Source organism: Chiloscyllium punctatum, chromosome 27 (assembly GCF_047496795.1).
Source record: "Chiloscyllium punctatum isolate Juve2018m chromosome 27, sChiPun1.3, whole genome shotgun sequence".
NCBI lineage: Eukaryota > Metazoa > Chordata > Chondrichthyes > Orectolobiformes > Hemiscylliidae > Chiloscyllium > Chiloscyllium punctatum.
The window spans coordinates 18,797,764-18,869,852 of NC_092765.1; positions in this window are offsets into that span (position 1 = coordinate 18,797,764).

Consider the following 72,089-nt stretch of genomic DNA (forward strand, 5'->3'; position numbering starts at 1 on the left):
GGCGGCGATCTGAGAAGATCACACTGCAGAGCTTCACATCGCAGCAGGAGCAGGACGGTCCTTTAACCCACCCAACCCAGGTCACCGGGATTTCTTGGGGCATTGGCAAGATTGTGGAGCCCCAAGAAACATTTAAAAATTGACTTACCTGTATTTTCAGCTTGTCCAGAAATGCCTAAAAAGGGAGGAGGAGCATCTGAGGCCGGGCCCGCAGCTTAGCCTGCAGCAGCCTCGGAGCCGTTTACTCTCCAGGACCTGGAGAACCAGCTCTCGAAATCTCGCGAGATGTTGGGGAAACAGATTGAAGAGGAGCTGGCTCCAATCTCTCTCATGCTGCAGAAGCATGAGCAGCAGCTGGGAGACCTGGAGAAGAGGACGGATGAGGTGGAGCACAGGGTCACAGTGGTGGAAGCTGATGCCAGTTCATTCAAGGAAGAGATCCAAGCCCTGAAGACGCAAGTTCGTAATTTGCATGACCAAGTGGATGATCTTGAAAACAGGGGCAGGAGAAAAAACATTCGGATCGTCGGTCTGTCTGAGGGTAAGGAAGGTGAGCGGCCTGTGAAATTTGTTGAAGATTGGCTTCTGAAATTCCTTGACTTGGAGACTGGCATGAGAGGATTGAAGATAGAGAGGGCTCACCGGGTCGCAGCACGGAGGTTGGGCCTGGGTCAACGCCCTCGTCCTTTCCTGGTGCAGTTCCATCATTACCGGGATAAGGAGAGAGTCATGGAGGCTTCCAGACTCCAGGGGAAGGATCCAAAGGCCCTAATTTATGAGGGGTCTAAGATTATGTTTTTTCAGGACTTTTCAGCGGCGGTGATCCAGAAACGAACATCGTATGATGGTGTCAAGAGAAGATTGAAGGAGCTTGGGATTCAGTACTCCCTGAGATATCCGGCAGTGCTTCGGATCACCTTAGATGGATCCATGCATCTCTTTGACACATCAGAGAAGGCAAGAAACTTTGTGGACAAACTAACCTAATTTAAACAATTGTAGTATGTATAAATATTGTTGCTTGAGTATGCGTTTATCATTCTGTAAAAGAAATGGAGGAATCTGGTTGGAGCTTTGTTTTTCCCTTTTTTTTCCTCTATTGATAATAATTTGGTTCAAACTATGTCTGGCGGTGGGTAAGATGTACGTTTTAAATTTCTAAGTTAGGACATACCAAAGGGTGGGTGGGGTATTTATTCCCCCTTTTTTTATAAAAGAAATTTTTAAATTCATATTGATATTCTATGGGATGTTTATTCTTTTTAGCTTGTGCTTGTGATGCGGCTCTAGCTGGGAGAAGTGAAGGTGGTTGAGATGGTTAGATGCCTATTTATGGGCAGTTCGGAACAGGTAGTTGCCCCCTCCAGGCATGGGGTGAGTTCCCCTACTCAGCGCTATTGGCACTTTATATGTTGGTTTGTTTTCTGGTTTTTGTTGTTTTTTATTTTTAATAATTTTGTATGTTTGTTAAATATATTGGTTTTAGTTTATGTAGTTTTTATATTTGGTGGACCATGCGACACTAAAGCTCAGCAATTTGTGGTTCAGGTTCCTCCTCTCTGTAATTTAAATGTAATTGCAGAAGATTGTGGCTAATGATTTGATTAAATGGTGTACCTGGAATATCAAGGGAAGTCACTCACCAATTAAGAGGAAGAAGGTACTCTTGAGTCTTATTGCTTTGTTACAGGAGACACATTTGGATAACAAGGAGCATCTGAAATTACAGCAGAATGGCTTTGACCGAGTTTATTTTTCATCATTTAATACGAGAAGTAGGGGAATGGCTATATTGGTAAGGAAAAATCTCTCATTTAAATTGTTGGAATGTGTTAAAGACAAATACCGGAGGTTTGTAATTCTTAAAGCCTTGATAAATGGGGAAGAATATGGCATTTTAAATGTTTATTGTCCCCCAGCTCATCCTCTTAAATTCTTGGTAGATGCTGTTTCTAAACTGATAAGTCTCAAGTCTCGGCACATCATTATGGGGGAGATTTTAACTGCCTCATGGACCCCACAGTAGACAGGGTTGCCTAAGGGTCCCTCGATACCCTCTGCACAAACTAAACAGTTATTGGGTTTGTGTGGGGAATTAGGATTGATGGACGTCTGGAGGTGTCTCCACCCTACAGGTAGGGATTTCACATTTTTCTCCAATCCGCACAGATGTCACATGAGGATTGATTTTTTTCTGACCCCTGCGTTAACCCTGGATCTGGTGGCATCCTGTACGATTGGTAATATTGGCATCTCTGATCATGCTCCAGTGTACCTCCTGGTTAAAATTAAGGATGTTACAGTGGATTCAAGGTACTGGCAAATGGACCCCTTTATTCTCATGGACAGCAAGTTTGTGGAGTATTTCTCTAGGGAATTTCTGGCATTCCTAGACATCAACATAGGCTCAGTTGATAGCTCATCTGTTCTCTGGGAAAATGCCAGAGGGTTAGTTATTTCATATTCCACAAGTAGGAAGCGGCAGAAGGGTGAACAGTAACGTCTCCTTGAAGCACGGCTGAAGGCAGCTGAGAAGGCCTATTTTGACAGACCCTCATTGGTCAAACTACAGAGGATTATGTCACTGCGGTCTGCACTAAATTCCATGCTCACACAGACAGCAAAGAAGGAGCTGGCTTTTGCAAAGCAAAAGTTATACGAGCATGGTGACAAGCCAGGCAAATACTTAGCATACCTTGCCAGAAAGAGAAGTGCCCCACAAACCACTACAGTGATTAGGGAAGGGTCTGGGAACCTAACATGTGATTCTAAAATGATTAATGTGGCTTTCCAGCGATTCTCTCTAAGTTATATCAGTCTGAGAATTGTGAGGAGGGGCAGGCCAAAACGGAATCCTGTTTTAGAGATCTGAAGCTCCTGGGTGTGACTCCCGAACAACAGTCCTTTCTCAATGCCCCATTATCAGAGCAAGAAGTGCAGGAAGCTGTGAGGCAGCTTCAGGGTGGAAAGGCACCCGGTCCTGATGGACTTCCCAGTGAATTCTATAAGGTATTTATAAGTATACTGTCAGGCCCGATGCTGAATATGTTTAATGATTCATACAGCCATGTATGTCTCCCACCATCTCTGAGAGAGGCCAATATTTCACTTATCCTTAAAAAAGGGAAGGACCCGGAAGACTGTGCTTCATACAGGCCCATCTCGCTCTTAAATGTGGACTTTAAGATCCTCTCTAAGGCTCTTGCATTAAGGCTGGAGACTATGTTACCCTCTATTACTAGAGGGCTTTATAAAGGGTCACAGATCCTCCAATAACGTTAGGAGGCTGCTTAATGCAATTCAAGCATGCCAACAGCAGTCAATACAGAGATTGGTGATTTCTTTAGATGCAGAGAAGGCATTTGACCAAGTTCAGTGGCCATACCTTTTCTAAACCGGTTTGGTCTGGGCAAAGTTTTCATAAGATGGGTAAAGGTTCTCTACAGTGTACCTCTCGCTGTGGTCATTACTAACGGGCTACGATCAAGCAATTTTAATATTCCTACGGGCAGCTGGCAGGGCTGTCCCCTTACACCATTACTTTTTACGTTGGTGATTGAACCGTTGGCAGAGGCCATTCGTGGGGATCTCAATGTATCAGCTCCAGAAGTTGGGTCAAAATTACATAGGATCTCGCTGTATGCAGATGATGTTCTAATTTTCTTGACAAATCCAGCAGTCTCAGTGCCTTGCCTGATATAATGTATTCACGTGTTTGGCGCTTTTTCAGGGTATAAGATTAATTTTGCTAAATCAGAGGCTATGCCTATGGGTGGTCTTACAGAAGAGTTGACTCTTGAGAGTGACTATAGATTCCCATTTAGGTGGTCACAGGGGGGTTTTGTGTATTTGGGCATATTCATTACTTTAGTTCTGGATTGGCTGTTCAAAGCCAATTTTACTCAATTATTTGAAAAAAATTAAACAAGATCTCCAAAGATGGGAGGCACTTCTAGTCCCATGGTTGGGTTGGATAGCGCTTATTAAGATGAATATTCTCCCTTGTTTGCTATACCCTATACAGATGCTCCCCCTGATTTTGAATAAACAAACACTCAGGAGACTGAACTGTTGGTTCAGCTCCTTTATCTGGCACCGTAAACGGCCCCTCACTAAATTAACCAATCTGCAGTTGCCTCACAGACTGGGTGGAGTAGACCTTCCAGACATTGAAAATTACCATTTAAGCTCGCTCTCGACCTACGTAAGTGATTGGGTTTGTAGGGACCCTCTTTCAATATGGCTAGATATCAAAGTCTCCCAAGCAAGGTGCCCCCTTACCAATTTGCTGTTTTTGAACAAGGTGATGACAGTTAAGAAATATTGCCATAACCTAATAGTCATCAATACTGTGAAAGCATGGAGGGCAATTCAGCAGAAGGAAGGTAATATTGGCAAAACATCTTTGTTTACACCTTTAGTGGGTATGCCGAGTTTTCAACCAGGTATGATAGATTCAGGATTTAAATGTTGAGCAGCTAGGGGTATATCTTGAATGGGTGATTTATTTGAGGGAGATGTAATGATGTCCTTCGATCAGTTAGTACGAAAGTACGAGTTACCTAACAGAGACCTCTTTCGTTTTTTTCAAGTTTGGGATTTTATTCAAAAAAAGACCACACTTTTGACTGATCTCTACAAATCTGACATAGAAAGAGGGGTACTAAGGGCTAAGAGTACACTCTCTGTCAGTACTCTATATCATGAATTGGGGGGTGCCACCTCAGATGAGTCTGATCAACTCTGCAAGATGTGGGAAAGAGAGCTGGGTCTTGAAGTTTCTTCAGAGGCATGGGAGGATATTTGGGAAAATGCAAGAAAGATATCAGTTTGCAATAGGACCCATGCTTTACAGTTAAAGATTCTCCATAAGGTCCACTTAGCCCCAGACCATTTGTCAAAATTTAAACCAGGGGTATCTTCAGCATGTTCCAAGTGCAAGGTCTGCACAGGCACTCTTACCCATTGTCTTTGGTCTTGTGACAGGCTTCAAACATATTGGAGCGCTGTGGTTGGTGCAATGGAGAGGATTTTAGGTGTGGGGTGAAGAAGGATCCTATTTCGCTCCTTTTGGACCTATCCATTGTATTTCCTGCAGACTCGCATGAGGAAAAACTTTTCAATATTCTTACATTCTGTGCAAGGAAGAACATCTTGCTAGGTTGGATATCAGAAAACACCCCAGGCCTGTCGGGTTGGCAGAAGATTGTTATGGAGCATATTCCCCTGGATTTTCTCACAAATATAGTACACCACAAGACATGGCAATCCCTTTTGAAATACCTGGACACAGATTTATCTGCCACACTAACAAGGGCTTTTATATAGCTGGAACAATTGTGTTTCATGTGTCCAATATCCAGGGAGGAAGAACTGTGAATGTATGAGTGTTTTGTTTGGCTGGGCTGAGTTATTACTATTTATTTGTTTTTTGTTGGGTATTTATTTAGTTAGTTAAATAGCTAGTTTAGTTTTTTAAAAATGTTATACTTCTCTATATATGTTTATACATTCGTATAGGAGGTGGGTTGGGGAATTTCTTTTAATTATTTGGGTTTAGTTTTGTACTATTTTTGTACTGTTTTGAATTGCATTGTTATGTATTTGTTATAATATTTAAAAATGTAAGTTTTCTTAATAAAAATATATAATAAACAGAAAGCCTAGACAGTCAAATTCTAACAGAAGAAGAAAACCTGATGACTATTAAGGCTACTGAAAAGGTGGGAAATCTGTTGCTTAAACTGCAGTAAAGGTAGGGAACATTCATTTCAACAGCACACAGCAGGATGCATTTAGGGAAAAAAAAATGTGGAAGGAAAAGGGATTATTACTGAGAGCCGCAGACAGTTGAAATCAACTAGGAAAACCTAAGGAATGGGATTAACTTATAGAGTCACATCTAATTAGGTTCATTCTGTAAAACCATGAAGGAAACAGAAATCATGCTGCAATTAGCAATTAGGAATCCCCCACTTTACTTACAAAGGCAGCAATCTACCTTTTTGTTTACTAAAAAAGTACAGGAGAAGTTTCCAGTCTAGCAGCACATTACCACAGTATCACTGTGTTGTAAAATTAAAAGCCTTTAAAGGATGGGAAATAAAGAATCACACTCACAGGGCCGCAGAAAAAAGACTGTAGGAAGATTTAATTACAGAAATAAGCCAATTAAAGCACAATCTCAGAGAAAATAATTCTGAAGACACAGAATAACTTGCAAACTAAATATTAAATCAGAAAATAAATCAATTAATATACTTTAGCATTCTGTTGGGTATTTAGCTGATAATGTTGTAACTCATTAAGCTGTAAAAGAAGCAAGCAACACTTCTGAATGCCTTTAGCAATTAATTTAACTTTGGAAAAATAAAATTATTGAAAGAGTAAGATTTCATAGAAGAATTCTGCGTCCAATGAAATCCACTGACAGTTTCATTAATGATCATCACAGATTAGTGGGAAAATCTAACCACAGGGATTTAAAATCAGAATTCATAAGGGAGAATTGTTCAGGTTGCTGATGATTTCTCTCAGATTAATTACAGTCAAAAGAAGATGTGAAGCCAGAGAAAGCCATAGTAAGTGAAGCAGAAGTCCGGAGGCAGCCCAGATCAATCCTGAAAGGAGACAATCAGCCTTTCCACAGGGGATCAGTGGAACCCATCCAGTTCTTAAAATACAAACATAGAAAGTCAGTACAGCAAGTAAGACAGACACTAGATATTAACAGACATTGTCACTGTGATGAAGCAAGGAAATCTCACAGGCACAATCCGTGTCCAGCTTTTAAAAAGACATGCTTTCTCTGTGAAACAATGGGTTGCATTCCTAAAAGTGCCAAAGTAGGACACAGTCACAGAAAAACAAGAGATCAAACAGCTGTTGTCACAAAGAGTTCACGAGATAGAACAGGCTACATTAGAAGAAAAGCCAAAGTATTCCAAAGGGATATCAGTGCTCCAGACCTAGCTTTCTGAGAAGAGAATATTTATGTCAATGTGCACTTGAGCTTACACGACTTCATTATCAAGAATTTTCACTTGAGCATGAAAGCATATTTTGACCTGACTCTTCCTCAAATGGTATGAAGAAGTCAAACTGTTTAATGTCAAGGAACCTTTGGTCAAGGAATAGTCAGTCATGGAAAAACAAGTCAAAGAACATTTGGATATTCAACAAGCTGTTGTTCAATCACTGGTCAAAGATTTCATAGGCTGCCTTAACTCATAGCAGAACTCAAAGAGGAGAGATTAACTCTGCTGGCAAAAGAAATTTGCTTTCTTCTGTCAGCAAGATCAAAATCTGTGATCATACTGAATCAGCAGAAATGTTTTCCACTGCTTTCACCACTGAAGAGACATTTCCAAAGGCTGAATCTTATGTTTCTTTGGCTGTCAGTTTGTCTAGGTTTTCAGTAGGATTCAATAGGCTGTGAGGCCGAGTGAGATCTCATTGTATCTCACCAGACTTGACTCATTAACTACCTACATTGCTCATGTGGTGCTTTCTTGACTCTAGCACCATCCTAATACTCACCACTCCTGGTAGGACTTGCCAATCACTGGATATCGGTTGAAAGATCAGCACTCCTGGCACCTGTGGCATCATGAAAATGCTTCTGTGTGCCAAGACAAGTGTTGATAATCTGGCTTTGCGCATCACCAGCAACATAATGGCTAACAGTCACCATGGTCCTAGACCTAGCTGGCATTGTTGACCCTCTTTGGTTCTTATAACCTCATTATCTTAATCACAAGGCCATGTAGTCCTTAACTGCACCGCCCTGGTAATCATCCTCCTTAGCTTACTGCTACTCTGTCCCCAGTGCCCACTGAAGACCCTGATCTGGTCATTTTGCAGTAGAGAAACATCATTTTGTAGAAGGTGAACATTGTGCACAGGTAAGCAATCAGACTGTCCCATAGCTGAGCTTTTATTTACGGGCAGAAAAACTGGATACAAGCAAAACAAATAGAACACAAAGCAAATATTCATTAACACAAGTAGCAGAAGTGTTGTGGGAAGGTGTTTTGTTGACCTTGGCCATAACTGAGAAAGATTTAAGGTAGGCATGGAAAATAATAAAGGTGGACCAGAGATAAAGGATTTGAATTGGAGAGAGATCAATTTTGATATGATAAGACAGGATCTGGTCAAGGGGGACCAGAAGTGGCTACTTAGAGTCATTGAGATGTACAGCACGGAAACAGAGCCTTCAATCCAACTCATCAATGCCGATCAGATATCCCAACCTAATCTAGTCCAATCTGCCATTAATAGAAAGGTTACGAAGTAGAATAGATTTAACTTAGAGTCATAGAGATGTACAGCATGGAAACAGACCCTTTGGTCCAACTCATCCATACCGACCAGATATCCCAACCCAATCTAGTCCCACATGCCAGCACCCGGCCCATATCCCTCCAAACCCTTCCTATTCATAAACCCATCCAGATGCCTTTTAAATGTTGTAATTGTACCAGCCTCCACCACTTCCTCTGGCAGCTCATTCCATACACGCATCACCCTCTGTGTGAAAAAGTTGCCCCTTAGGTTTCTTTTAGATCTTTCCCCTCTCACCTTAAACCTATGCCCTCTTGTTCTGGAGTCCCCCACCCCAGGGAAAAGACTTTGTCAATTAATCCTATCCATGCCCCTCATGATTTCATAAACTTCTATTGTTGGCAAATCTGAATCAGTGCAGTGGGAACCTTTCAAACAAAGAAATAGTGAGAATGCAGGACTAATGCGTTCCTGTAAAAGTGAAGCATGGGACCAAAAGTTCCAGGGAAGCCTGGATATTGAGGAATGTACAGAACTGGATTAGGATCAAAAGGGAATCTTCTGGAAGATACTGACAGCTCAGAACATCAGAAGTTGTAGCAGCATAAAGAAAGTGCAGGGGGTTTACTTAGAAAGTAAATTAAGAATGTGAAGAGGGTATGTTGTAAGTATATTCGGGGCAAACAGACAACTAGGAACGAATCAGCCCGAGTAGCGACTTAAGTGACAAACTAAGTGGGATCCAGGGCAATTTGGCAAATTGGATTTTAAACTGGCTTAATGGCAGGAGATAGTGGGCAATGATCGAAAGTTATTTTTGCAACTGGAGGCCTGCATCCACAGGGTTCGGTGCTGCGTCCTTTGTTATGTGCTGTGTGCGTTAATGCGCAAGATATGATCAGTAAATTTGCAGATGATGTGAAAATTAGCGTTGTGGTAAATAGCAAGAAGGAAAGCCTTAGAGTGCAGGATGATATAGACAAGCTTATCAGATGAGCAGAACTCTGGCAAATGGAATTTAATTTTGAAAAGTGTGACTTGTTGCACTTTTGGATGATTAATGAGACAAGGGAGTACACAATTGGTGTTAGGATTAGAGGGAATTTGGTGTGTATCTCCACAGGTTCCTTGAAAGCAATAGTCGCGGTGGACAGGTGGTTTAGAAAACATGGGATACCTGTCTTTAATAGTTGAGGCACTGAATACAAGATCAGGGAGATTATAATGCAGCTGTGTAAGACATTAAGTGACAGCTGGATCACTGTGCAGTTCGATGTCACCACACTATAGGAAGGCTGGGGGCGCAGTAGAAAGGAGATTCACCAGGATGTTGTCTGGGCTGGAGAGATTCAGCAATGAAGAGAAACTACATAGGCTGTGTAGGCAATAAGACTATAAGATAAAGGAACAGAATTAGGCCATTTGGCCCACTGAGCCTGATTCGCCATTCGATTAAGGCTGATATGTTTCGCAAATCCATTCTCCTGCCTTCTCCCCGTGGCCTTTGATCCCCTTTCTAATCAAGAACTGACCTCATCAAGAGTCTTAAATATACTCAATGACTTCACCTCCACAGCCCTCTGTGGCAATGAGTTCCACAGATTCACCATCATCTACCTAAAGAAATTCTTCCTCATTTCAGTTCTAAAGGTTCATCCTTTCACTTTGACACCGTGCCATGTTTCCTAGTCTCTATCGAGGCCTCTCAGTACTGTCTCAGATACCCCCTCATCCTTCTAAATTTCATCAACTACAAAACCAGAGTCCTCAATGGTTCCTCCCAGAGCAGCGCGAGGGGGAGCGACTCCCAGAACAGCACAAGGGGAAGTGAGTCTCGGAGCAGTGCAAGGGGACCAGGTCCCGGAGCAGCTTGAGGGGTAATGAGTCCTGGAGCAGTACAAGGGATAGCAGGACCCAGAGCAGCATGGGGGCAAGCAAGTCCTGGAGCAGCACGAGAAGAAGCGAGTCCCAGAGCAGCGGGAGGGGAATGAGTCCTGGGGCAGCACAAAGGGAAACGAGTCCCGGAGCAGTACAAAGGGAAGCGAGTCAATGTTGCCTCATATCATACATTAGCCATAAATTGGTATGCTTATTGAGATGTAGCAAAATTCGAAAAGCAGGAACATGTGGATTAAGTCATACACAGCAAAACTGGTAAGCTGAGCAACAGAATGTACGTTGCATATAATCAATGTCACCGTTGCAGGAGAATTTGTGTTTGGAAATCAAAAATCGGGCAGCACAGTGGCTCAGTGGTTAGCACTGCTGCCTCACAGCACCAGGGTCCTGGGTTTGATTCCCACCTGTCTGTTTGGGATCTGCACATTTTCCCTCTGTCTGAGTGGCTTTCCTCCGGGTGCTCTGGATTCCTCCCTCAATCCAAAGATGTGCAGGTCAGGTGAATTAGCCATGCTCAATTGCCCACAGTGTTAGGTGTGTTAGTCAGGGGTAAAAAAAGGGTAGGGAAATGGGTCTGGATGGGTTTCTCTTCGGAGGGGCCGTGTGGACTTGTTGGGCTGAAGGGCCTGTTTCCATACTGCAGAGAATCTAATCTAATCTAAAAAAAAATTGACTGGTCTCTTGTTTATATACAAGCATTGAGCTTGCATTCTGGCCAACTGACATCGTGAGCAACGAACCTCATGTATTCACAACAAAACTGGAGATTCATATGTGCCATATTGATGCCCATAGTGTATTGGTTCATAAGGCCTTGCCTCAGATAAACCTTAGGTGGTGCAAATAGGTTATTTTGGAAAAAAGGCAGTTTCACAAATGATCAGAAAACAATGAACTGGGAATATAAACCTTTAAAATAAGGATAGAGATGTTGCTGGCAAGATCATCATCTATTTCCCATCTCTAATTATTCTTAAGAAAGTTGTAGAAGTTGCCTTTTTTGATCTGCAACAATCCATGTGATATAATTACATGCAAAGGGCAATAAATGGGAGTGAGGAGGTGGGGATCCAGGATTTTACTCCATGAAACCAAAGAAATGGCAATATAGATTCAGGTCAGGATGGTGAGTGACATGGAAAAGAACTTGTAGGTGATGGTTGTGCCCTTTACCTTAACTGCTACTTGTACCTGCCATGTGTCTCAGTATGTGGTACAGAGTATGTGCTGTTTAAGGTAGTTTGCTACCATCCTGCTTTATCCATAATCCATATATAGACCAGACTAGTCTAAATATGACTGGTAGAGGATAGTCATAAATGGAACCTGTTTCAATTAATATGCTGCTTTCTGGAGATCCAAGATGGCAGCGGTCTGAGTTGTCTGCTATGCTGGGCTCTGTGCCATATCCCCTGGCAAGGTGGACCTTTACCCCCCTCGTTAACCACCCCAGGAGAAAAAATTGATAATATAAACTTACTGAACATACGGCGCTTCTAAAATTGTGGTTTGACTGCTTGAAGACCAGAATGAAAACAAATAAAGGAAAGGGGCCTAAAGGAGTGCAGCAGGCAGGAGTGCACCCCTCCTGCATCAGGGGTGCCTGCAGCTATTGCTCAAATTCCTGGGGCAGCCCCTTTGGATTCAATGGGGCAGCAGCAGGTACTCACAGAGTTTGGCAAAGCAGGAGTAGGAAGTTCAAATGTCAGACCGAAGAGGAGAGGCAGTGGAGCAGAGGACCGCGGCATCGGAGACCCATGGCGGAGGTCTCGGGGCGAAGGATCCGAATGCTGGAAGACCAGGTTCGGGTCCTTCAGGAGCAAATGGATGACCAGGAAAACAAAAGTAGAAAAAAAGATCTTACGGCTCTTGGTCTTCCGGAACGCAAGGAGGGCGAAGACCGTGTTGGTTTCCAGGAGAAGTGGCTCCCAACGTTCCTGGGGCTGGAGTTGGAGTTGGGCCTGTTGAGTGTGGAGTAGGCCCACCGGATGACAACACGCAGGGCCAAACCGGACCCGCGCCCTCGCAGTTTCCCGTGCGACTCCTGCTTTATAAATGATTTCAATGTGAGCATAAGAGGTACAGTTAGTAAGTTTGCAGATGACAACAAAATTGGAGGTATAGTGGACAGCCAAGAGGGTTACCTCAGATTACAACAGAATCTTGATCAGATGAGCCAATGGGCTGAGAACTGGCAAATGGAGTTTAATTTAGATAAATGCGAGGTGCTGCATTTTGGGAAAGCAAATCTTAGCAGGACTTACACACTTAATGGTAAAGTCCGAGAGAGTGCTGCTAAACAAAGACACTTTGGACGAGAGGTTCATAGCTCCTTGAAAGTGGAGTCACAGATAGATAGAATAGGGAAGAAGACTTTGGTATGCTTTTCTTTATTGGTCAGAGTATCGTGTACAGGAGTTGGGAGGTCATGTTGCGGCTGTACAGGACATTGGTTAGGCCACTTTTGGAATATTGCATGCAATTCTGGTATTCTTCCTATCGAAGGATGTTGTGAAACTTGAAAAAAAGATTGACAAGGATGTTGCCAGGGTTGGAGGATTTGAGCTATAAGGAGAGGTTGAATAGGCTGGGGCCGTTTTCCCTGGAGCATCAGAGGCTGAGGGGTGACCTTATAGAGGTTTATAAAATCGTGAGGGGCATGAATAGGATAAATAGACAAGGTCTTTTCCCTGGGGGTGGGGGAGACCAGAACTAAAGGCGTAGGTTTAGGGTGAGAAGCGAAAGATATAAAAGAGACATAAATGTAAGACAGGATTTGAGGAGCATACGTTGGGAGCATAGGCTGTCAGGGAAGGATGTGGTGGAAATGTGGGACTTTTTCAAGGAGCAGATACGACGTGTCCTTGATATGTATGTACCGATCAGGCAGGAAAGAAATGGTCGTGTGAGGGAGCCTTGGTTGACGAGGGAGGTTGAATGTCTAGTAAAGAGGAAGAAGGAGGCTTACATAAGGTTGAGGAAACAAGGTTCAGACAGAGCAGTGGAGGGATACAGGATAGCCAGAAGGGACCTGAAGAAAGGGATTAGGAGAGCTAAGAGAGGGCATGAAAAATCCCTGGCGGATAGGATCAAGGATAACCCCAAGGCATTCTATGCGTATGTGAGAAACCTGAGAATGACGAGAACGAGGGTAGGTCCGATCAAGGACAGTGGTGGGAGACTGTGTATTGAGTCGGAAGAGATAGGAGAGGTCTTGAACAAGTACTTCTCTTCAGTATTTACGAACGAGAGGGACTGTATTGTTGAAGAGGAGAGTGTGAAACGGACTGATAAGCTAGAAGAGATATCTGTTAGGAAGGAAGATGTGTTGGACATTTTGAACAACTTGAGGATAGACAAGTCCCCCGGGCCTGACGGGATATATCCTAGGATTATGTGGGAAGCAAGAGAGGAAATTGCAGTACCGTTGGCAATGATCTTCTCGTCTTCACTGGCAACGGGGGTGGTACCAGGGGACTGGAGAGTAGCGAATGTTGTGCCCCTGTTCAAAAAAGGGAATAGGGATAACCCCGGGAATTACAGGCCAGTTAGTCTTACTTCTGTGGTAGGCAAAGTAATGGAAAGGGTACTGAGGGATAGGATTTACGAGTATCTGGAACGGCACTGCTTGATTAGGGACAGCCAGCACGGATTTGTGAAGGATAGGTCTTGCCTTACAAGTCTTATTGAATTCTTCGAGGAGGTGACCAAGCATGTGGATGAGGGTAGAGCAGTGGATGTAGTGTACATGGATTTTAGTAAGGCATTTGATAAGGTTCCCCATGGTAGGCTTATGCGGAAAGTCAGGAGGCATGGGATAGAGGGAAATTTGGCCAATTGGATAGAAAACTGGCTAACCGGTCGAAGTCAGAGAGTGGTGGTAGATGGTAAATATTCAGCATGGAGTCCAGTTACAAGTGGAGTTCCGCAGGGATCAGTTCTGGGCCCTCTGCTGTTTGTAATTTTTATTAATGACTTAGATGAGGGAGTCGAAGGGTGGGTCAGTAAATTTGCAGATGATACAAAGATAGGTGGAGTTGTGGACAGTGAGGAGGGCTGTTGTCGGCTGCAGAGGGACTTAGATATGATGCAGAGCTGGGCTGAGGAGTGGCAGATGGAGTTCAACCCTGCCAAGTGTGAAGTTGTCCATTTTGGAAGAACAAATAAGAATGCGGAATACAGGGTTAATGGTAGGGTTCTTGGTCAGGTGGAGGAACAGAGGGATCTTGGGGTCTATGTACATAGATCTTTGAAGGTTGCCACTCAGGTGGATAGAGTTTGTAAGAAGGCCTATGGAGTATTATCGTTCATTAGCAGAGGGATTGAATTCAAGAGTCGTGAGGTGATGTTGCAGCTGTACAGGACTTTGGTTAGGCCACATTTGGAGTACTGTGTGCAGTTCTGGTCGCCTCACTTTAGGAAAGATGTGGAAGCTTTGGAGAGGGTGCAGAGAAGATTTACCAGGATGTTGCCTGGAATGGAGAGTAGGTCATACGAGGATAGGTTGAGAGTTCTCGGCCTTTTCTCGTTGGAACGGCGAAGGATGAGGGGTGACTTGATAGAGGTTTATAAGATGATCAGAGGAATAGATAGAGTAGACAGTCAGAAACTTTTTCCCCGGGTACAACAGAGTGTTACAAGGGGACATAAATTTAAGGTGAAGGGTGGAAGGTATAGGGGAGATGTCAGGGGTGGGTTCTTCACCCAGAGAGTGGTGGGGGCATGGAATGCGCTGCCCGTGGGAGTGGTAGAGTCAGATTCATTGGCGACCTTTAAGCGGCATTTGGATAGGTACATGGATGGGTGCTTAATCTAGGATAGAAGTTCGGCACAACATCGTGGGCCGAAGGGCCTGTTCTGTGCTGTATTGTTCTATGTTCTATGTTCTAGACCTTTTTCATGCAGAGGGCAGTACGTGTATGGAATCTGCTGCCAGAGGAAGTGGTGAAGGCTAGTACAATTGCAACATTTAAAAGGCATCTGGATGGATATATGAATATGAAGGGTTTGGAGGGATATGGGACGGGTGCTGGCAAGTGGGACTAGATTGGGTTGGGATATTTGGTCAGCATGGATGTTTTGGACCAAAAGGTCTGTTTCCATGCTGCACATCTCTATGACTCTATGAGTCCCAGAGCAGCACAAGGGGAAGAGAGGCCCGGAGCAGCGCGAGGGGAAGTGAGTCCTGGAACAACATGAGAGGGAGCAAATCCCAGAACAGCAAAGGGGATTCAGAGCAGCGTGAGGGGAAGGGCAACCCTGAACAGCGTGAGAGGAAGCGAGTCCGGGAGCAGCGTGAGGGGAAGCAAGTCCCGGTGCAGTGCGTGAGGAAGTGAGTCCCAGAGCTGCGCGTGAGGGGAAGCGAGTCCCGGAGCAGCGCGAAAGGAAGCAAGTCCAGGAGCAACGCGTGAGGAAGCGAGTCCTGGAGCTGCGCGTGAGGGGAAGCGAGTCCCGGAGCAGCGCGTGAGGAAGCGAGTCCCGGAGCAACGCGTGAGGAAGCGTGTCCCGGAGCAACCCGTGAGGAAGCGTGTCCCGGAACTGCGCGTGAGGAAGCGAGTCCCGGAGCAACATGTGAGGAAACGTGTCCCGGAACTGCGCGTGAGGAAGTGAGTCCCGGAGCAATGCGAGATGAAGCGAGTCCCAGAGCAGCGCAAGGGGAAGTGAGTCCCGGAGCAATGCGAGATGAAGCGAGTCCCAGAGCAGCGCAAGGGGAAGCGAGTCCCGGAGCAGAACGAGGGGAAGCGAGTCCTGGAGCAGCGCAAGGGGAAGCGAGTCCCGGAGCAGAACGAGGGGAAGTGAGTCCCAGAGCAGCGCGAGGGGAAGTGAGTCCCGGAGCAGCGCGAGGGGAATTGAGTCCTGCTGCAGCACGTGGGGAAGTGAGTCCCAGAACAGAGCAGCGTGAGGGGAATTGAGTCCCGGAGCAGCGCGCGGGGAAGTGAGTCCCGGAGCAGCGCGAGGGGATGTGAGTCCCGGAGCAGCGCGAGGGGATGTGAGTCCCAGAGCAGCACGAGGGGAAGGGAATCCTGGTGCAGCGCGAGGGGAAGTGAGCCTTGGTGCAGCATGAAAGGAAGTGAGTCCTGGAGCAGTGCGAGGGGAAGTGAGTCCCGGAGCAGTGCGAGGGGATGTGAGTCCCGGTGCAGCGCGAGGGGATGTGAGTCCCGGAGCAGTGCGAGGGGATGTGAGTCCCGGTGCAGCGCGAGGGGAAGTGAGTCCCGGAGCAGCGCGAGGGGAAGTGAGTCCCGGAGCATTGCCAGGGGAAGTGAGTCCCGGAGCATTGCCAGGGGATGAGTCCCGGTGCAGCACGAGGGGATGTGAGTCCTGGTGCAGCGCGAGGGGAAGTGAGTCCCGGAGCATTGCCAGGGGAAGTGAGTCCCGGAGCATTGCCAGGGGAAGTGAGTCCCGGAGCATTGCCAGGGGATGAGTCCCGGTGCAGCGTGAGGGGAAGTGAGTCCTGGTGCAGCGCAAAGGGGATGTGAGTCCTGGTGCAGCGCGAGCGGAAGTGAGTCCTGGAGCAGCGCGAGAGGAAGTGAGTCCTGGAGCAGCGCGAGCAGAAGTGAGTCCTGGAGCAGCGCGAAGGGGATGTGAATCCTGGTGCAGCGCGAGCGGAAGTGAGTCCTGGAGCAGTGCGAAGGGGATGTAAGTCCTGGTGCAGCGCGAAGGGGATGTGAGTCCCGGTGCAGCGCGAAGGGGATGTAAGTCCTGGTGCAGCGCGAAGGGGATGTGAGTCCCGGTGCAGCGCGAAGGGGATGTGAGTCCCGGTGCAGCGCGAAGGGGATGTGAGTCCTGGTGCAGCGCGAAGGGGATGTGAGTCCCGGTGCAGCGCGAAGGGGATGTAAGTCCTGGTGCAGCGCGAAGGGGATGTGAGTCCCGGTGCAGCGCGAGGGGAAGTGTGTCCTGGAGCAGCGCGAGAGGAAGTGAGTCCTGGTCCAGCGCGAGAGGAAGTGAGTCCTTGTGCAGCGCGAGTGGAAGTGAGTCCCGGAGCAACGCGAGGGGAAGTGAGTCCTGGAGCAGCATGAGGGGATGTGAGTCCCGGTGCAGCGTGAGGGGGAAGTGAGTCCTGGAGCAGCGTGAGGGGATGTGAGTCCCGGAGCAGTGCGAGGGGAAGTGAGTCCCAGAGCAGCGCATCTTCCCTTGGTGCAGCTGATTGCTGATGCAGAGCAGAGTGAAGGCTTGAAGTGGAAAGAGACTGTTGTTGGTCTTGGCTCTGGCACATGGCGGTTAGGCCACGTGTTTGCTGAGTTGCTGCAATGTAATGTCAATTTGAAATTCTTTACCAACTGTCATATCAACCTTTTAACTCTGTTATAATTGTCTTAATTATTACTTAAATTTTGGCGCTGTAAGTAAGACTACTACTTTTTCTTTTATTCCTCTTTTGTATCGAAGACTTGTACCTAAGTACAGCAGCCATGGTAAAAGCGTTTCACTGAACCCCTGTACTTCTCCACTGGAGTCTACGTGACAATAAAGGATATTCTATTCATATGACAAGCCCTTTCTCTCTGGGATCATTCTTGTAAACATCTCCTGTTCCCTGTCCAATACTAGCACATCCTTCCTTAGATACTGGGCCCCAAATTGCTCACAATATTCCACATGCTATCTGACCAGAGCCATATACATCCTCAGCTCTTGAATTCCAGCCCTCTTGAAATGAACTGTAACACTGCTTTTGCATTCCAAGCAGCCAACTGAACCTGATACTTATCATTTAGAGAATCCCTGACTGGAACTCTTAAGTTCCTTTGTGCTTCAGCTTTCCAAAGCCTTGCCACATTTACAAAATAATCTATGCCTCTATTTTTCCTACCAAAGAGCATTACATATTCGCACATTGCATTTCAACTGCCACTTCTTTGCCCATTCTCTGAGGTGATCGAAGTCCTTTTGAAGACTCCCCACCTCCACAACACTACCTGACCCTCCACCTGTCTTTTTGTCATCTGCAAACTTAGCACCAATGCGATCAGTTCCTTCGTCCAGATCATTAACGAACAATGTGAGTAGTTTGTGATCCCAACACTTGACCCCTGTCGAATTCCACTCGTGATGGCAGACAAAGACTTTTTTTATGCTCACTGTCAGCCTTTTGCCAGTCAGCGAATCCTCTATCCACGCCAATATCCTACTCCTAACGCCATGAGCTCTCATCTTATTTAGCAGTGTCTTGTGCAACACCTTGTAAAAGGCCTTCTGGAAATCCAAATACATCACATCCACTGGATCTCCTTTGTCTAACTTACTCATTACCTCCTCAAAAAATTCTAACAGGCATGACTTTCCCTTGATGAAACCATGCTGACTCAGCCCTATTTTATCATTCACTTCCAAGTACTCCGCAATCTCATCCTCAATAATGAACTCTAAAATCTTAGCAATGACTGAGGTCACGCTAATCCCTGTGCAGTTTCCTGTCTTCTGTCTCCCTCTCTTCTTCATGAGGGGTGTTACGTAAGCCATTTTCTAGTCCTCTGGCACTCTTCCAGACTCCAGTGATTCCTGAAAGATCACCACCAATGCCTCCAAAACCTCCTCAGCTATCTCCTTCAGCCTTCTAGAGTGTAGTCCATCTGGTCTGGGTAATTTATCCACCTTCACACCTTGCAGCTTCCCCAGCACTGTCTCCTTAGTGATGTCCACTACACACACCTCTGTCCCAACTCTTTTGAAGTTCTAGCATATTGCTGATGTCTTACACCATGAAGACTGATAGAAAGTACTGACTCAGTTCCTCCACCATTTCTATTTTCCCCATTACTACTTCTCCAGCCTCATTTTCCAGTGGTCCAATGTCCACTCTCGCCTCTCTCTTACTTTTTATACAATCTAAAAAAACCTCCTACAATCTTCTTCTATTTACTATCTAGCCTACCTTCATATTTCATCTTCTCCCCTTTATTGCTTTTTTAGTTATCCTCTGCTGGCTCTTAAAGGCTTCCTAATTCTCTGGCTTCCCACTCATCTTCCACACATTGCATTCTTTTTTCTTTTCTTTTTAACCTGTTTTCCTAATAAATCTGTTGAGAGATGTTATTACACCCCTCTGGAGCAGGTCGGACTTGAACCCAGGCCTCCCGGTCCACAATAGGCACTCTACCATTACGCCATGCTTTCCCTGACTTTGCCCAACAGCCATGGTTGCCCCTCCTTAGTACGTTTCTTATTACCCTCAGAAACTCCTGCCATTGCTACTCCACTGTCTTCCCTGCCAGGATCTCCTTCCAATCAACTCTGGCCAGCTCCTCCCTCATGTTTTCATCGTTACCTTTAACTAGTTGTAACACCGCGACATATGATTCTAGCTTCTCTCTCTCAAACTGCAGGGTGAAATCTACTATATTATGCTCTCTGCCCCTTCAGGGTTCCTTCATTTTAAGCTGTCTTAAAGTCAGTCTCATTACACATCACTCAGCCCAGAATTGCTTGTTCCCTAGTGGGCCTTACATAAGCTGCTCCAAATAAAACCTCAAAGACATTCCACACATTCCTTTACTTCGGATTCAATATTAACCTGACTTTCCCACTCCACCTACATATCGAAGTCCCCCATGATTATTGTAATACTGCCTTTTTTGCATGCCTTTTCTATCTTCTGAATTATTTTCTGTGCCCCATCCTGACTGCTGCTAGGAGTCCTGTACATTAACTCCCATCAGGCTCCTTTTTCCTTTGCAGTTCCTCAATTCCACCATTGCAGATCTTACACCTCCCGACTCTACGTCACCTCTTGTTATCCATTTAATTTCATTTCTTACTAAAAAAGAAACCCCACCCCCTCTGCCAATCTGCCTCTCCTTCGATAGGATGTACATCCCTGTATATTCAGTTCCCAGCCTTCAGGTGGGGAGGTGGGTGCATGTGTCTGGTGCCCATTGCCTGTGCTCTTTAATGCTGCAGCATGGTGAGCAGCAAAGGTGGAACAAGAAGATGCCACTCGGCCCTTCGAGCCTATTCTAATATTTAATAAGATCATGGTTAATCTGATTTTAATTTGAATTCTACATTTCTGCAAACCTCTGATCTTCTTTCATCCTCTTGGCAATCATGAATTTATTTATTTCTGCCTTCAAAATATGTAAAGATTGTTCATACAGTACCTTTTGAGGAAGGGAATTCCAAATACATACAACTTTTAGAGAGGAAAAAAGTGCTTCCTCATCTCTGATAGGTAACCCCTTCTTTTTAAATTATGACCTCTCCTTCTGGACTCTCCCACATCCACCTTGTCATGTCCCCTCAGGGTCTTGTCTGCTTCGAGACAGTCACTTCTGCCTCTTCTAAACTCCAAAGGATACAGGCCCAGCGTGTCTAGCCTACAACCAACTGATGAAGGAGCAGCACTCCAAAAGGAGTGCTTCCAAATAAACCTGTTGGACTATAACCTGGTGTTGTGTGATTTTTAACTTTTGAGCCTAATAAGGAGGCTCAAAGTGGTGAGCTGAAGTCACAAAGAGTGGTACTCCTGGTAGCTGTATTTTAATATGGTGAGATATGCAGTTAATAAAGTCATTAACAAGCAATATTCCTCTTTAATAGGCATCTCAGTGTCCAGAGCGCAGTTAAAAGATGCATTTTGGGAAAGCAAATCTTAGCAGGACTTATACACTTAATGGTAAGGTCCTAGGGAGTGTTGCTGAACAAAGAGACCTTGGAGTGCAGGTTCATAGCTCCTTGAAAGTGGAGTCGCAAGTAAATAGGATAGTGAAGAAGGCGTAGGGTATGCTTTCCTTTATTGGTCAGAGTATTGAGTGCAGGAGTTGGGAGTTGCAGCTGTACAGGACATTGGTTAGGCCACTGTTGGAATATTGCATGCAATTCTGGTCTCCTTCCTATCGGAAAGATGTTGTGACACTTGTAAGGGTTCAGAAAAGATTTAGAAGGATGTTGCTAGGATTGGAGGATCTGAGCTACATGGAGAGGCTGAACAGGCTGGGGCTGTTTTCCTTGGAGCGTCGGAGGCTGAGGGGTGACCTTATAGAGGTTTACAAAATTATGAGTGGCATGGATAGGATAAATAGACAAAGTCTTTTCCCTGGGGTCGGAGAGTCCAGAACTAGAGGGCATAGATTTAGGGTGAGGGGGGGAAAGATATAAAAGAGACCTAAGGGGCAACATTTTCACGCAGAGGGTGGTACATGTATGGAATGAGCTGCCAGATGATGTGGTGGAGGCTGGTACAATTGAAACATTTAAGAGGCATTTGGATGGGTATATGAATAGGAAGGGTTTGGAGGGATATGGGCCAGATGCTGGCATGTGGGACTAGATTGGGTTGGGATATCTGGTCGGCATGGACAGGTTGGACCGAAGGGTCTGTTTCTGTGCTGTACAGCTCTATGACTCTATGAGTTGCTCCCAACGATGAGATTGGCCTGGCTGAACTTCTCAAAAGATTCTGCCACATGACTCACCACAGCCCACGGTCATTTAGGCCTTTAGATCCTGCCTCAAAATTTTAACTAGAACAGCTTTCAAGCAAATACAGACCCTGGGAAAGAACAGAAAGGGAAAGATCAATGATAGAATGAAGGACAGGAATGATTAAATAACAAATGAGATGATGGTGCATTGGAAAAGAGGGCGGTGGTAATGAGACAAGCATAGGAAGAAATTATGGGTCCAGAGGAGGTGTGAATAGCATAGGGGGAGGGAAGCCTGGAAAATGTGGAAAAACAGAGATGGCTCCTGTTTGCTCTCCTTAAACAAGGCACGCCTCCAGAAAAGCTGCATTCACTTATCCCGTTCCATTTCCTTTTTAAGGCTAGAGTGATGGGGGTCACAGAACACTGATATCAGCTGCAATCCCTTTGTGTACCCGAACAAATTCTATCTCTGCAATTTCCAAACATCACTCCATTGACAATTGTTGATGACAAACACCTAATTTGTCTTTAATTTTTTTTCTCCCAATTGCAGTGCCTGCAGCTGTGAGGGCCAGGTGGCTCTGACAGAAAGAACAGGAAATTGTAAATACAGTGTTTGTAATGAGGTTGACGCTGCTTTCTAAATCTGTATTTTTTTATTTACAAGTTGTGCAGGGGGAGTCACCATAACCCACCTGGGACAGACTGAGTGAAAAGGGACTGGCTCTTTGTCCAGTTCGGCACAAAATACATTTGGAGAAAGAAAATTGCCCGGTATACAACAGCATCATTATAGTTCAATATAAAGCACAACTGACAGAGATATGATCAGAGCTGTATGTCCACAGTTATTCTTTACACAGTTTTGCAGCATAGAAATACGCTGTTTAATCCAACTGGCTGCTGGTGATGTTTAAACTCCATGTGAACCTCCTCCCTTTGCACTTCCTCTAACCCTGACAGTGTAACTCTTTCTCCCTCACATTAGATTTCCCCCCAAATGTATCCCTGCTATTTGCCTCAGTTTCTGGTACTGGCTTCCACGTTCTAACCAAGCTCTAGGTAAAGAGGTTACTCCTGAGAAAGCAGATTTTACTTTGGGTTCACCCTCATGTTACTCCACTCCCTTTCAGACATGTTGAGTTTGGTGAGGGTGTTGGGAGGGTGCAGAGGTCCCAGTATTATGAAATTGAACTCGAGTGCAGTCTGCCATTATAATTGAGGGCATTCTGATTGTGGGGATTGGTTTAGCTCAGTTGGCTGGATGGTTGGTTTGCAGAGTAATGTAACACCAAAAGCGTGGGTTCAGTTCCAATTGCTGGTTTGAGGCTACCATGAAGGATGCTCCATCTCAACCTCTTCTGTGGCCCTCAGGTTAAGTCATCGCCAGTTACTTCTGATTAGATTAAACTACTTACAGTGTGGAAACAGGCCCTTCGGCCCAACAAGTCCACACCGACCCTCCGAACAGCAACCCACCCAGACCCATTTACATTTACCCCTTCACCTAACACTATGGGCAATTTTGCATGGTCAATTCACCTAACCTGCACATTTTTGGACTGTGGGAGGAAACCGGAGCACCCGGAGGAAACCCACACGGGGAGAATGTGCAAACTCCACACAGACAGTTGCCTGAGGTGGGAATTGAACCCCAGTCTCTGGCGCTGTGAGGTAGCAGTGCTAACCACTATGCCACCATGCCGCCCAATGGTCTAATAAGAGAGCAGTCCCTTTGGTCTGGTAAGACTACAGTGACACAACTCTGATTGTTAAATTTGAGTCCCCTTGTTGGTGATCTGGAGTCTGCTGAACTTTAGATAAATCCTCCCTGGTCCTGTGAGTTATAATTACTTATAGCATTCTCAACTGCAGAGAGGAGCAACTAACATGAGTCAGACCTGCAGGGATTCAAGTTGACATCTTCCGTGCTTATGTGATTGGCACCTGTGTGACATTTCAACGAAAGTATATAATTCACATGGTGTCTCTTAAACATGCTTTTTTTTCTTATCAGTGCCCCTCCAGGCTGTGTAGGAAAGTGTGTGATTCAAACAATCTCAAAGGCAGATACCTCTTACTCAGAACATTGACAGGTGTGTTTCCATGGCTGTGGGTAACTTTAAAGGAAACAGATGCTAGACTTTGGCCCAGAAACTGAGTTGAGGTTGACAACCTACAGGCGTCAGGGAGTATATTCAGTCTGCAATGTGATCTGATTTATCACAGAAGCTGAGAATAATGCACAGAAAGAGGCCATTTAAATCATTGAGCCAATGTGGCCTCTTGGCAAGGCTTCTTCAATTTGCTCTTTCACATCCCCCTCCCCCGGCCCTGATAATTCTTCTTCATACAAGAACTAAATGATCAAACTCATCTTTAAATCACACAATGGTTAGACAGTTAGATATCAGTCTTCTCACTCCCTAAAGTCACAGGTTTTGATGAACAGGAGACTTCTTCTCAAAATGCTGCTCCAATAATTATTCTTCCAATGATATCAGCAGAAAGTTGACCATTTGCTCACTGCCATTTGTTGCATTCTGCTTCACACCCTCCAGCTGCCATGTTACAACAGTGACTCCTGTACTCATTGGTTAGAAAGTACTTTGAGATGTCCCGAGATCATTAAAGCTGTTTAGGAAATTCAACTCTTCCTTACATATCTTTTCTGAGTTAAACTTCACCCGAAGATTTACAAAGAGAAACCTCATATGATTGGTGACCATAAAGAAAGAATTTATACTTACAGCACATATTATAATCTTGGCATCACCTGAAATGCTTTATTGGCAGTAAAAGATTCCAAAATGCAGTCAACTGTAATGTTGCAATGCAGAAGTCAGTTTACCCATAGCAAGTTCCCACAGAACTGTAATGTCATAATGATTGTAATGTTGCTCAAGAGACAAATATCAGGCCAAGCAATTGCATCAATCTTTTATGTACCTTCTAAGCTCCCTCCTTGCCCTTACACTGGGAGCGTGTAGGGCCACCCTTGTGCCATGAGCTGCTGCTGTCAAGCTCCTACAGCTGGTCAGATCTCCAAGCTAAACTTGGTGGTGACCCAGAGCTCTTTATGGTTTTACAGAGTACAGGAATTTACTGATCTGCTGGAGTTACTAACCTGGCAAGTTTACACTGGTATTGCTCCTAACAGTCAGAATGGCAGCTTACATCTCGACTGATGCTTTTTGGAAAATGAAATTAGGCAAACTATATAATATGGTGCCATTATTTAAGAAAGGCTGTAAGAAAACTCTAGGGAACTACAGACCAGTGAGCCCTATGTCAGTGGTGGGTAAGTTGTTTAGATTAGATTTCCTACAGTATGGAATGAGGCCCTTCGACCCAACAAGTCCACACCGACCCTCTGAAGAGTAACCCACCCAGACCCATTCCCCTACCCTATATTTACCCCTGACTAATACACCAAACACTGGGCAATTTAGCATGGCCAATTCGCCTGACTTGCACATTTTTGGATTGTGGGAGGAAATCAGAGACCCAGAGGAAACCCATGCACACACGGGGAGAATGTGCAAACTCCACACACAGTTGCCCTGAGGCTGGAATCAAACCCAGGCCATTGGTGCTGTGAGGCAGCAATGCTATCCACTGAGCCACTGTGTTGGAGAGAATGTTGAGGGACAGGATTTACATGCGTTTGGAAAGGCGAGGATTGATTAGGGATAGTCAGCATGGGTTTAGATTACATTACATTACAGTGTGGAAACAGGCCCTTCGGCCCAATAAGTCCACACCGACCCGCCGAAGCGCAACCCACCCATACCCCTACATTTACCCCTTATCTAACACTATGGGCAATTTAGCATGGCCAATTCACCTGACCTGCACATCTTTGGACTGTGGGAGGAAACCGCTGCACCCGGAGGAAACCCACGCAGACACGGGGAGAACGTGCAAACTCCACACAGTCGCCTGAGGCGGGAATTGAACCCGGGTCTCAGGCGCTGTGAGGCAGCAGTGCTAACCACTGTGCCACTGTGTTCGTGGGCAATTGTGTCTCACTAACTTGATTGAGATTTTTTGAAGAGGTGACAAAGAAGGAAATTGTTATGATCTGAGATTCAATAGTAACTACAAAGGGAAAACCTGTCTTATGAAGAGAGGTTAAGTGAGCTTGGGCTTTTCACACTGGAGCGAAGAAGGAAGAGAGGTGACTTGATAGAGGTGTACAAGGTAATGAGAGGCATAGACAGATAGCCAGAGACTTTTCCCCAGAGCAGAAATGACTGTCACGAGAGGTCATAATTTTAAGGTGATTGGACGAAGGTATAGGGGAAATGCCAGAGGTAGGTTCTTTATGCAGAGAGTAGTGGGTGCATGGAATGCACTGCCAGCAGTGATAGTAGAGTCAGAGACATTAGGGATATTTAAACAACTACTGGACAAGCACATGGACGCAGTAGATTGAGGGGTTAGGTTGATCTTAGATTAAGATAAATACTCGGCACAACATTATGGGCTGAAGGGTCTGTACTTTGCTGTACTGTTCTATGCTGTATGTTCTATGAAAACCAATAAAGATAACGGGGAATGAGTGGAAGTGGGACTAATTGGATGATTCCTTTAAAGACACTGCACAGACATGATGGACTGAAAGACTTTCTTCTGTGGTCATTTCATCATCAAACAGTAGCACATTGCACCTTTGGAACACAATAAATAGAAACAGAAGTGACTATACAGTCCCTTAAGCCTGCTTTACCTGTCAATAAGATCATAAGATCTGCAACTTCAACTCAATTTTTCTCCTCTATCATCATAGTGATCTCAATCGCAAATATATTTAATGACTAAGTATTGATCATTTCTGAGGAGTAAGAAATTCTAAAAATTTGCAACCCTCTGAGAAAAGAAATTTCTCCTCAACACAGTCCTCAATGGCCTTAATTGAAGGTATGGTCATTGGTTGTAGATCCTCCAGCCTAAGGAAAGAACTTCCCAGTATCTTCCTCAACAGATCCTTGGAGGATCATCTTGGGTGTAACTGGGAATATAGTGAGCCCCTTCTAAAAGCATGGGGACAACACTTGTCAGCACTTTGTTTGTCTCAGAGCTTGAAGGTAAGTACTGTCGATTATGAAGTAATCTCTGCTGTCTGAAATCATCCATGTTCAAGGCCAGAAGTTGAAAAGTGCCAACAGTCTACAAGTGATTACTGAACATATGTAGGTGCATTGTACCTACTGTCCCAGCTAAACCATTAGACAAGAGAGGTTGAGTTGAAGCCAGTGCCAGGTCAGCAGAGAGAGCAAGAACAAACTTGCAGGGAATGAACCAACTCTCGATCCAGTTTGAGTCTCCTATGGTTGAGAAACATTGGTAAATGTTCAAGAACAGTATTGCCTGTGCTGTGGAAATTGCAAATAATGTTTATATGACATCTTTAATATTGAAGTAGTAGTATAAGGTGCCTCAGCATTGTCAAACGAAATTTGACACTGAACCACATGAGGCAATATTATAATAAGTGGCCAAAGGAGTGGTCAAAGAGGTAAACTTAAGGAGTGTCTTAAAAGAGAAGAGAAAAAGGTTTAGGTAGGTCATTTTATAATTTAGCACTTAGGTAGCTAAAAGCACAGCCATCATTGCTCGAAATTCTATATGAATTAAAGAATGGAATTGGAGGGCACAGTGGGGAAAGAGGTATCAAATACCCAGACTGAGAAACCCAATTGTATTAATACCGTGTCGTTAACTAGTTAAAGTGCCATGGTTACCAGCAGCATTATCAAATAAAAACATTAACTGAACACAAGATGTTAGATTATGAGGCCAAACATTATGTCAGAAAGATACATTTTAACAAAAAAACTAGCTGGTATTTTTTTTTAAACTCTTCTGTTGACTGTAAACTCCAAGAATCATAAAATTCTGAGATTATCTTAAAAACTCAGGAGTCTCAGTTAAACAGAGGTGGCATCATTGGCAAACAGAGCAGTGATGTGGGGTGGCTGTATCTTGGATCACAGATGTTAATTTACTTGCAAGGCAAAGTGAACAAAGAACATCAAGAGCCTGAATCTTGCTGAACTTCAAATGGGCAGGCAGCTCCTAGTGTGACAATGCTACTGCAACTATTTTTGCTTTCAGTCTGTTTGTAGCTTCGGCGTCGACCACATCCTTTCACTGAACCAGCAGCACCCCCACCACCCCCACCACCCCCACCCCCCAAGACAGTGATTCAGTCTGCATCCTCAACTAAGCCAAACCCTCCACTGCTCTTACTTTGTCCCGTTATTTGGCACGAGACGTTAATGAAATGTGCAGGACTGCTTTTTGCTGTGGACTCTTCAAGGGTTTGAAATGACCGCTGCAAACCACGCAGATTTCACATCTTTATTTATAGAGCTTCATGTACCCGCAGGTCAGATCAGAGATTAGACAGGGGAGTGAAGTTTCCATGATCAGCCCTACTTCCTCCCCCAGCACCCAACACGAGTCTCTCCGGTTGATTGAAGAGGTAGATGTTTTCCCTGTGGGTTAGCTACTCTTCCGGGAATGAGAGATTACTCTCCTGCCAGGAACCTGAGAGAAGGATTTCTTCTTTTTATCCCTCTTGGTCCCACATGATTTAGAGCCGAATTGCAATGTCCCCAGTGTCATTTACATCTGGAATTACCTTCTCCAAATAGCTGTTGAGGCTGGGAGTCATATGGAAATTTCAAGCCAGAGATTGATTCAGATTTCCATAACGTCAACTGTATGAAGGATTATGAATCCAAAGTGGGTGGATAGAGTGTGTAACATAGACTTATAACTATACTGTAGCACCAGTAGTTGCTGTCAAGTCGCATGGAGGCTCAGTGGTTAGCACTGTTGCCTCACAGCAACAGGGACCTGGGTTTGATTCTAGCCTCAGGCGACTGTGTGTAGAGTTTGCACATTCACCCCGTATCTATGTGAGTTTCCTCTGGGTGCTCTGATTTCCTCCCACAGTTCAAAGATGTGGAGGTTAGGTGGATTGGTTGTGCTAATTTGCCCATAGTGTCCAGGGATATCCAGGCTAAGTGAATCAGCCATAGGAAAGGCAGGATTATAGGGTCAGGGGATGGATCTAGGGATGCTATGTGGAGGGTCAGTATGGGCCGAATGGCCTGCTTCCACATTAGGGATTCTGTGTTGCTATCTGGAACACAATGGAAAATGGTTTAGGTGTCTAGTTAATTTGAGTATGGTGGTTAATTGTGAAGCATACAGCTTCTTTAGAATATTTATATAACAAACTCACTTCAAAGGAGCACTTTGATCAACAACACTTTACCATCCACAAAATACATGCCCTGTTCTGTTAAGATTAGAGGTGGCTGAGTTTCACCATTTTCACATTTCAATTAAAATTCCCCCTCACCTCACGTCCTTTATCCTCCTATCAACCCTCATCATTTTGACAAATTGAGTAGTTTCAAGAGTGTAGAGGATTGTGGTAATTCTGCATCTCTACAAACAGTTCCCTCTTGAAGAATGACCAACTTTAACACACTGACGTTAACATCAAGACAAGTTCTGGAGTTGCTTTTCCATTCGGTCCCGAGATGAGAACACAGGAGTTGGGATGTCATGTTGCTGCTGAAGAGGACCTTGGTTGGCCACTTGTGGAATACTGCATTCAAATCTGGTCTCATTGCTATAGGAAAGATGTTGTTAAGCTTGAAAGGTTGAAAAAAAGATTTGCAAGGATGTTGCCAGGGTTTGAGTGTTTGAACTATAGGGAGACACTAAATTGGCTGGGGCTATTTTCCCTGAGGCATCAGAGGTTGAGTGGAGACCTTATAGAGGTTTATAAAATCATGAGGGACATGGTTGGGTGAATAGCCAAGGCCTTTTTCCCGGGGCAGGGTAGTCCAAAACCAGAGGTCATAGGTTTAAGGTGAGAGGAGAAGATATAAAAGGGACCTAAGGGGCAACATTTTCATGCAGAGGGTAGTGCATGTATGGAATGAGCTGCCAGAGGAAGTGGTGGAGGTTGGTACAATTACAACATTTAAAAGGCATCTGGATGGGTATATGAATAGGAAGGATTTAGAGGGCTATGATCCAAATGCTGGCAAATGGAAGTAGATTAGGTTAGATATCTGGTCGGCATGGACAAGTTGGACCGAAGGGTCTGTTTCTCTGCTGTACATCTCTATGACTCTATAACATTTGTTGCCCATCCCTAATTGCCCTTGAGAATGTGGTTGGAAACTGCATTCTTTAGCAACTCTGCATTGTAGATACACTCACAGTGCCCTTAGGAAATGAGTTCTAAGATTTTGACCGAGCAACATGCAGTAAAGGAAAAGTAATATCGTTTCAAATGTGACTTGGAGAGGAGCTTGCAGGTGGTACTGGTACATCTACTGACCTGATGATTCTAGACAGCAGGAGGTCACAGCTTTGGAAAGGAACTTTTCCAAGTTGCTGCAGTCCATTTTAAATATGGTGCACACTTTTGCCATTGTGGTGGTGAAAAGAGTGACTATTTATGAGGTACTGGTCAAGCTGTTGTCTTGTCCTGGAAGGGACTGAGCTTCTTGAAACTGTGTTTCATCGAGGCAAGTGGAGATTACTCCATTACCATCCAGACCTGTGCCTGGAGATGAAGTCAGGAGGTGAGTTACATGCTTTAAAATTCCTAGCCTCTGACTAGCTCTCATATTCACAGAACTTTTGTGGATGGCCTAGCTAACTTTCTGATCAATAATAACTCCCAGGATGCTATGATTTGGAGATGCTGGTGTTGGACTGGGGTGTACAAAGTTAAAAATCACACAACACCAGGTTATAGTCCAACAGGTTTAATTGGAAGCACACTAGCTTTCAGAGCACTGCTCCCTCATCAGGTGGTTGTTGATAGTGAGGGATCCAGCAGTCAAAATATACAAGGAGAATTGATGGGTCAGTACAGTTGGATAGAGTGGGTAGATCAAATGTACAGCTTGTATTCACAGAGAGTATCAATGAATCTATCTATGCATGGAAAGAGCCAGTTAATCTGTATATTTATAAGGAAATTCCATTCCCTGTATCATACATTGAAATAAAGGTTATATACTTTAACCCTGAGCCCCACAGTCACTTCAGAGTGTGTCTTGTGATTCAATTAAGTGAGCCCATGCCAGTTGTCTTCCGCCATAATACCCACGGTTAAGAATACAACAAAAGTTTGAGCAGAAATACAGCCGCCCTCTCCCTGTGAACTGAACCTCTGTTGTAAAGGGAACTGTTAGTTACAGCACAGTCTCAGGATGTAACACATCAGGGGATCAGATGGAGTTGGACTGATAATTGCTTAACTTCCCTTTCATGAACCCCTCAGTGCTACTGCCTAATAACACTCTCCAGCCTGTGTTTTAACCTGTACATAACCCCAAACTGGCAATTTATATTTAAAAAAAACAGCTTCATGCTGCTTTCAATGTTTTGGATTCTGCTTTACTTTCTGCATTTCTTTTGCCCTTTTGGCCTTTTCCTCCTTTCTATCCTCGCCTGGAGGAATTAATCGCCTGTCAGGATTGAGTTTCTCAGGCATGGCATCAGTTCATCTTCGCATATAGTTCTGTGCAGTCGCTACTGTAAAAACCACAACATTTTATTTCCTTTAATTTTAAAGGAAAATAAAGATACGGCTTTAAACCAAAGAGACTGTGCAAAAAGACAGCTACAGCTTTTAAATCATGTTTGCTGGAACTTACTATCATTTATATACAACGTTGCTTTCCCTGGATCAGTGATAGCAAAACGAAAGGACAACAACTTGACAATGTTCTCATTGGGTCCTGACCAGGTGACCATCCCTTGTGTGCGATTATTGCAGCAAGAGGACCCCGAGGCCTACAAAGAGAAAGCAACATAACAACCATCTCTGCGTTTTTCTCACTCTCTCTCACGTAGAGGTTCTGTACTTAGGCCCCAGCTATTCACATGAATTGATGATATGGACCAAATGTAATGTTTCCAAATTAGTGAATGAAACAAAGCTAGGTGGGAACGTATGTTACTAACAAGATGCAAAGCAGCTTCAGGAAGATATGGATAGATTTAATGAATGAGCAAAACTATGTTAGGTAAAATATAATACGAAAAAATGTGACGTTGCCTACTTCGGTAGCAGAAACAGATATGCGGAGTATTTCTTAAATGATAAAAGATTGGAAAGTGCAGATGTACAAAGGGATCTGGGTGTCATTGTTGATAAGTCACTGACAGCTAACGTACAGGTGCAGAAATCAATTAAGAAGCTAATGGAATGTTAGCATTTATTGCAAGAGTACAGTAGCAGTGAAGTCTTGCTTCAATATACAGGAGCTTGGTTAGACATACCTGGAGTACTGTGTGCAGTTTTGTCTATTTATCTCAGGAGAGACATTATTGCCATAGATTGAGTGCAACAAATGTTCACTAGACTTATTCCCCAGATGGCGAGACTGTCACATGAAGAGAGGATGGGAAAATGGCCTGTAATCTCGAGAGATTTGAAGAATGAAAGATTATGTCATTGAAACCTACAAACTGCTTAAAGATCTAGACTGTGAAGATACAGGTAAGATGTTTCTCTTGGTCGGGGAGGCTAGAACCAGGGGGTGTATTTTAAAAAGAAGAGGAATGTCACTTAGGCCTCAGGTGAAGAGAAGTGCTCTACTTAGAGGATTGTGTACCTTTTGGAATTCTTGATACTATGGCAGCTCAGTTTGTTTAATGTAGAGATTGATAGATTTCTGATTAGTAATGGTGTCCAGGGTTTGGGGATGGGGAGGGTAAAAGGCGAAGACGTGTTCGATCAGCCATGATTGTGTAGAATGGAAGGGCAGGCTCAACAAGTTGAATGGCTAATTCCTGTTCCTATGTTTCTATTCAATACGGTGTTAATCAACCCAGAGGAAAACTCTCATGGTGAAAAAGAAATCTCTGCTTTTCTTCAAACTTATGATAAAAGCGCTGAATCTGAAACCCTAATCAAAGAATGTAGAAAGCAGAACATTGTTATGAAATGAAGATGGACAATAAAAGTTTGATCAGTTAGAAGAATATGAAACAACTGATCAATCTTAGCAGATTCATCTGTACCATCAGGTTTAAGTTCTGATTGCAGTAATTTTGATCAGCATGCCGGGAAACAAGGAATTGCAGATAGACTCTGTGCAATGAAACAAGTATAATATCATAGAACAACCTTTAATGGTTGCCACAAGAGGATCTTATCAAGATCATTTATGCTGCACTCTGGAAAGGACAATGTTATCCAATCCAGAGAAGAGCAAGGATATGCAGACAGCCCTTGTACAAGTTTAAGAATGCAGTGGGTTGTTGAGCATTTTACTACAAATTCTCCTTCAGAGTTCAATGAAGATCTCTCAGACTGGAGTCAGAATGTATCAAGATTTCCCAGTGTATTTGATATAGACTTTGAAATGGGGAAGTTCCCTGATGACTCTGATGTAGAGGAGCAGGCCCTACATTTAGATTAAAAAAAAGAAATACAATGAATTTGTGGTACAGGAATTTAACATTCAGTCAGAATCATCACATTTGCAGTTGGATTCTAGAGCAGCTGATATTCACATTCCTTACACTGATTGTCACACTAATGGTCAGATCAATGAACAAAGTAATTTTTCAAGCTTAAGTAAAATAGAAGTGTTTGAATATTTAATTGCTGCAGCTTCAAAACCAATGAACATACGTAGTTCAGAACAACAGCTAAAATGTGAGCTTCCAAAAGTACATTTTCAACTTGATGTAATGCTTCAAACAATAGATGTTTCAGTGAATTACAAATACTGATCGGCTGCTTGAAACGCTCAGATTTCTGTTCTGTGAACAAGTAGACGTCAGTGAAGAACTGGTAACAAAACAAGCAATGGTAATTGAAAGTAAGGAAATGAACGCAGTTGTGTGGAATGTTTCTCATTCATGCCTTAAGGATGACTTTATTGAAACAGGGATGTAAGATTATATATTTATTTGAGTTAGAATTGCAGGAAGAATCCAATGTCTTTAATCTAAGAGAATTGACCTAGGAGCATGGTTAACTCAATATAATCTTTTAGACACTGATGCAGAGGAGTTCACTCTGGAACCAAATGAAATTGATTGTTTTTGCAGCAGGAAAATCAGAACAGAATTAGACAACAAAGGGATCCAATGCCACATAGACCAAGAATTGAGCAGAGAGAGATGAGCCTGCATCTTATGAACCTCCACATGTCAGTGTACTGTCACTCCAACATAGAGTCATAGAGATATACAGTACAGAAACCGACCCTTTGCTCCAATTTGTCCATGCTCATCAGAAATCCTAACCTAATCTTGTCCCATTTACCAGCATTTTTTTTCAGATTAGATTAGATTCCCTACAGTGTGGAAACAGGCCCTTCAGCCCAACAAGTCCACACTGACCCTCCGAAGCATAACCCACCCAGACCCATTCCCCTACACCTAACACTACGGGCAATTTAGCATGGCCAATTCACCTAACCTGCACATTTTTGGATTCTGGGAGGAAACCCACGCAGACACAGAGAGATTGTGCAAACTCCACACAGAGAGTCGCCTGAGGTGGGAATTGAACCCGGGTCTCTGGCGCTGTGAGGCAGCAGTGCTAACCACTGTGCCACCGTGCCCCCCATTTGGCTCATATCCCTCTAAACCCTTCCTATTTGCATACCCATCCAGATTCCTTTTAAGTGTTGTAATTGTCCCAGCCTCTGATACTTCTTCTGACAGCTCATTCCATGCAGACACCACCATCTGTGTAAAAAAGTTTCCCTGAGGTCCCTTTTAAATCTTCCACCTCTCACCTTCCCCCTCTAGTTTTGGAAGCCCCCCCACTTTGGAGAAAAGACCTTAGCTATTCACCGTATCCATGCCCGACATGGTTTTATAAACCTTTATAAGGTCACCCCTCAACCTCTGATGCTCCAGAGAAAATAGCTCCAGTCTATTTAGCCCCTACATATAGCTCAAATCCTCCAATCCTGACAACACCCTTATAAATTTTTCAAGTTTAATAACATCCTTCCTATAGCAGGGAGATCAGAATTGCATATAGTATTCCAATAGTGGCCTAACCAATGTCCTGTACAGCTACAACATGACCTCCCGACTCCTATACTCAAGGCACTGACCAATAAAAGCAGGCATGCTAAACACCTTCTTCACTATCCTATCTACCTGTAACTCCACTTTCAAGGAACTATGATCCTGCACTCCAAGGTCTCTTTGTTCAGCAACATGCCCTAGGACCTTACCAATAAGTGTATAAATCCTGCCCTGAATTGCCTTTCCAAAATGCAACACATCACATTTATCTAAATTAAACTCCATCTGCCATTCTTAGGGCCACTGGCCTATCTGGTCAAGATCCTGTTGTACTCTGAGGGAACCTTCTTTGCTGTCCACTACACTTCCAATTTTAGTGTTGTCAATAAACTTACTAACTATACCTCCTATGTTCACACCCAAATCATTTATATAAATAACAAAAAGCAGAGAATCCAGCACTGATCTTTGTGACACTCCACTTGTCACAGGCCTTCATCTAAAAAGCAACCCTCCACCACCACCCTCTGTCTTCTACTTCAAGCTAGTTCTATATCCAAGTAGTTAAGCATCAAAGCCAGGCAAGAAACTTCTTCCTCTTGTCACTGTCATAGAAATAGTAGATCAATTGAATTTGTGTTAGTGCATGCTGTTGTCTGCAGTGTCAGATATGGTTTGTTCCTTGTATATGTTCCTTCAATGTGGGCAGCTGGGCTCTCTCAGTTGCCATGCTGAGATAAGACATTTGATAGCACTTACCAATGGTCAGTTGGCCAATGTAGTGTAAAACCGACTGAAACCAACTTGTGGTTTATGCAGCAACTGCCAAGCATCCAAAGACGTACTGTGAAAAATATCAGGCCAGAGGTCTGAGCTGCAGAGCGCAGCCATTGAGAAGATATTTCCGTTGTTACTTTTTTAACTTGCATGCACTGATATGAGGAGAATGAAGCCAGTACAAGTTACTGTTTTAGGCATCATGAGGGTGTCTGCAAAAAGGCACCATGAATTTAGCAATGATAACAATGTCTTCATTGCACAGGATTGGTTGCTTTGCTGTTGGTCTATGCCCAAGAAACAGGCCAAGGCCAAATTGATATCAATAGCCCAGGTGCCACTGACTGGTATTTATCCTCCATCTTTATGCCTCAATCAGCATTTTCTACTGCCTTAAAATTTCAGCACAAAAGAATTCCATCATTCATTTTGTACTTTGTGCTTTATCTAGGGCAAGCCTTATTCCCCTGCCATGTGCAAGGCTGTCTGTTTAATGTGGAAGTGTTTCCATCTGTTCTGATAATGAGAAGAGCCTAGTTTGTTTGCTGGCTAAGAGCAATTGTCAAGTATGTTACTTTCTGCAGCATCATCAATCCATACAGTGAACTCAAGAATAAATTGAGGGTCTGGCAGAATTTATCCTCTCGGTTGGGAAACTGAGGAGGGCACTATTTTCAGGTCACAAACCCGATCCTGGGGTGAAATAATCACTCATTGGCATTTCTCATTGGTGAACCCTTTCATTGGCACCTAAACTGTTCTCTGTTTAATTAGAGACAGTGGGTGAGCTCCCAAAGCTGGAGGACTAATCAGAGGCCTTCCAGATCCAGGAAAGATAAGTAAGAAAGAAAGTGTTTTAAGAGGGAAGGACCCTCTTTTGTCCTCCAACTCTTTAAAATGTTAGATTGAGTAATGTTTGTTGCATCTGGGCCATCACAGTGTGGGGTTGTGCTGCCCTGGTAGAGGATAGTGTGGTTACTCCTACATCCAGGTGGGCAGGAAGGGACCTATAGACTAGCCTGAACTGCCACCCATTCCGCCTCACCCCAAAACCACACACTGATCTGTCCAAGGGAGGACCCCACCAGCCACTTATCACTGCCCTGTTCTCTGTGGGAAGCCAGAAGCCAAATAGAAAATCTTAGTTGGCCTCCTTCAACTGGCATCTGGTGGCCCTTACGGCTCAACGTCACACTGTGTGGATCCTTCAACTTACTAATGTTGTCCCAGCAAGAATGGCTGAATGTGGGATGGAGCTGAGCAAATGGCCTATTAGCCAGTGAGGCTATTCTAACCTCCCTCTGGCTGCCACTCCCAGCTCTAACAGGGGCCAAGGGTCCAATGTCTTTCAGGCTGGTGTAAAATATCCCACAGCACCGTTTTGAAAAGAGCAGTTATTTTCCCCGGTGTCCAGGCCAATCTTGGTCTGTCAACCAATGACAATAAACCAGATTAGATTACTTACAGTGTGAAAACAGGCCCTTCGGCCCAACAAGTCCACACCGTCCTGCCGAACCGTAACCCACCCATACCCCTACATCTACATCTACCCCTTACCTAACACTATGGGCAATTTAGCATGGCCAATTCACCTGACCTGCACATCTTTGGACTGTGGGAGGAAACCGGAGCACCCGGAGGAAACCCACACAGACACGGGGAGAACGTGCAAACTCCACACAGTCAGTCGCCTGAGGCGGGAATTGAACCCGGTTCTCTGGCGCTGTGAGGCAGCAGTGCTAACCACTGTGCCACTGTGCTTGGTCATTATTATGCTGTTGTTTGTGGGAGTGTATATTTGATTATTACCTTTCCTATAACACAACAGAGGTGCCTCCAAAACATACTCAAATTAACTGCTAGGTACCTGTAGATGTGACTGGTGCTCAATAAGCTTTCATCATTATTTCTCTTGTGGCAAGAATCATTGGCAGCATCATCTCCATAGTGGGTGGAAAGAGCATTCTGGTGCCATCCATAGCTCGTTTGGCAGCACCCTCACTTCTGAATCGTGTTCAAGCCATGCTACAGAGCTTGAGCCCAAAACACCAAGGCTGATAGTCCCATGCAGTACTGAAGGAGAACTCCACTATGAAGGAGCAGACCTTCGGATGAATCATTAACTCAAGACTCCATCGGCCTGCTCATGTGAGTGTAAGAAATTCCATGGTGGGGGAGTCATCCCAGTGCCCTGGCTAATATTCATCCATCCATCAAAATCACAAAACACAGATTGTCTACTCATGGGATTAAGAGTCTAATGATGACCTAACATCCATTGCCGATTGTCAGGAAAAAGCCATCTGATTCACTGTAGGGAAGGAAACTGCCAACATCACCAGGTCTGGCCTACATGTGATTTCAGACCCACAACAATGTGGCTGACTTTTAACTGCCCCAGGCAACTAGGGATGGGCTATAAATGCTCAACTAGCTGGACACACCCTCATCCTGTGACTGAAGTTTTTAAAAAAATTATCACAGTGCTGTATGTGGAAACTTGTTGTGTTGAAATTCCAGCTGCATTTTTTACACTTCCAAAAAGAAGGCACTTCATTTAGTGCAAAGTGTTTTGAGATATCCCGTGGTTGTGTAAAGTGACCTATAAAAACAAGTATTTTTAAAATATAATTATTTAAATTAGAACAGTGTAGTTAATGTACAAATTAACAATCCAAGAATCAGGCTTATTTCTATAAAGGTCAATACCAGGCATCCATGGTTTAAATTTACAAAGGTGGTCTCAAGGCCTGAACTGAAGTATTAACCTGCCTTTAATCTTCCAGATGTTGACACATTTGCTGTGTATTTCTGGCACTTTCTACTTTAATTACTAACCCACAAACCAGTTGGGCTTGAACCCACAACCGTTGGATGGCAGGTGACAGAGCGACCAATTGAGCTCAGCTGATTGAACAATGTTTTTATGCATTTTATGTCCTTTCATTTTAAATCTATTCCACAAAGACAGTGATGTTTTTGAATGCAGTGAACCGAGGGATGAAAACCAAAAGGTTTTTGACAGCTGCACTTTGTTTTGTGTGGATGAAGGTGGAAGGGGAATGAGAGAAAGGGTGTAGTATCCTACTTTTAAGAACCATTGACCTCTTGCATTGAATTATGGGATCACAGAGCACCGAATTCAGGTGCAAACTATACAATAAATGTCAGAACCCTTATGCACTTTGATATAGAGAGGGATCTGGGCATACAGATCCACAGACCCTGATAGTATCAACACAGGGTGGATCAGATGTTCAAGAAGGCAGACAGAACACTTGCCTTCATCAGTTGGGGCATTGAATATGGTAAGTTATATTACGGCTGTACAAAATTTTAGTAAGGCCATATTTGGAATATTACATGCAGTTCTGGTCGCCACATTACCAGAAGGAGTGGATGTTTGGAGAGGGTGCAGAAGAGGTGTATTAGGATGTTGTCTGGTCTGGAGGGTTTAAGTTACGAGGAGAGATTGGCTAAACTCGGACTGTTTCCACTGGAAAGGTGGAGGCAGAGAAGTGACCTGATAGAAATCTACGAATTTATGAGAGACATAGATAGAGGCTTCTTCTCAGGGTGGAAAGGTCAACTACAAGAGGGCCCAGGTTCAAGGTTCAAGGGGGAAGGTTATGGGGAGATGTGCAGGGAAAACCTTTCACACAAAGGATGGTGGATGCCTGGAATGCACTGCCAGTGAAGGTGGTGGAAACATGGAGTTAGCATTGAAAAACACATGAATGGGAGATGAACAGAGGGATAGATACCATGCATGGGCAATAAGTAGCAGGTTGAAATAAGGATTAGGAATCAGCACAAGCTTGGTGGGCAGAAGGACCTGTTCCTGTGCTGTATTACGTTGTACAGAAAAATGCCATGTGATCCATCATGTGTGTACCAGTTTTCCAAAAAAGCTTTCCATTAGATCCACTTGTCAGCTCTTTCCCCTCAGCCCTGCAAATGTATTCTCATCAAATACATATCCTCCTCCATTTTGAAAGTTGCTATTCAACCACAGAGGCAGCACCTGCCAGATTATAACATTATGCTACATTAAAAAAACCTCATCTCCCTACTACTTTGTTTCACAATTTTTGTTTTGAAAGTGTCCTCTGGTTATTGACCCATCAGCCAGTTGAAACTCTTTCTCATATTTTTCTACTCAAAACAGCTCCTAATTTTGAACACTTCTTAAATCTTCCCAGAAGCTTCCATGCTTTATGAAGAACAATCTTCTGGACCCTAAAGAACTGACATAGGGTACCATTCCAGTAAATCTCATCATCGATTCCAAGTTTTTGACACCTTTCCTAAAGTGCAGTGATCAGGACCGAATGAAATATTCCATCCAGTCAGTACACCAAAGGTCAGAGTCACTTTCAAGAGGGCCCACTGCTTTCAGCTTTGGGAGATTTTATTTTCACATTTCTAATTTATTCATAGAAATTCAACATGAAGAAACAAAAGATCTTCGAAGAGAAGGACAAATCAGTCATAGATATCTTTAATCAACCTGCTTAGATCCTGGGATAGGTAGGATTTGAACGCAGGTCTTTTGACCTAGCGGTAGTGACACTACTTCAGTGCCATAGGAACTCCTGGTGTGAGATATATTTAATCAACCTCTTCAAACATATTATGGCACACCTCTGGAGCAGGTGGGACTTGAACTCAGGTATCCTGGCTCAAATGTAGGGACACTATCACTTGTGCCATAAGATCCCTAAGTTGTTGCTAATCAACCTATTTGAACGTGGCCTGACCCACTCAGGTGAGTCTTGAACCCAGATGCTCTGGCTCAGCGACAGAGATCAACTCATTGTGTTACAAAATTTAATCAACCTGTTTTGGAGATGTTAAGACACATTTCTGTGGCAGGTGGGACTTAAGCTGGGACTTTCAAGCCCAGAGGTAGGGAAACTGCTATTGTGTCACAAAGCCTCTTGGTGGGACATTATTGAAAATCAGACAATTCGTTGAATGTGGGAAAGGAACCTTATAGAAACACAGAATTATGAAGGGAATAGATAAGATAGAAGCACGGAGGCTATTTCCGCTGACAGATGAAACAAGAACTAAGGGGCATAATCTCAAAATGAGGCGGTGAAAATTTTGGACTGCGATGAGGAGGAACTTCTTCACCCAAAGGGTTGTGAATCTGTGGAATTCCCCGTCCAGTGAAGCAGTTGAGGCTACCTTGTTGAATGTTTTTTAAGGCAAAGCTAGATGGATTTTTGAACAGTAAAGGAATTAGGGGTTACAGTGATCGGGTGGTAAGTGGAGCTGAGTCCACAAAAAGATCAGCCATGACCTTATCGAATGGTGGACCCGGCTCAATGGGCCAAATGACCTACTCCTGCTCCTATTTCTTACGTTTTTATGTAATACCAAATGGAAACCTTAACAAAACTTCAATCCATTGCTTACCTCAGTTGTTGCACATGTACAGTGTAGTTAGATGAGATGCACATTCTTGTGAGTGAACAGCAACAGACTTTGCTAAACCTAACAACACAAAGAATTATTAAAGAGGACATTTCACTTGGGTCCTGACAGAGCCAGGATTCAGGTCTATTTGATCTGATGTCACTACCAAATAGCTCCTTATGCACAAGCTCAGTAATTACAGCCACAGCAAAAATATCATTCCCTTCATTTCATAAGCACCACCTCATATTGTGTAACAGTCACTAGCAAATGTAATTTTCTTGAAGTCTTATAGCTACACTCCACCAGGCAATTATTGACACATCATAAAACATTGAGTTAAATTAAGAGGCTATGAAATCTAGAAATCTATTTTCTAAAAGTTATTTGATACTGGGGCATTTGGAACTGTCAGGACTAACACCGATAGATTTCTGTTTAGTAAGAGTATCAACAGGCACAGAGAAAAGCAGGGTAAATGGATTTCATGTGATATTGAGCAGTGATAAGAGGTTCAAGATTTTGCATGACCTCCTTCTATTGTTAGGCTCCTAAACATTGAAGAAGAGGGCTCTAAAATTGAACTGGTCATGGACAGTAGCTAACGTGGCATAAATGGTTAGGGAATCAAGATTGTGCTTTCCCCATCTGTTGACTCCTCAGTCCTGGCCACGTCATTGACAGAAGTTCAGGTACCTTCCCAGGAGGCCAAAGACTGAACTGGAGCTATATCTAAAAGGTAAGAGAAAGGCAAAAGTGGACCTTGGACTACTGGAAAATGAGGCTGGAGAAGTAGTAATGTAGAACAAAAAGTGGTGTAGGAACTGCATAGATACTTTACATCAGTATTCACACTGGGAAAGCAGAGTAGCTTACTAGAACTTTAAGAGACTGAGGGGGCAGAGCTGAGTGTAGTGATCATCACTAAGGAGAAGATACCAGGGGAAGTTGAAAGTTCCGAAGGTAGATGAATGACAGTGATTAGATGGAATACACCCCAGAGTTATGAAGGACATAGCTGAGGAGATTGTGGAGGCATAGGTGCTGATTTTTCAGGAATCATTGGGGTCAGGGAGTGTCACAGAGGATGGGAAAATAGCTAATGTCACCCACCTGTTTAAGAAGGGAGGAAGGCAGAAGATAGGGAACCATAGGCCAGTTAGGCTGACCTTGGTCATTGATAAGATTTTAGAGTCTATTATTAAGGATGAAGTTGTGGAGAACTTGCAAGTGCATGGTAAAACAGAGCTGAATTAGTACAGTTTCATCAAAGGGAGGTCAAACCTGACCAATCTGTAAGACTTCTTTGAGGAGGTAGTGAGCAAATTAGACAAAGAAGAGCCAGTGGATATATTTGGATTTCTAGGAGGCCTTTGACAAGGTGTCACACAGGCGGCTGCTAAATAAAATAAAAGTCCATGGTGTTAGGGGCAAGATACTAGCATCATTAGAGGATTGGCTGACTGGTAGAAGGCAGAGGTGGAGATAAAGGTGTCTTTTTCAGGATGATAGCCTGTGACTAGTGGAGTTCCGCAGGGGCCAGTATTGGAGACACAACTATTCACAATATAATTAATGATCTGGTGAAAGAAACTGAGGCATTGTTGCTAAGTTTGCAGATGACATAAAGATAGGTGGAGGGAAGTGGGAAGGCTGAAGAAGGACTTGGACAGGCTAGCAGAGTGGGCAGATGGAATACAATATGGGAAAGTGTGAGTATATGCACATTGGTCAGAAGAATAGATGCAGAGACTATTTTCTAAATGAGGAAAAGCTTTTGAAAAATGAAGCACAAAGGGACTTGAGAGTCCAAATTCAGAATTCTCTTAAGGTTAACAGATTCAGTTAGCAGTTTGGAAGGTTAATGCAATGTTACTGTTCATTTCAAGAAGGCTAGAATACAAGGGCAGGAATGTACTGCTGAGACTACATAAGGCTTTAGTCAGACCGCATTTGGAAAATTGTGAGCAGTTTTGGGCCCCATATCTAAGAAAGGATGCGCTGGCCTTGGGGGTGGGCTGCAGAGAAGGTTTCCACGAATGATCCCAGGGATGAAGGATTATGAGGAACAGCTGAGGACTCTGAGTGTGTACTCAATGGAGTTTAGAAGGATGAGTGGGGATCTGTGGAGCAACTTACAAAATACTGAGTGGCCTGGATGGAGTAGATATGTTTCCACTAGCAGGAGAGACAAATATTTGATGGCACAGCCTCAGAGTGAAGGCATGACCCTTTAGGACTTCGATGTGGAGGTATTTCTTAAACTATAGGATGGTTAATCTGTGGAACTCATTGCTACAGAAGGCAGTGGATTTGGTCATTTAGTGTATTTAAGACAGAGATAGGCAAGTTCTTGGTTGGTAAATGGATCAAAGGTTAAAGGGAGAAGGCAGAGGAATGGAGTTGAGAGGTATATCAGCCATGATTGAATGGTGGAGCAGACCTAATGAGTCAAATGGCCTAAATCTGCTTCTATACTCTACAATCTAGTGGACTTTATGGTCCAGAACCATGGAAAAGATTTTTAAAAAGCTGTCCTGGACCTCCATGCTTTTCTTGGTATCCTCAAAATCAATAATTTATCATCAAAAAGGGTCCCTTAAAATGTGAGGGGCCAGGTTTGAATCCCTGGGGAGGGGACAGCAGTTGGGGACATGTGGCAGACTTCATGCTCAGACACAATGACATATTCCCCTCAAAGTTCACTTTCCAGACATTTATATTAGCTATTGGCTAGGGCAGAATTATTTCAGGATGACAAAGAGGCCTAATGTCCAGTCATGTATCTGGGTGTAACGTAACTACCTCAACAACATACCACTGATACAGTCAAGAACAGAGTTTATTGTTCAAATGAGTGGCAGAAACACTGAAGTGCTTTGTGTGAAAGTGTATTTCCAACTGATATAGGATCATGCCACACTTAGGTAGATACAGGTAAGGAGTAGAAATGCCTGTGGTAGACACTAATGTTTTTGTTAGTCTGCTATATTTCTTTTCAGGTAATGATTGAGCTGTGCTGTGAGATGGAAATGCAAACATCTTCCTTCAAACATCCTGTACAGAAATTACTTTGACTCTGACTCTTTGCTGATTGGGAATGGGAGGGGAGTTCAAGAAAGATTGATGATATGCATAAACTATGGGCTTTTGTGAGTTGTCTTTCTGCAATATTGGTACAATTTTAAGAAATTCTATAAAATGTCAGGATGACAAAGATTACTAGGGATAGCTTTGACACCTCTTTTCAAAGTATTTAATTTCAATCAGGATTGACTTTGTTCACTGTGACACATAAAGTCACATATGCTATGGCTGACTGAGCTTCACTAGTTTTGAGCATTAAGCTTTGGTTTGTCTTTCTAATTGACTCCTTGGTCCTGGACCTGCTTCATTTTGTTGCCACGCTTTGTGAATACAAGTTCTTTCCTTTCCAACTTCTTTGGTTTTCTGCGCTGCTCAGATTGTTGAGGAATTGTTGGCCTCAGTTGTTATCCTTTCTTTTATTCTTTCATGGATTCTGCGTATCTCTGGTAAAGTCAACATTTGTTGCCCAACCTTAGTTGTATTTAAGTTCAGAACTGGAGTCCTGCCATATAGTAATAGTGAGGCAAAGATTTTCTTTATGCAGTGAAACTGTAAAAATGTTTATATAGAATACCAAGGAACTCCACACTCCCACACCATTTCTCTTGTTCCGTGTTATTGATGTTAATATTTGATGATCTGCTTTCTCTGTCAATTCCAGATTTATATATAGTGTCTTGAAAGTCTACAGAACAAGAGTAATTTTTCATATAGAAACTCTGACCACAAATTCTTCAATGCTGTGAATTGTATTTTAAAAATATTTTATTATTAGAAAGTGAAAATACCTTAGAAGTAAGTTGTATAGATTTTGCGTAGACTGTTCATCCCAAAAGCTTCATGCTGTTCCACACAGTCTTCCCATGATACTTCCTTTCCTTATTACACATCCTTATATTCCTTTTTATAGAGTATTTGTTTGGCTCAATCTGGTCTCAATTACTCCTTGTAATACAAGTTCCACATTCTTATCACATTTTGTGTAAAAGAATTGCTCATGAATTCTTGATTGACCTGTTATAGTGACTATCCCACATTTATCCTCTCTAGTTTTGGCATCCCCCTTGAAGTGAAATCAACTTTTCTAATCATAACCAATCAGAATTTAAAAGAACTCTACTAGGTTACCTCTCAATGTTCTCTTTTCCAGACTTTAGTGCTGATAGCCCAGTCAGCTCAGAGAATAGATTGTGCATTCAAATTTCCCTCCAAGATTTGAACCCATATTCCAGGCTGATGTTGCCATCCAGCACTGAAGGAATATTATATTGTCAAGATTTGAAGAACTATGTTCATTCCTGTTCAGCCTGTTTCACTGGGTGTGCAAGATCTCTCATAGTATCTAAATGTAACTCTGGCCTGTTTTCCAGCTTCTAATGTTATTAAATTGCTCTTTTATCCCATTTTATTTTGGGGAATCTTGCTGTATACAAATTGGTTGCTAGTTACTAGTTACTCAATAGCTGCCCTTTAAAATAGTGCAATGTGTGTACTGTCATTTGAGGTTTATTTTGAGATGTGGTACATTGTTGTCTCAATATATTTCTGTCCTGTTTTATACTCACACAGATGATATGGAAGCCAAGATTTGTGTTTGATTCCCAAAGTTGGTCCACCACATGACCGTGCAGGAGATCGATTATGGTATGTGGGAACTAACGGGATACATCAGGAATCTCAGTTACATATTTCCATTCAGGGTTCAACCAGAAGTGGAAAAATCCTCCTGCTCCTACTTTATTATGTTTCTTTGAATCCTACCTGTACAACTCTGGGATTCCAAGGTCAATTATAATATACTTAACCAATTGCAGATCAGGGAACGAACCTGGGAGTTTCTCATTGTGACCCAAGTGCACATGGATGCCATCAAATGAAGCTCTATTCTGCATTCAAAGTGGCAATGGTTAGTTCACTTTGAAGTAAATTCATTTCCTTGATGTACAACTCTTATCCAAATTTTAAAGGTTTTGAGTTTCTAATAGAGATGTGTTCTATCTCCCGTAAGCAACCTCAGATATGAAGTTAGAGAAGTTGAGATTACTGCACATCCTCCCACCTTTGTGAAGCACAAGCAATGTTTTAATAAAACTGAGTGCTTTGCTCAGGGAGTAGAGTCAATCACACTGGGATGGGACTGGAGTCACAAATAGGGCTCACCTGGTAGAGAGAACCATGAAGGTGAGCCATGCCCTTTAACTCTGAATGTGAGTTTAATGCAGTGCATCAATTTCTCAAGACCTCAAGAGACATTAAAAAAAACATGCAGGTTACAAGCTTTGTAAATGACACTCAGCTATCTTTCAATAAGTTCAAAAGCATCGAGACAATGGAATGAGAATAACTAAAGAGTGGGTTTTTGAAACAGAAAAGGGAAAGGAAAAGTGTGATAACAACAATAAAGATGAACTTCTGCATAGATTTCATTTAGACAGATGCAGTACAGGTATGCCCCGGAGGGGTTAGGACCTTTGTGAGGTGCATAGCTCTCAAACCTGTTTCATTCAAGCCTGACAGGAAGCTGGTGGGTGTAAGTGAAGCTGAGCTGCGTGCTTGCATGTCGGTGCAAGACACTCAACAGCTGGACGAACACGTCAACCGTGGTTTTGCTGATAATATCGCAGCTGTGAAAAGGTGGGGACTGAGCTGAGTCCAGCGGCAGGTGAGTGGGTGGCAACTAACGGGCTACAGGATGCCACAGAAATCAGATATTTTCCTCCCTGCAGCTGCTGCACCCAGCTAACACTCCATCGAATAAAACATGGCACTTCCTGTTATTCTCAAACAGCTTTCTAATACAAGCTCACTTCCTCAAACGTTCCACAGCAGACCCTAACTATTTCTCAGAGCACAGCGTCGTTTCATCCAGGGGATTCCCTTTGACAACAATGAATTGCCAATTGCATAAAATGTATGCTGACAGACCATTCAGCCTGACTGGTCCATGCTGGTGTTCCTGCCCCACAGAAGTCTCTTCTCACCCCTATTCCCACATCATATTCACACAACTTTCTACTCCTTTCTCTTCAATATATTTATCTTACTTTTACTTAAATGCACCAATGCGGCTCCACGATGTCTTTCCACATTTTAACCACTCTCTGAGTGAGAAGATTCCTCATGAATTCCCAACTGGATTTATAAGTGATTGTCCTACTTTCATGGCCCTGAGTTTGGACCCATCTTCACTACATCAAAGAACAAGCATTGAACAAGTAATTTGTGTTGAAAGAAGCATTGGATACTACCACACAGTCTCACTGTGTTCACTTATCCCCATCTTGTGGATGTTTTTACATTTCTTTGTAAATTGAAAGTATATAATTATGAATTTGTTTACTGTCTTGTGAACACAATACTTTTTAGCAGAGTGGTGAGTGATTAGGAGTGAGAACACTGGCTGATTTTACATCTCCCTTAGCTTTAGATTGCCACAGTCAATTAAACACTGTGAACAAGCTTAACATGACCAGCTCCTGAACTTAACACAGTGCTATGTTGTAACTCATTGGACCTCAAACAGTCCTGGTAGAAGAGATTATCTCTGGTACTCCCAGCATATAATCATAGCTGGCAGGAGTTACCAGTAACCAAAATCACTGATGTGGTCTAAGCCTGGCTGATAGCTGCTTGGCATTGATCCTTAACATCAATGACACTTGCTACCATAGCAACACAAGATAGTCTAATTGGGAAGATACTATTCTGGCCTATGATGATGTCTAGGAGAAAGTGAGGACTGCAGATGCTGGAGACCAGAGTTGAAAAATGTGGTGCTGGAAAAACACAGCAGGCCAGGCAGCATCCGAAGAGCAAGAGAATCGACATTTCGGACATAAGCCCTTCTTCAGGAATGTTGATGACTTGTTTCTTTTTCTGGAATGGTGCCATATTCAATAAAGATAAATAATTTGCATTTACATGTCAACTTTTATGAACTTAGACTTTCTGAAAGTGCATTACAATCAATTAATCTCTTTTTGAGGTGTAGCCACTGTTGGATCATGGAAACACTGCAACCAATAACAATACAGTTTTGGTCAGATATCCTATATTAGTGATTTTGGTTGGGAGATTAATATTAGACAGGCACTGAGGTTGACCATGGAGATATGCTAAGCTTAATTTTAACATCGTAAGCAAAAGTTTGTATTGCACTGGGTATCAGTGCACTGCTCCTCCGATGTTGCCTGAACTGCTGTGCTTTTCCAGCACCACTCTAATCCAGAATCTGGTTTCCAGCATCTGCAGGCATTGTTTTTACCTTGCACTGGGTATCAGCCTAGATAGACAGCACGGTGGCTCAGTGGTTAGCATTGCTGCCTCACAGCACCAGGGACCCAGGTTTGATTCCCGCCTCGGGTGACTGACTGTGTGGAGTTTGCACATTCTCCCTGTGTCTGCGTGGGTTTCTTCTGCATGCTCTGATTTTCTCCCACAATCCAGAGATGTGCAGGCAGGTGAATTGGTCATGCTCACTTGCCCATAATGTTAGGTGCATTAGTCAGGGGTAAATAAGGGGAAGGGATCTGGGTGGATTACTCTTCAGAGGGTCAGTATGGACTTGTTGGACCAAAAGTCCTGTTTCCATACTTTAGGGGATCTAATCTATTTTCTGCTCAGGGCTGTACAGTGGGACTTGAATCCACATCCTTCTGACTAAGAGACAAGAACAAATCAAGCTGAGCTACAGTTAACAAATTCATACCAATATTCCATTTGGCACCCTTTTACCTATTATCCCTATGCACTGATTTCCCAATCTCGAGCCTCAATATTTTGAAACCTTCAAATAACCATTCACCTTGAACCATAGCCTCACTGTACCATGGAAATGAGTTAAGTGAGTGTCCAGTATTCGCAATCATCACTAAAATATTTTGAGATTCATTCTATCTTTAAGGAGGGTTGCAGAGCTGCTTTGCAGAGACATAAGTTGAGAATTATACCCAGGAGCGAGTCACAGATGCTAGCTCAAGTTTGCTGTGGAGTTAGACACCATCTGCTCCTAAACAGGCAGCATTAGTATGTACCAGAGTTGCCCTGTCTCTCAGTATGAGCTGGCATAAGCAGCTATTTGCTTATAATTATCAAATGTTTACTTCCAAGCAAATAACACTCTCATTTTCACTTTCTGTGGCTTTCCAAATTTGGTACTCTGCTTTTTAAGTTATTTTTATTAAAGCAAGTAAGTGGACATCAGAATCCAGCTGATATAAACTACGCATCTTTCTCCCAAGTACAGACATCTCCACTCAGTATTTTCACTTCCTCTTCTGAAGATGTGCCGATTCTTTTTATATAAACAGAAAGAGGTCGTCTGGCGCTGTGAGCCTGTTCCACCATTCAGCCAGATTATGGCTGATCACTATTTTTTAGTTTAGAAATCCTACAGTGTGGAAGCAGGCCCTTTGGCCCAACAAGTCCACACTGACCCTCCAAAGAGTAACCCACCCAAACCCATTCCCCTGTATTTACCCCTGACTACTGCACCTAACCTACATATTCCCAAACACTATGGGCAATTTAGCATGGCCAATTCACCTAACCTGCACATCTTTGGATTATGGGAAGAAACCAGAGCACCCGGAGGAAACCCACTCAGACCCAGGGAGAATGTGCAAACTCCACACAGACAGTCGCCCAAGATTGGGATTTAGCATTTAACCAGTGCTAACCACTGAGCCACCATGCCAACCTAACCTCATCTCTATTTACCTTTGTTTCATATCCCTTGATGCATTTCAGTTCTTGATTTTTTTAAAAAGTGCAGAGCATTGACGGTCTTTACAGGGAGAATTCCAGAGTTTCGCTACTTTGTGTTTAGAATAATTCTTCCTGATTTCATTCCAAAAATGACTTGGCTCCAAATTCATGCTTATGTCTCTTTATGCTGTACTGCTCACCAAAGGAAATGCCTTCTTTGTATCAATCCACTTATCTTTCATCAATCTTAAGTACCTCAATTAGGTCACTCCTCAATCTTCTAAACCTTCGGGAACACTTGCCAACTTTCCTCACAGAATTCAATCTTTTTTAAATTTTTGGTCCAATGTGTTGAGCAAATTATTATATAAAAGATAAAGAACAAACAGCAACTTTTATTTGTAAAGCTCTCTTTGATTGGTAAATCAGCACTTGGTAGCAAATTGTGAAACAAAATTTCACACAAAGCCACATAAGGAGACATGGGGCAGGTGACCAAAAGCTCAGTTGAAGAGGTCACTTTTAGCAAGCTCAGCTCCTTCATCAGGTAACTAGTGGGGCAGGATCATAAGACACAGAATTTATTGTAAAAGATCTTTTGCTATAAATTCTGTGTCCAATGATCCTGCCCCACTAGTTACCCAATGAAGGAGCAGCGCTCTGAAAGCTAGTACTTCCACATAAACCTATTGGACTATAACCTTGTGTTGTGTGATTTTTAACTTTGACCACCCCAGCCCAAAATCAGTTCCTTCACATCAAGTCCAAAGATATGTAGATTAGTTGGATTAGCCACACTAAATTGCACACAGTGTGTAGGCTAGGTGGGTTAGCCATGGGAAATGCAGGGTTATAGGGTAGGGGAGTATGTCTGGGAGGGATACTCTTCAGAGGGTCAGTGTGAACCTAATGGGCTGAATGGCCTGCTTTCACACCATAGGGATTCTATGATTCTTAAAAGAACAGAGAAAGGGTGAAGTTGACTGGAATGAAATAACTTTCTCTGGTATGACAGAGGGATGAGTTCAGCTGCAGGTATCCCAAAGGTCAATGAGATGTTCCCAAATGTTCAACTCCCTGCAAAGTTCATCCTCAACTGTGCAACATTTTTCAAAATTGTGTGCAAAGTTGATCTTTTTTCAGCAACTGACACTATTTCCGTTTTTGAAATTAAAATCACTGATAAAGATTAAAATAGACTCACAAGCAAGGAAGTGTCGCTCAGGGGGAGATGAAATACAAGTGGTTTGATTCCCATCTTAGTTGGAGAGGTGAAGGCAGACAAGCCAGAAACAACTTTATTCATTAACAAGATTCCAGTAGAAAAGGATATGTCAGCTATTGGAAAGATTCAGAAGAGTGCAATCAGAAAAATTGATAGGTTTGTAATGTGTGATCAATATAAATATATTGGGCACATTTTTAATGGAACAGAATGTTTCTAAAGCAATTAGATATTGCGATCAACTTTTTAACCTTATCTGGAATCTTAGACATAGAGCTTCTGGCCTGTGCTTGCAGAGCACAGACTTAATACGATCTGTAAATTTTAGTGATTGAATAATCAGTTTACGAAACAGACTCCCTTGGGAGGTAGTGAAAACAGTTACAATCATCTCCTCAATGCCATTTTCTCACACTGTCTCCAAATCCCTCAATGTCATAAGTCTCTGGAAATCTGTTGATTTCTGTCTTGACAATGCTGAACGATTCCACAGCCCTTAGGGGTAGAGAACTTCAACAATTCACCACCCTCTGAGTGATGTCATTGTTGCTCAGTTCTGTCTTAAATGGCCTGCTTCATATCTTGAGATGATGTCATCTTTTTTGAAGCCACCAGCCAGGGAAATATCCTGTCTGTATCCAACCTGTCATGCCAGATTCAAACTTTCTACATTTTAGTGAGAGCATCTTATTCTTGAAAATTCTAGACCCAGATTTTTGCATCTCTCCACATAAGACAATTTCGTATTCATTTATCAAAATATAAATTAGATAGATTTCTGTCAGAAAATAACATTTTGGGATACAGTGCATGAGTAATTTGAGACTGATTTCTGGTAACTGTAACACGTTTGGGAGGAACTGCAATTTTATGCTTATGGTTCTCAAAGCCTTCCAGCACTGGTGTTCTTGGCCTTTTGTAGATTATTTGTGTTATGTTAGTTTCTGAGTAGTTGCGATGTAGTGATGCCACCAATCTTGATTTCTGTTCCAAGTATACAAGCCTGTCTAATTATCAGTGATACAGGATAGACCACTAGTGAGTCTTATCAAGAAGTGACACTTGCCTTACATAGCATGAGACAATTTATTACATGATGCAGTGGATACAATTTGCATCAACTAGTTAGACATAACTACTTAAGACCATCAAAAGCCAGAGATGACATGTCTCAATTAGGAATTCTTGTGCAAGGCTTTTTTAAATTCACACATGGGATATTGGCACTGGTAGTTAGATCAGCATTTATTGCCTATCCCTATTTGCCCTGGAGAAGTTGATGGTGAGTTTCCTTCTTGAATTACAGCAGTCCTTGGGATGTAGGGACACTCAAAATACTGTTTGAAAGGAAATTAGAGGATTTTGACACAACATCAGTGAAGGAACACGGGTATAGTACTAAATCAAGCTGGTTTGTGACTTGGAAAGGAACTTGCAAATGGTGATGTTCCCAAGCATTTGCTGCCCATGTCCTTCTAGATGATAGAGATCGTGAATTTGAAAGGTGCCACCAAAGGGGAATTGCTGCAGAGCATTTCGTAACTTGCATGCACAGTTTCTACTGTGTCAGTGGTGGACTGCCAATCAAAGTAGCTGCTTTGGCCTGGATGGTGTCAAGCTTCTTGAGTGTTGTTGGAGCTGCCCTCCTCTGGGAGAGTATTTCATCACACTCCTGCTTTGTGCCCTATGGAATGGTTGACATAAAATGGGCAGACCGAAGATAAATTACTATCCTCTGAACTGCACATGGAGCAATTGTATTTATATTGCTGTCCAGCTGAGTTTCTGGTTAATGATAAACTGGAGAATGTTGATAGTGGAGGACTTAGCAATTGTAATACAAGTAAGCATCAAGGAGCGGCTGTTATATTTTCTTATGTTGGTGATGCTTAGCTCCTGTGCAGCATGAATGTTGTTTATCACTTGTCAGTCTATGCCTGATATGGAATGGGATCTTTTACCTTCACTTGAGTGGACTGACAGGAGCTTGGCTTCATGTTCATCTGAAAGATAATTCTTCTGACAGTGAACTTTCAGCATAATTTGAATACAGTCTCCCTGGCTCAAACGGGAGAATGCTACATAGATATTTCTAAGTAACCTGTTCAGATGTGTTGTGACATGCAGCTGGACTTGAACTCAGGTCTCCTGGCTCAGAGGTAGTGATATCACCATTGCACCACAAGAAACTTTAGAATGTTACATATTGAGCCGCAGCTAAACTCATATACCTGAAGGATCTTAGAAACTTTTACTTTATCTAGGACATACTTTCTGCTATTCCCTCTGTCCAAATCTACCATCATGTCAACTCTACGTGAAGCATAGGAACATGGGAACAGGAGTAGTCCATTCAGCACTTCAAGCCTACTCCACAATTTAATGAGATCATGACTGATCTGTGGGCTAACCGCATATACCTGCATTTGGCCCAAGCAATTCTTTTCACCTGGAAACAATGGCACAGCTTGGTGATCAGGAGCAGATAACCTCTCTAACTCATGATTTTGCCACAGCTGGGCTTCAACTATGATCAACCAACTCAGGACAGACCTAATGCAAATCTTCTTGGCTGCATAGTTCTGTGTCAGTTTCTGGCCACTCTGTTAAGTTGAGTTCATTGGGTTCCCATTAAAGAAATGATGATTGCCTTGCTCATAAACTTTGGATTCAGCAGAGGATACCAGTCACCAAATCTCATTCCACTCTGTTCTGGATGTGGCCACTAGGAGATGCTGACAAGCAGTTTATAAAGTGAGCCTTTTACAAAATTCCTCCTCCATGCATCTACAATCTCACAGGTGATTAATCCACACTTGTCAGCCTTTTATGCCACCATATGAGTAACATCATCATGCCTGCACAGAACCTTAAACACGTTGTTTCCAGGATCACTTTCTTTTGCAATTAAGTTTAAAACATCCGATATATTTATAGCAAAGTACTCCTAAAAATACTGACATACTTTCAGGACTCCCTGCTGATACATTCCCAGCAAAGATAGATGGATCCAAAACGTTCCCATCTAAATATGGAAACACTGTTGGTTTATGGTACATTTGACAACAATCGCTCGCAAATTCCTCCTGGTGACTGCCAGATTTTTGAGACTTGCAAATACCAGGACTGTTCATCAGGAGTTTGCCATTCCTTCTTCAAGCTGCTTTTAATTCCTACTCAGCCGAGTCAGGGTCGGTTCTCTTATTTCCAGATTAACTCTTGTTTTGTTTTGCCAGCTATCTCTCCCTTCATTGCTGCAATATTTATTTTCTAAACATATTACCATCAGTCTCTACCCAGTTATCTTTTAACGAAGGTACAGCCGGTTGTACTAGTTGGTTATCAGCTCTGACTCAACTCAGTAGGATTGTATGTCCCTGAAACATCCAGCTGCATTAACTATATATCCTGTAGCAGTTATTATTTCAAAGCAATCTAACATATCCTTCATTCTTCTCAGTTCATTCCTAGCCCATCATTATAATTTTTTCGCATTGCCGGTTTCCTCTCTAGTGGCATTCACCCATGCCAGCTAGAATTCGACAGAAATCTGTCACTTTGTAGGAGTGGATCCAAATTCCCATGCCCCGCATGTAAAACTTGCAAAAAATGTAAAGATACCCCGTTATGATTAAATGCAGCACGGAAACAGGCAATTCAAGCCAACTAATTCTTGTCAGTGTTTATACTGCAATCAAACCTCCTTCCATTTTTCCTCACCTAAATCTGACAGCATAGCCCTTTGTTGTCTTCTCCCTTGTGTGTTTATCTAGTTTCCCTTTGAATGCATCCGTTATATCCGCCTCATGAATTCCACATTTTCCCCACTCTCTGGTGAAAATTCCCTATTTGATTTCTTGGTGACTATCGGGCGGCACAGTGGCTCAGTGGTTAGCACTGCAGCCTCACTGTGCCAAGGACTCAACTTCGGCCCCGTGCCTGTGCGAGTTTCCTCTGGGTGCTCTGGTTTCCTCCCACAATCCAAAGATGTGCAGGTCAGGTGAATTGGCCACGCTCAATTGCCCATAGTGTTAGATGCTTTAGTCTGGGCTAAATGTAGGGTAGGGGAAAGGGTCTGGGTGGGTTATTCTTCGGAGGGTCAGTGTGGACTTGTTGGGCCATATGGCCTGTTTCCATACTGTAGGGAATATAACCTAATCATATTGATGACGCCTAAAAGATAAAAGAAAATGTTACTTTTATGTTTACTCTATCAAAAACTTAATAATTTTAAATATCTGTTGGGTTATCCCTAGGCGTCTAATTCTCAAGGAAAGAGAGACCCACTCTGTTCATCCCATATTGGTATTAGAATGTCTCATCTCTGATATCATCCTTGTAAAATTATCTTCCGCTCTCTTTGGTAGCTGGTTTTAAAGATTTTTTCTAAAATTGTGCCCAGAAATGTGCTCTCTACATATTAGCCAATCAAGATTTGATACAAATTTTAACATAATTTCTCTATCCTTCAATTCTGTTCACCTTGAAATAAACCCCAATTCAGTTTTTCATTTTTTTTTTAGAAATGGCCTTATTAACCACATGGTGTAAGATTGGCAGTAAGAATATTTCTGCTGTCAAGAGCAAAAAGTCCTGTTTTTCAACTGTGTTTTGAACAGTGAAATAAGATGCTCACTAGTGAGCAGTGAGATGCCTATTTACATGCATTTGCATGCATTAACACCCTCTTATTATATAATCTTGCCTCATTAGTATGCAGTTTCCATTTCTCCCACCCGCCAAATAGAAACTGGATGGTGACATTTCCTGATGGGAAAGTCAAAGGAGCAACCTGTTTATATTCAGCTTACCAGTTGCTCCTCCAGTCCTTCATCATGGGACACCAGGCACCAACATCTCAGGGCACTTAAGCAGTGATCACACACGACACCATCAACCAGATCCTCCAGCTCCCCATTGGCATAGTAGGGTGCCAATTTCCATTGTTTGACATTGGAATTATGCACAGCAATTACTGACTGCCACGCTTGACTGGGTGCAGAGCTAAGCATGTGAAGTAAGGCATGTGATTTATTTCATTTTTATATTCTTTATTTCAGGGTTTGAATTTTGAACTGGTGGCATGTGCATTTTGGTCTGTGTGAATGAAGAGGTTTAATGATTAACTTGGTGCCCTGCTATGCCAGTGGGGAGCTAGAGGACCCGTTTGATGGTGTTGTGTAGGATCGCTGCTCAGGTGCCCTGAGATGTTAGTGCCTGATACTTGGTGTCCATTAACTTTATGCAAATATGATACTTTTCAAAAGCCAACATGAGACAGAAATTGAGAAAGAGGTTGCATTGGGAGAGTTTTACAAATAAATAGCATACACATTCAAGAGCGTTACTTTGCTTTCTGTTTTAAGGATCGGTGGAAGTTAGATGTATAAAACAATTTGAAGAAAGGCTAGATAGTTTGGAACTGTTAGGAAATAGTTTACCTGAGTGTAAAGATTTTAGTTTGCAAGTTCCAGACCAGATGTGTTTGATTAGAATTCTGAAGAGTTATTTGAAGCTAAGAAAGTCTACACTTAGCTGTGTGAATAATCAAGAAAGAGGCTACCAAATTCTCAAGACTGAGAATTGAAAGAAGCAGTTAGATTAAACCTATAAATGTGATGGAGAAGGAAATTCTTTCCAGTGTTTGAAAACTGCATTGTGCTGGGATAGACAGGATTGGATTTTTACTGTATGCATGTTCCTTAATCATTCAATTCATGTTTCTTTTATACATTCACATATTATCCATGACGCTGGATAGGCCAGCATTTATTGCTCATCATTAATTGCGCAGAGGGCAGTTAAGCGTGAACCACATTACTATGGGTCTGGAGTCACATGTAGGCCAGACCAGGTAAACATGATAGTTTCCTTCCTATAATGGACATTATATTTCCAACAACCAACAATGGATTCATAGTCATAATTAGACTTTGAATGCCAGATTTATATTGAACTCAGATTCGACCATCTACCAGGCAGGATTCTAACCTGTGTGCCCAAAACATTACCAGGGTCTGATGAAGGGCTTTTTCGCAAAGCATCAATTCTCCTGCTTCTCGGATGCTGCCTGACTGGCTGTGCTTTTCCAGCATCACACTCTCAACTCCTTTAGATTAATAGCCTAGCTATAATATCATGAGGCCAACACCTCCTCCATCTTGTTCTACGTAAGTAATTTGGGTTAGCTTGGTTTATTCTATGTTAAGTTATTTTCCTTTCAATAACAAACTTGTATTTTATTGTTAACACCAAATATGCAGCATTGTGTGATTGTATTTAAGTGAAAGAACACCTGTTCAAATAAAAAAAACAAAATATGATCTATCAAGAATGACTGGGATCTGACTTGCAATAGCATAAGCTGGACTTCAAAGATGATGCCAGTGCCAAGAATCCCTAACCCTAACCCTAACCTTAACCTTAACCCTAACCCTAACCCAAACCCAATCTTAATGCTAATACTAATGCTCAATGCTAACCCTAACCCTATCACAGCAATGACTAGTCCTTCTGCCTGCAGTGAGTGGAAGAACATGATGAGTAAGCTGTCGTAGAGGTGTGCAGGGAATTTGGGATGATAGTGCGAGCACACCCTCTTTGCCTCATGAAAAGCTGTGAAACTTACCAAAATTGATACTTTGCTGATTTCTGTTAAAATAAAGCCGTATGCTTCATGTAATGTGTTTAATGGCTGTCATAATATAAAGTGAAAGCTCTTTTCAACAAAGGTAAATGTCAAAGGACAATGGCTCACCCGCCAGTACACTTTGCACAAATGCATTTCTCCAAATATGTCGGGAAACATCTCAAAGAGCTTTGCAACATGTAAGGATACCAAGCTACCAAGATCAATAGCCATGACATTCAATCAAAAAAGTAGGTTTTAGGAAGCAGGAGGAAGTGATAGGATATGGAGACGTTTCGGATGAATTCCAGAGCTCTGACAGCTGAAGGCATGGCCACCATGGTGAAGAGATTAAAATGTAGAAGATGCAAGAGTCCAGAATTAGGAAAACACACACACCTTGGAAGGTTGTAAGGCTGGAAGAGGTTACAGAGATAGGGAGTGAGGTGATGGAGTTAGCTAATAACAAGGTAAGTATTTTAATTTATGGTGGTGTTGGATCAGGAGCCAATACAGGTAAGTCAGTGACCATGTGGGTAAAGACAAATTAGGGAAAATCATGTGGACTGCACAGATAGTTGCCACTTAAATATAGGCTCAGTGAGTGACATAATAAACTGTTTCACTAACTCATTTGGATATTTAGTGCACTGCTCTTTACAAAGGTGTGAATGAGGGATGATAGTCTGCTGCTTAATTGTCCTTTCGTAAACTACATCATTCCTACCAAAAGCTTATTATTAAAGTTTGATTGGCAAAGGTTAAATTGGGGTTTGTTGTCCCCACTGGTGTACCCCTCCCCTGGGTGATATCCTTTTTGTCCTTGCAAAGATGAAATCTGCCCTATCTCTGCTGTGTATTTTGCTGATTATTGATATTAAGGTTATGGCTTCATAGCAGATGGTCATAAATATTCTAAAAGGGTCAAGCTGCATGAATCCATGCAACTATGCTATTAACTGTTTGTCTTCTATTGGTAAGTTTTCAATGCAAAGAATTTTGAATTTGACACACATTCCTTTCACCAGCAAGGCACAACAAGGACTGTGCAAGGATTCACCACATCACTATTCGAAGAACAGAGGTGTTTCCCTCAGTGTGCTGCCAATATTTCTCAATCAACTGGTACAACTAAAAACAGATAATCTGGTTACTATCACATTGCTGTTTCTGGAAGCTCGCTGCATGCAAATTGGCTGTTGTGTTCCCTATTTTGCAAACATGGCCACACTTCAGAACCATTTTTTATTGGCTGTAGAACATTTTGTTACATCTTGAAGTTTTGCAGGGACCTAAGTAAATGCACACCTTTCCTATCGCACTTTGTGAATAGGCAGATTTGTATTTTAAAACATGTTTCCTTGCACTTGCACCAATCACTCAACATTTCAACCACCATGTACAAGGTAGAGTTTAATTGTTACAGCACTTGAGCAAGACTGATATAATCAATGATCAGCAGTTGACCCCAGGGAGTAAATGTGGCCTGCCATTTCAGTACAGTGCAGTGGAAAGTAACAAAGGGGAGGTAATGGGTTCTCTTGAGGTTGAAGCAGACTAAGTAAAAACTAACAAAACTGAATTGTTCATGGAAAGTAAAGACATTGTGGGGAAAAAGCAGAGAGGAATGGCCTCCATCTGTACTGTAAGATACTGATTTCAAGTCTGCTAACTACTGTCACTGTGAGGCAGCTAGGACATTTGGATCTGCATGTATAGAGTTAAGCAACTCCCTCATTCAGATGCCAGCTACATATTTTCTGCTTACTTTCTCACTGCACTGAAGAAGTTCGGAATCAGGCAGTTTAAAAGTGTGTTACCATTAGTGTATAAAACAGGCGACTAATTGGATCATATTGACACCAATGGCTCACAACTGATTGGCTGTCAGTAAATCAATGGGCTAGGATGCCCTTAACCTTCAAACACACTCTAGTGTCTGCACAAACTTTAGTACCTCACCTTATTCTGGATTCACCATGCCCAATGTCCCTTCCCCCATCCCTCTTGGCCCTGCTGGTAATGCCCGCCAAGGGTGACAAAGCAAGCAGTGCAGCTGGTCTGCAAATGACCCCTCTCTCTTTCATTCTCTCTCCTGGGCAGAATAACTTAATGACCTGCTTCATTGTCTCTGGGCAAGCCTACATCGAGCAGAGTGTGTGGAGAGAGCATGCAAGCACAGAGTGCAGCTGTCAGCTGAGGGCCGCGAATGTGAAATAGAACCAGATTTAATAACATTCGTTTTTTTTAATTGCAGCCTGTGACACATGGGATTAGGCACTAGAGTCTCATCAGAGGCAGGACAGAAATAAAATAAATTACCAAAGTGCAGTGAAATCCCATTCTGACATTACACCCAAAGTACTTCTTTTCTCTTCCCATTGAATTGCACTGTTCTTTCGAGGAACAGCCTGGACCAGGAATGCTTATAAAATTGTGAGGGAAGTGGTTTGTTCCCATATTTAGTATCAAGATATTTTTTGAAATGAATGTTACTGCAGCCTGCAGGCCTGTCCCCACAAGTACTTGATATATTATCATTGGGTTAATATCAGGGTAATTCTTAAAATGAAACTGCTGAGAGCATATGTTGGAACCGGCTCTATTTTTATACTAGTTAAAATAAATGTATCATTTCTGGTCAGATTCCATTTATATCTTATGGGATTCCAAGATTTCTGCCAGTAGTGCAGCATTTGTACAGCACATTTTTGTCCATTTTCTGCATAAAAGCACAGTCGCTGATCTTATTTTGCCCCATGACAGGGGTGATGGGCATAAATGGGTGTGAGGTGGGGGGTGTGGGTGGTCACAGTCTTCACAGAAAGGATTTGGCAAACAAATATTGCTACAATATCACCAGCTCATGACTTTTGCATGGCACAAATGACTCATGCTCGAGGCCCAGTAATTGGTATTAAGGTATTAATTTCAGCTAGATGGGCCCTGGTTTAGGGAAAGGAAAATGGAACACTGCTGTTCTGACGTTGCAGCAGACGTATACTGATCGGGAAATGGAGGAGTGCTGCTCTGTATCTAGCTTGTCCACTGCCCTTGGAATGTTTTTGATGGGATATTCTTGAAACGTTTTCCTCTATTTTCCCTGAAATTGTGCAGTTGAACAGAGTAGAGAAAACCTTACTCTGCATTTAACTTGTGATAAATCAGAGTGTTTGATGGGACAGTGTAGAGGGAGCATTACTCTGTACCTAACACTGTATTTGTCCTGAGAATGTTTAATGGTATTCCAGAGGGAGATTACTCAGTGTTTATCATATGCCATATCTTCCCTGAAAACATTTGTTGCCTGAAATTAAAAGGTTTTCTAACTCTTGTTTTTTTAACTCAAAATTCATGTAGAGTATGTCTGCAGTACATGGAGAGAAGGATAAATTCCACTGGTGTGATCACAGGGAAACAAACTCATTGTGAATGGTTCGACTTAGGGTAAACCCTAGTCTGGCTCTGAATTAGAAAGTTTCAAACCCAGAGAGTTGTATTCAAGAATCACAGGAGAGTGCTATTCTGTTGGAGGCAGCATCCTTTCATAAAAACTTTAAACCAATGCCACCTAAAGTAGACAAAAAAGGACCCTTAGCAATATTCAAAGAATAACTGGTGAGTCCTACTTGGTGTCCTGGGTGAACTGTTATCTCTCAAACAACTGCACTGGAGCCTTGGTTTAAACATGAACAAAGGAGCTTAATTCCAGAGATGAGGTGAGAGTGACTGCCCTTGAAATCAAGGCTGCAATTGACCGTGTGTGGTTTAAGAATCGCCAACAAAACTGGGCCAAAGGGAATTGGGGGGAAAGCCCGCCACCGGTTGGAGTCATACCCAGCATAAAGGAAAGCTGTTGTTGTTGAAAGTCAATCATCTAACCTCCAAGACATCTTTGCAGGAGTTCCTCAGAATACTGTCCTAGACCCAAACATCTTCAGCTTTTTCATCCATGACCTTCCCTCCCATAAAGTCAGAATTGGGAATGTTCACGAATGATTGCACAATGCTCAGCATCAATCGCAACTCCTCAGATATGGAAGCTGTCCCTGTCCAAATGTAACAATATCTAGCTTGGAGCTGACAAATGGCATGTAACATTAATGCCACACAAGTTCCAGGCAATGACCGTAACCAACAAGACAGAATCTAATCCTTGACCTCTAATGACATTGCCATCACTGAATTGCCCATGATTAATATCCTGGGGATCACTATACACTAGAACATGATCTGGGCTAGCCATATAAATACAATGGCTAAAACTGCTTGTAGAATTGGCTACAAGAATTGCTGTAGAGCTTGCTGCACTATGCAGCATGTCCTTTATTGGTCTTTCCGTTCCAACCTTTTTACCATATGACTGCATTAAGTTCTTCATTAAAGCTTTAAATTATTGTACAGCCATTCTGACATGATTTACTACTTTTAAGCTTCTTCTAAATCTGTTTCTTGGCAATACTGTATCTTTAGGAAAAAGTGAGGACTGCAGATGCTGGAGATCAGACTCAAGTGTGTGTTGCTGGAAAAACACAGCACATCAGGCATCATCCAAGGAGCAGGAGAAGCCCTGATGAAAGGCTTATGCCTGAATTGTCGACTCTCCTGCTCCTTAGATGCTGCCTGGCCTACTGTGCTTTTCCAACATCACACTGTCAATACTGTATCTCTGTGCTGCTTACTGGGTTTTCACAGTCAGACGCACAAGCATTTTGTTCTACCCAACTTTTCAGTGTGAAACATTGGCTTTCAGCCAGAATAGATCTTCCCACTGAAGTCACTGTTTAATTATTGAGCCCCAATCCTTTAGAACCTTTAATTTTTCCTGACATTTATTCTTCTGCTACTCATTCGCTCGACTTCTTTAAATTTGTTCACTTTGAGATTAGACAAATTCTTTCCAAATGTAGCCCTGGTCTAAATTAATTTTCTGGCTCTTTCACTTTTCCTTGCTGCTGTGCCTCATGGAACTCTCTTGTTATTGGGTTTGATGCTACATTATGGGTTTTGATTCAGGACAGACTGGTCAAGGAGAAGACAAAGACAAGAAATATCTTCATGCTGATAAATCTAAGTAACTATTTCCTATATACTAGTACTAAATGTATTAGTATAGTACTACATGACCAATCATAGATATATCAGTTTCTGATTTATAGTAATGTTAGTTAGGGACTAATCTATCTTTGTGTGTTCATGTCTCTGTGTTCATGTTCGTCTTCCAGTGAAGATTTTTGTAGTCTAATGGTGTCCTTCCAGACAGACAGCTAACTCTGCTTGCTCTGTGCAATTTATTTTTAGCTCTATCTCATTTTGGAAATGGGAAGAAAATTCAGAAGTCTGAATTGCAAAGAGACTTGGGAGTTCAAGTCCAGGATTCTTTTAAGGTAAACTTGCAGGTTGAGTCAGTAGTTAGGAAGGCAAATGCAATGTTGCCATTTATTTTGAGAGGACTTGAATATAAAATCAGGGATGTACTTCTGAGGCTCTATAAGGCTCTGGTCAGACCACATGTAGAGTATTGTGTGCAGTTTTGGACTCCATATCTCAGGAACGATGAACTGGCCCTGGAGCATGTTCAGAGGACATTCACAAGAATGGTCCCAGGAATGAAAAGCTTAACATATGAGGAACATTTGAGGACTCTTGGTCTATACTCAATGGAGTTTAGAAGGATGAGGGGGGATCTAATTGAAACTTATAGAATACTGAATGTCCTGGACAGTGTGGATGTTGGGAAGATATTTCCATTGGTAGGAGAGACTAAGACTCGAAAGCACTGCCTTAGAGTAATGGGAAAACCTTTTGTAAGGGAGATGAGGAGAAGCTTCTTCAGCCACAGAGTGGTGAATCTATGGAATTCTCTGCTACAGAAGGCTGTGGAGGCCAGGTCATTGAGTACATTTAAGACGGAGATAGATAGGTTCTTGACTGTCAATGGGATCAAATGTTACAAGGAGAAAGTGGGAGAATGGGGTTGAGAAACTTATCAGCCATGATTGAATGGCGGAGCAGACTCGATTGGCTGAATGGCCTAATTTCTGCTCCAATGTCTTATGGTCATATGGTCTTTTCACAAGATTGCTCCAGGTTTCTGAAGCCCTTACTCAACAGGAGCTTAATGTTGATGGTAGTAATAGTGGAACTTGGATGCTCTCTGTCACTAATACTTTAACAGGTTATGAGGTGAGAAGAGTTTTTCTGGGTGTTTGGTTTAATTAACAGAAGAGTTCATCGTAGTGTCATAACATTATTGTTAGTCTCTTTGAGACTCCCTTACCTTCCCTATCTGATCTTTGTGATATTTTTCATAAAGTCATTCCCTTCTGCTTCTAGGGTCTCTAGCTTCACCTCCTGGAGATGACTTTAACTTTACCTCCTTTCAATTTCTCCTTAGAACCACCTTTGCTAAGGTCTTTCTATTTCTAAGCGTGGCTGCCTTTTCTTTCTTTTCCTCACTCTGTGCATTCCTAAAGCGGTAATTCTTTTAAAGTGGGAAATTCACTTGCCATTCTTTTCTCTTTTCTTTTGGGTCTCCTGGATTTCTTCTCCTCGAGGTGAGGTTCAAACATCCACATGGCATTAATGTGGCATTTTCCCAGATAATGACTGCTGCCATCTTGTGGTAGTAGACATCTCCTCTACCAGCATTCAGTCCTGACTGCAAACACAGAAATTGCTGGAAAAGCTCATTGGGTCTGACAGCATCTGTAGCGAGAGTTCAGAGTTAACATTTCAGGTCCAGTGATCCTTCCTTAGATCTGAGACTTTGGAGCGCAGATTTACAGCTCCTTGAAAGTGGAGTCTCAGGTAGATAGGTTAGTGAAGAAGGCGTTTGGTATACTTTCCTTTATTGGTCAGAGTATTGAGTACAGGAGTTGGGAGGTCATATTGCGGCTGTCGAGGACATTGGTTAGGCCACTGTTGGAATATTGCGTGCAATTCTGGTCTCCTTCCTATCAGAAAGATGTTGTGAATCTTGAAAGGGTTCAGAAATGATTTACATGGATGTTGCCAGGTTTGGAGGATCTGAGCTACAGGGAGAGGCTGAACAGGCTGGGGCTGTTTTCCCTGGATCGTCAGAGGCTGAGGGGTGATCTTATATAGGCTTACAAAATTATGTGGGGCATGGATAGGATAAATAGGCAAAGTCTTTTCCCTGGGGTCAGGGAGTCCAGAACTAGAGGGCATAGGTTTAGGGTGAGAGGGGAAAGATATAAAAGAGACCTAAGGGGTAACCTTTTCACGCAGAGGGTGGTACGTGTATGGAATGAGCTACCAGACGATGTGGTGGAGGCTGGTACAATTGCAACATTTAAGAGGCATTTGGGTGGGTATATGAATAGGAAGGATTTGGAGGGATATGGGCCAGGTGCTGGCAGGTGGGACTAGATTGGATTGAGATATCTGGTCGGCATGGACAGGTTGGACCGAAAGGTCTGTTTCCATGCTGTACATCTCTACGACTCTATGATGGTAGCTAAGAAATTGTTGGTTTTACTGCAGAACATAGGATGGGGAGAGGGGGTAAAGAGTAGATGCTAAGTGGTGATAGAGCCCAAAGAGAGAGTGGAACAGTTGGACAGACTAAGGAGTAAATAGTGGTCTGGGGCTGGGAGGGTGAATAGCTATTAGTGGGGATTGTTAGTGGCTGACAATGGTGTTACGACACGATGATGAACTCTTCTGCTAATTAAACAAAACACCCAGAAAAACCCACCTCACCCTGTAATCTGTTAAAACATGAGTGACAGACAACATCCAAATTCCACTATTTAAGGAAAAAATATATCAATTTATTCTTTAACTCTAAAAGTGAACATTAAACAACAACTATTTACAACTCGAAGCCTCTTTCTCTTAAATGTTGTTATCTACCTCACACTTTATAACAATGTATTGTTCCGATAAAAACCAGGATTAAAATTGCATCAACTTAATTTCAAAACCACACAGTGGCTGTCATCGGTGTCTGCCTCCCTCTTGCTGAAGATTTCCTTGGGTTGTCTTTGGTCTTTTGCTGCAAAGGTGTTTCAAATGAAAAAGATACCTTTGATCGAGAGTGTTTTGCCGGCAGTTACTCTGTCAATGGCAGTTGGTCTCACTCTCTAACTGTGAAAATGTCTGCGTCTTCCTACTCTTAGCATTGGATCGTCTTATTGGTTCAATGTCGGCAAAACAATAAATTCAAAATCAATTGGTTTTTAGTATCCTAAGGCATAATTTAAACTGATTTGTTCAATTCAAATGGTTGTCAAAACAGCAACCAAAGCTCAGGCATTTGTTTCATGGCCAAAAGTTACATATTTTCAATTTTCCAGTACATTCTGAAACAGCTAGTCAGTCACGTGACAGATGCCTGCAATCTTTCGGTGCAAAACAGCTTTCACTCTCTCTTAAAGGTACAGTATACTCCTTCAACTTCATAACAATGGGTTTGTGTGTAATAGCAGACCATATGATAAAAGCTTGGTGTTTGGGGTAAAGGGTCAGGATATGGGACAGCTCAAACCCTAAAGTTGTTGAATTCAATATTGAGCCCAGAAAGCTGTGGAGTTCCCAAGCAGAAACTGAAGTGCTGTTCTTCCAGCTTGTAGTGAGCATCAATGAAGAATTGTAGCAAGCCTGAGACAGAGGTGCTGGCCAGGGAACATCATGGTGTGCTGAAGTGGCAGGCAACTGGATGCTTGGGGTCATTTTTGTGGACAGAATATGATTTGCAAAGCGGTCACCCGGTCTACTCTTCATTTCCCCAGTGTAGAGGAGACCACATTATGAGCAGTGAATGCAGTAGATTAGATTTTGAGAAGTGCAGGTAAAGTGCTGCTTCACCTAGAAGGTGTGTTTGGGCTATTGGACACCGAGGATGGAGGAAGTAAACCAACAGATATTACAGCTTCTGTGGTTGCAGGGGAATGTGTTGTGGGGCTGTGAGGGTTGGGATTGGGGTGTGGGGGTGGTGGCTGGAGGGTGTTGGGAGTGAAGGAAAAGTGGGCCAATGTGTCCCTGAGGGAATGGTCCCTTTAGAAAGTGGAAAAGGGAGGAGGGGGAATATGTGTTTGGTGGTGGCATTCTGTTGGAACTGAAGGAAATAATGGCTAATGATCCTCAAGCTGTGGGTGCAGGTGGGATGGTAGGTGAGGACAAGGGGGACCCAATCGCTCTTGTGGGAGGGAAGAGAGGGGGTGAGAACCCAAGCGCGGGAGATGGGTTGGACCCGGCTGAGCACCCTGTCAACCACAGTTTTGGGGACACTTTGAATGAGGAATATATCTTGGGACTTTCTAGTGATGACTTATAGAGGTTATGCATTGGTTAGCTCCCCTCAGGAATCGATCTTTATATCCTGTAGGAGAGAGCTTATTACATAATGTCAATTAACGTTTTCAGCTATTAATTGCCTTAGACAACAATCCACTGCTCCTTTTTGCATAACTGGTACGTTCACACACACACACACACACATAGCGGATTCTGATGGAACTTTGGAATATAAATTTCGATCAAAGTCAGATAAATAAAAAGTGACTGGTAGGGTGCAAATCCTCAATTCTGTGGCTACAAAAAGTGAATTCCTTGATTTTTATTTGATTGAATGGATTAGTGTCACTGTGTTTGTTCTGGAACATTCCAGAATGTTTAAACAGCTGCTTCATAATAATGTGTTTCCCTTGTGAAAAGAAATGTGCAATAATGAAATTCCTGAGGGTTTTGCAGATATTTATATCACTTATCCGATAACACTATACTAGGGCTAAAACTTTTAACTTAGAAAGGAAGGTTGCATAGACTGGGCTTGTATCTCCTCAATTTTAGGAGAATAATGGGTGATCTAATTGAGGTGTTAAATATGGTTATCAGAGTTGATAATATGGATGCAGATAAATTATTGATTTTAACGGATTGTAACCAGAATATGCTGACATAACCACAACATTGAACATGGTAGTGAAAATATGAAAGCTGTTGAGGTTAGCCATTGATGGAAAAGTTTAAAATTGTAGTCTAATAAATCTTTGTTAGACAAGAGTGTTAAGGATTATGGTACCAAGGCAAAATGTTAGGAGTTCAGATGAAGAGCAGCCACAATCTAATTAAATGATAGAACAGGCTCCAGGGGCTGAATGGCCTCCCCCTACAACTAAGATGAAAACATGGATGGTGAGTTTTATAAATTCACTTTGAGATGCAGCCAGCATGTATTGTCTGTTCCTAGCTGCCATTGAGAAGGTGGTAATGAGCTGCCTTCTGGAACTGCTGCTCTCGTCTGAGGTCAGTACACCCACTAAGCCATGAGGGAAGAAATTCTAGGATTTTGACCCAGTGACAATGAAGGAACAGCAATATAGTTCCAAGTCAGGATGGTGAGTGGATTTGAGGGGAACTTAGTGGTGTTCCCATGGAGAAATGTTACCGCTGACCACAGCTCATTAGAGTTCACTCTGAAATAAGTTTGCTCTGCATGTCTCAAATATCCCCTCTCTCTGCATGCCATAAAATAATCCTTAACTCACACTAAGCTGGTACTTTAAGATCATCACAATGATTCAGTGGGCATAGTCATAGGCATACTCATAGACAGCATGGAAACAGACCCTTCAGTCCAACCTGTCCATGCCGACCAGATATCCCAACCCAATCTAGTCCCACCTGCCAGCGGTTTGGGGTTTTGGTCCCCTTGACTAAAAAAATATATAAGAGCAGTGGAAATAGTCAGAGAAGATTCACCAAGTTAATTCTGGGTATGGAAGTTATGGACAGATGTTCTTACAAGTCAATATTGAGTAAGTTGAGCTTATGCTCAGTGGAGTTTAGAAGAATGACAAACAAACTTATTAAAACATAAAAGATTCTTAGATGACTTGACAGGGTAGGTGTGGAAAGGTTGTTTTCCCTTGTTGGAGAGTTTAGGACCAGGGGGCATACTCTTAGAGAAAGGAGACAGAGATGAGGAGGAATTTCTTTTCCAAGAAAGTAGTGAATCTATGGAACTCTTCGCCAGAGAGAGCTGTCAAGGCTAGATCATTAAGTATGTTCAAGGCTGAGATAGATACTTAACCCATAACAGAATCAAGAGTTATGGGGAATCAGGAAAATGGAGTTGAGGATTATCAGATCAGGCATGATCTCGTTGAATGGCAGACCAGACTCAATGGTCTATTTCTGCTGCTACATCTCATTGTCTTCTTGTCATATGGGTGGATGGTGTTTAACATTCTGCAAGTGGTATGTATTTTATGCATATTATTTTACTGGGCAAGTATGGAACTGACTGATTATAACTGAAAATTTAGAACTTTAAGGAAAAATTTAACCCCTTAGAAGAGAGTAGACTCATGGCAATTTTATAGGTATTTAACATTATGAAGTAGTTTCATAAGATAGAGCTTGTTACATTTGTTCTGGAATGCAAAATTAAGTGTCATAAATTTAAGTTAGTCACTACTAAATCCAGTAGGGAAGTCAGGAGAGATTTATTTCACTGGAATGTGGGGAGTGTGGAAGTTGCCATTGGAGGGAATGGTTAGTTGAATAAATGGATACATTTAAGACGAAGTTGAGTAAGCACATGAAGAGTAAGGGATAGAGGTTGTGTGAATAAGATTTACCAGAAGCAAGAAAGAAAGTGACAAAATGTTGAAAGCTTTCTGAACTCTGGTCTCTATTAACTGCTATAAACTGCATGAGCAGCCTGCTTCCAACTGGTGAGTTGCCAACTCTGATTGAATATATTTCTGGAGTCTTAATCATCTCCAGTCTCCAAGTGACTAGTCAAACAATGTTTACTCCCTTCATTTTACATCTGATCAGCAAAACTGTTCAAAAAAAAATTTCTAAATCTCATTTTTTTGAGTGCCTCTATGATTATTTTCCCTCTTATGTTGTCTTCCAGCCAAAGATAAGTCTTGAATTCCAGGAGACTTAAGGAAGATCCTTGAGTATTTGCAATTGTAAACTGTTTGCCCACATGATGGTTCTATCAGTGCATGATGGGATAGCTTCATTTTGTCTGAAGATTCCCAAAAATGGTGGTGTGGCAAGGCTATAAGAAGAGAACACGATATATAACCTGTTTTTTCACATTAAACACATTTATTTGAGAGTGAGATACTGTGGTAAAATTTTCGATTTGGCCAACGTCAGCAATCTGAGGACAAGTTGTGCCCCTAACTTTACAAGTTCTGAGAAATGTTGGTTTTTCCCCAAGTTTCCATTTCAGCATAATCGAATATAACATTTGGCACGAGCCAGGGCAATCGAGCAACACTTTTCTTTGAAAAAAAAATGTTTTATAAATTATTCCTTGATATATTTTAAGAGACCTAGCATAGTGCAGTTTGTTTATTACAGCTGGAAATGGTTTTTCTCTCAAAAAAACATTCCAATTCACCATCTGTGAGTAACCTGATTTTAAAATACTGAAAATGTTTTTAAAAAGCTATTAGCTTCTAGCCGGTTATATTGGAGCACTGTAGTCAGCTTATATTCGATATACCATATAGATTCTATTTAAAATCCCTTAAATGTGCCTGTTTATTTAACCAGAAGACCTGGCTTAATTTGAAATCCAGGATGCCTAATTAGCAGAAACCTGACAAGATGATGAATTCACCCGAAGTCCATGGCCCATCTTGTTTGTGAGTTCGGCAAGTGATGTATTGATTTTTAATCTAACATAAAAGATTGTGAGGACTCTATTTGTACCACACGTAAGTTCACGGACACATGGAGTGGTTACAGCACTAAAGGAGGCCATTCAAATGATTACATCATGCCAGTTCCCACTCAGCTAGTCCCTCTACGCTGCCTTTTGCAACATTTTTATCTTCAGATATTTCTCCAATTTTGTTTTGATAGTCGCAGCTGTACCTGTGTCCATCATGCTCTCAGACAATTGGATTGCTAATCCTAACCATTAACTATGTGAAAAAGCTTTACCTTGTGATGCTTTTTTGCCAATCACCTTTTCAATTCTTCTGCCAACAGGAATGTCTTCTCCTGAACTATTCTGTCAGATGGTTTATGATTTTGAACACCTCTTATCAAATCTGCTCTTAACCTTCTCTTGTCGAATGAGATCACCCTCAGCTTCTCCAACCTATCAATATATTGGGAAAGCCTCATCATTGAAACCATTCTCAGAGCTCTTTACTGTCCCCACTTTAAGTCTTCACATCAATCCTAAAATATAATATCCCAAATTAGACACAATACTCCATTTAAGGCCAAACCAGAGGTGGGCAATGAATCTCATCCCAAAAACAAATAAAAACCCTTCTCTTGTGCTTTCAAATAGCTGGTATTTAAAATTTCATTTTTAATTGTGCCTGTTAGGCCCATTTTGAACAAATTGTACCAATAACAATAGGGTAATCTGATAGAAACTCTAACAGCAACAAGATGCAATGAAGTCTAATGCAGTGGCTAGTGGGTGGTACTGCTGCCTCACTATGCCAGAGAGCTGGGTTCAATTGTAGCTTTGGGTGACTGTGTGGAGTTTGTACATTCTCCTGTGTCTGTGTGGGTTACCTCTGGGTGCTCCAGTTTCCTCCCACAGTGCAAAGCTGTGCAGGTCAGGTGGATTAACCATGGGATTACAGGGATAGGGGGGTGGGCGTGGGTCTGGGTAGTAAGCTCTTCAGAGGGTGGGTGTGAACTTGGTGGACTGAATGGCCTCTTTCAGTACTGTAGTGACTCTATAAAAGAAGAATCAGCCATGTACACAGAGAAAAATGTTTAGCTCTTTGCTATTATAGAAAATACTTATGTTTTCAACTAACTTGTGACACAAACAACAATGAAATTTGCAGAGAAAACCTCAAGTTGTTCCCAAGGGCAGAAGGAATGGAGATGTAGATAAAGGAGATAAGAATTACCCCAAAATAGGTGTTGGGTTCAGTCATCCCATGGATGGTGAGTCATTCTCTGCCACTTAAAGAATTTTAATGTGATTTAGTGTGGGATAGCTCAGTCTTCAGATTACTCCAGTGGTTGATAGTGTGTGGGAGCTGTGACATACAATAGCAGACTCACCAGCTGCTTCCCCTTCAGTCCTGACACTAACATGATAACTGCAGATTTATTTACAGTATGTCAACCTTCAAAGCATCCTGCTGTGGGCCATTAACTTTTCTTGCTGGCGCACTGCAGTCTAGTAAACAAAAAGAATTGGGAAAGAAAAAATTCCCAGAAAGTTTGTCCTGTCAGCTCAGTGGACAAATGCACCACCACGCCTGGTATGGAGCCGCAGATAACAGACAGGGCTCTGGCATGATGTGCTGATCTGAAGCTTCTAGAGCAGTTCAGGTGCCCTCAGTGCCCCTCGGTAGAGGCATGGAAGATTTTTAAAATTTCAAAATACACTTTATTCATTTAAACTATTTTGATACATATACAGTCACAAACACAGAACAGTTCTGTACAGCAAGGAAAAAACAAACATTGGAGTTTGACTTTATCCAACAAACAAACCAAGAGCATCTCTTACTTGAACCAGACGACATTTATATGCATTTGAGGCACTGGGAGTGTCTGATAACTGAATGACCCCCACTTAACTTTGGCAGAAGGACCTCAGACAGTGGTCTTTCCCCACTGTTGCTTGGCTTTAGTGCAACCCTCAGCACGTAGTCCTGGACCTTGG